Source organism: Medicago truncatula, chromosome 1, assembly GCF_003473485.1.
Source record: "Medicago truncatula cultivar Jemalong A17 chromosome 1, MtrunA17r5.0-ANR, whole genome shotgun sequence".
NCBI lineage: Eukaryota > Viridiplantae > Streptophyta > Magnoliopsida > Fabales > Fabaceae > Medicago > Medicago truncatula.
In genome coordinates, this window is record NC_053042.1 from 21,216,833 (window position 1) to 21,288,921 (window position 72,089).

Genomic DNA, 72,089 nt, shown 5'->3' on the forward strand with positions numbered 1-72,089 from the left:
ACATGTTGAATTGAATAGTTTTATTTTCTATTTAAGGAATTTTGAATTTGCAATGTAGCATACCCGATTGGTGTTTAACTCTGATTAATATCTGTTATTTAATTACTTTTGGGTAACGGGGTGTTACAGTTATCTCCGGTAAAATTCTCAATATCCCACTTTGAACCCATGATACTTGATTATCCTTTGACCCTTGCCCCACGGTGGGTGCCAATTGTTGCGAATTCGATGAAAATCACACCAATAACAACTTGATGTGTGGAGCAAGAGATAATCAAGTAACCAAAATCAAGGTGTATGGAACAATTAAATACAAGCCAAAAGTAGAAAACAACGGCGAGAAGAACACAAAGAAGAGAAGAACAAAAAAGAATTTGTTGACCCAGTTCGGTCCAAATTGATCTAGTGTGGGGGAGAGAACAACCCTCCGATCCACTATATGATGAGAATCGTTACAAAGAGAAATCAATGGGTTACAAGAATAAGTCTCCCGCCTAATTCTACCCAAAGTCCTAGTCTCTTCCCGTGACCAAGAGACTCAATCCTAATAGTGTTTCCCAAGGTGAATCAACCCTCAAAACTTAGTGTTTGTTCCGAAGAGACAAACTCTATACAAACCCTAGTTTTGTTGTTGCCTTTCTAAACCCTTGTTTCATCTCCCTCTATCTCAAAATTTGCTCTAATACAAGGTCTATATTTATAGTAAAAGTTTCGCTTAAATCTGATTTTTCCAGTGCCATGCCTCAAAAAACTGAAACCTCCACCGTGCCACGTTGCCTTGCCATCGTGCCACGATTCTGCAGAAATCTGATTTTAAGTTAACTCTCACATAACGGATGAGTAACAGTGTTAAGTTGTAAAGGGATGTATCTGTTTAATTATGAAACTTTGGAGGAGGTTAATGTCTATTATAAAACTAGAGGGGGTGTTTGTGTTATTTAAGAAAACCTCAGGGGAGGTTAGTGTTATTTAACGGATGAGTAACGGTGTTTGTGTTATTTAAGGAAACCTCTAGGGAGGTTAGTGTTAAATCGAAAAGTAGCAGTGACTTTACTTTTAACGGATGAGTAACGATGTTTGTGTTATTTAAGGAAACTAGAGGGGGTGTTTGTGTTAAGTTGTAAAGGGATGTATCTGTCTATTATAAGAGTAATGCTATATGTTACGAAAATGTTGCAGCACGAAATGCACGAACGCCAGGAAAACAACTGTTCCACGCATGGTTGCTACCTTGTAGTAATAAAATTTCACCATATAAATTCAGTTACATGAGAAATCATTATAATTTGCTTGAGTTCACCATATTAGTAATTGTTTTTTTCCCAAACAATTTAAACTAACTTTTGATTTCACTCTTCAATAAATGGATCAGCTAACCATGTATTTCCACATTATGGATTTGATTTTTTCAGTGGTTATTGATCAAAGATTATTTTCTATCATGTTACTTATGAATTATCTCTCATCATTGGAAGAATTGATGAGAAACAGAATGTAAAATGTAAGTTGCAATGATGTTCGTGTGGTTTCGTGCACAAATCATTCGTAACTTTTAGCATTTTCCCTATTATAAAACTAGAGAGGGTGTTTGTGTTATTTAAGGAAACCTCAGGGGAGGTCAGTGTAATTTCACTACTAAAAAAACAAAAATTAGTGAGAGAAATTTTGTGAGAGAAAACGTGAAATCATTCTCTAATTCCGTCACTAAATTTTACGGCCATGAAATTTGTGAGGAATTTCATTTTTCCGTCACTAATTTCCCTCGCTAATTTTACTTTTTCTAGCAGTGTTCACCCTATGAATAATTGAAACTATATGGTGCAAACGTGAATTATAAAACTAAGTTTTTTTTCACTAATTATAAAACTAAGACTTCTGCTCGATCAATTTGAGTAAGACTAAGTAAAATCATTACTCTTATTTTCAACTCGGTCACACATGTTATATTTTTTCTGTTAATATTTTACGTATTATATACTCTTATATTCAAGTCGGTCACACATGTTATATTATTTGGTTAATATTTTACATAGGATCATGTAAACTTGTGCCCTTGGGACACAAGTTAGCATTTCTCTTTCACATATTATATACTTAAGTCAAATTAAAAACATGTTAAGATAGAATATTTTTCGTTCTCAAAGTCTCGAACATATAGATATAGAGAAATGACAAAACACTTTTACGTTTTTCTTTTTGTTATATAGCTTAGTTGTTGTATTCCTACAAAAAAAAAAAAAAAAATTAGTTGTTGTATTAACACATTTAAATGTCGACAACTTGGAAATACGGAGTTGACCCCAAACCCTTATGAAAATCAGGGTGATATTTTAGCTTTGCATTTTCAGCAAATTTGACTTGTTATATTTACATATGTATATACATGATTATTTAGTAATAAATTAGTTAAATTAATATGGTAATTAAAAAAACAGAAAAAATAAAATAATTGGACGAAAACTTCCAAATTGCTACATTCTAGTTGCAAATTAGTTAAATTATAGCTATAGATTTGTTTTGGATTTGCTACGATAAGTTTTAGTAATGTCGCTATGGAATTGTTGCAAATTTGCTATGACAAGTCTTAGTTATGTTGCTACGGATTTATTGCGAAATTGCTAAGATATGTCATAGTTATGTTGCTATGGAAAATACCTTTTGAATACTTATTTTCGATAGATTAAGTATATATTTGCTAGGAATTTAATTCTTTTTATTACGGATTTACTAAGATATACTTCCCTAGCAAATTTGTCTCTCAATCCATGCTTCGGCCGAATCAATAGGTATTATGTAGTATATCACTAGCTAAACTCGTTTGCTAGGAATTAGCTGTGAATTAGCTGTGATAATGGGCGTAGCAGATCACATATTTTCTTGTAGTGAAAATATGAGTTCTTAATATAAAGCTCAAGAGGCACTATATCGTCTCATGGATGTCATGATCACATATTTCTGAGTCCAAGAATGCAGTAGATATTGCAATGAAATCATGGGAAGGCCTTTAATCCATCACCATAACCGCCATGGTCAAGCCGAGTTGCATTTTTATTGCCATTAGTAAGTACTACATGAAGATCTATGAACTGAAATTTACTAGCGGCATAAGTGAAGCAGATCTTATGGTTCAATACACTCCAAATTTGAAGCTCTTGAGTGTTCGAAAGATAATGGCGAACCTGAACCTGAGAGGTTTATGCAACATACTCAACAGCTTTGAAAAATTGGAGGTGGTAAATATTTGCCACAGTTTTATCTAGGATCGAGTAGAAGGTGTAGTTAAACTATACACCGTTCGTGATTTGCGAAACCATTTGAGTCTCTCCAATCTACAAAAGCTTATGTTTTGTAATAGAAGAAGGTGCCTCAGGTGCAGAAATGGGAATGCTCCAGTAAGAGGACCATTTGGGGTTTTTGAGGATATTTGGCGTGAGGATGAGATAAGGCCTCTCGCACACTAATTTTTGAAGTAATTTTGTTTTTGTTTCTCAAATAAAGTTTACAACATTGATGCATGCATGCATGCGTATTTATTCCAATTTATTTTATTGTTGGTGGTGTTAATTATGCTATGATTAGAAAATTAGCTTAACTTGTATGTGAAATTATGTGCACCCTTATCAAAATATATTTAGATATGTGTATAAATTTATTTGCATGCTCTCTTTTGTAGCTAAAGAGTTTCTGTGAAATTTATTGAGAAATGATATTTGTACATCCAATTTGTGACAACTTTTTAGACAACTTTCTCTCTCATACTCACGTTATGTTTTTATTCTCTCTCTTCCTTTTTCTCTCTCCATTATTTTTGATCAATAAAAAGTGAGAAAAAAGAAGTTGTATCAAAAGTTGTCTAAAATGGTTGTTCATATATCTCTAATCTTTAAAGAAAAAGTTTTATGTCCTTCTTCTTTTATGTAAAAGACTGAGATACCTATTCTTTCCTATATTTATTTGAACCATAGTTTAGCCCTAGTTAGTATTAAGATTTTTAGACTGCCAAGCCTAGAAATTGTTGGGAACCTAAGTTTCTACTTGTTTAATATTTAGGCTTAATTGCACTTTTGGACCCATATCTTTCCAAAATTACGGTTATGGATCCCTAACTAATTTAAATACAAAACAACCCCCTATGTTTTGATTCTTTGACAGTTTTGGACCCCCGGTCCATTGTTGACTCGGTCAACGCTGACGTGGCACCCTAAGTGAGGTGCCACATGTAAATTTTTTTTTTTTTTTGCCTTGGGGGTCCAAAACATAGGGGGCTATTTTGTATTTAAATTAGTTAGGGGTTCATAACCGCAACTTTTGGAAAGGTAGGGTTCCAAAAGTGCAATTAAGCCTAATATTTATGACGTGTTATTTCCGAATATGATTTTTATGATGTATGCAAAACATGATATCTTTTGTGAAATATTTATTCTGTGCTTGTAAATTGTCTGCTAACCGTAGAACTGCTATGATTAACAGAAATTCTTGTAGACGTTAATGACCAAGTTAAAAAAAAATTTAAGAGCTAAATCATTCAATGGTTTGTGAATAAACCCTCCTAGATTTCTTCTTCTCTCTATTACCATGTAAATGTTGATGACAGAGAAAATTTATTTTCCCTTAGATATCCCTTGGCCGAACATAGGCCTATATGAGGGAGTCACTATGATACATCACTCTAGTGGATGAATCTCAGGAAAAGTTTTACTTTTGACAACTTTGGAAAATACAATTTTTTATAACTTAAAGATGTTTTTTTCATGAAAGATTTTATTTTGTCTTGAATTTTGAATCACTATGATATTATGTTTCATGAGCATAAATTATTAATGCAAGAAAAAAAAATTCCTTGCTTTGTTTTTGGTAATGGACAATAGGCCTGCAACCTTTATAGATGGTGATTTTTTTAAATTATATTGGTTAGAATTTTAGATCCATGGTTCATGACATTTTTTTTTTTTGGTTACAAAGCTAAGAAAAGAAAAAACAAGATAGGAAAGAAAAAGGTAAAAACACGCCTAAGCTCTAGGAAACGCAGTTCCCATGGCGTCTAATCTAATCAAAGGAATGAGATCATAAGGTGGGGTTGTATGTCTTGCAAACTCTTCGTTTGAAATTGCATCAAGCTTTGCCATGAAATCTGCACATTGGTTTCCTTCTCTATGACAATGTTGTATGGAGAAGTTTGTTGATAATAGCAAGTCTTGAATTAAAACAGCATAAGCATGGAAGCGGGAGCTACTGTTTGTGAGGAGCTTGACTGAAAGCAGCGAATCTGTGTAACAGATCATCTCTTCAATTCCATTTTCGGCTGCCATGAGTAACCCTTTGTGAATTGCCGTAAGTTCAGCGAACAAAATGTCCGTTGTTGCTTCAATAAAACCGGAGAAACCTTGAAGGAAAAAACCAGCTGAGTTTCGTAAAATACCTCCGTAACCGGCTCGGATTGGAGCTCCCAAGCAGCTGCCATCCACATTTAACACGACACCAGAGAAATTGCTATTGTTCCAACGAACCAGAGTTTGTGAGGACTGGGCCGTTGCGGCTTGATATGAAGCATTAATAGCAGAGATTGAGTTGTGGATGTTCAACATGATCCGATGGGTAGACCAAGACTCATTGCTAAGGCACATTAAATTGCGGTTTCGCCAGGACCACCAGAGACCGGAAAGGAAAAGGGAAGAGTTGTTACCGGTAGCGTGTTGTTTGATCCAGCTTGATGGAAAAGCTTCGTTGAAAAAAGCGGTATCCGTGAAACCGAGCCGGTGCCAAATAATGGAGGAGAAACGACAATCCCGAAGGCAATGCATAATGGTTTCTTCGTCTTCTCCACATCTGGAACAGGTGGAAGAGGGGGCCATATGACGGTGTTCGAGAAGAGACATAGTCGGGATGGCGTTATGGCAAGCTAACCAAATGAACAGTTTGAATTTTTCAGGGGACTTTAGCTTCCATATCCAAGACCAAGAGTGGGTAGAAAGCGGATTGGTGTCAGTATCCGAGTTGCGAAGTAGCCAAGCATAGCCGCAGTTTGCTGTGTATACCCCGTTGATATTGTGGCTCCATATGATGGTATCTTCTATTCTTTCATTGAATCTGAAGTTGGTGTTATTAATGTAATATGCAATTGCTGGAGGCAGATTAGTGTAGAGAGCATGAGTGTGTTGACCGTTATGTGTGAAAACATCTTTAACCGTGAGTTGAATATCGTGGATGTCAATGATGGGAACGTGTGAGCCAATCAGTCCATGGGGGCTCCAATTATGGAACCAAAAGGAGGAGGTACCTGAACCAGCGCGCCATAGATAACCATTACGGAGGACATTTTTTGCTTTGATGATGGAAGACCAAGTGGGTGAACTGTTGCTACTGCAGGTGGCTTGAAGGATGTTTGACCCTGTGGTATATTTGTTGGAAAGAATGTTTACCCATAATTTGTTTGTTGATTGAACCATGTCCCATACAAGTTTTCCAAGGAGACAAGTGTTGGCTTCTCTAGCTCTCCTGATTCTCAAACCTCCAGATTGTTTTGGGGTAGTTAATTTCTTCCAATTTACCAAGTTAACTCCTTTGTTGTTAGTGTCTTTCCAAAAGAAATTTCTGGTTGTCTGATCAATACTATCACAAATACTCTGAGGAAGCCAATTAATCTGCATATAGTAGGTGGGTATGGAGGATAAAACAGATGTTGCTAAAGTAAGTCTACCTGTTTTATTTAGAAGCCTATTCTTCCAAGTTGCCAAGCGCGATTTCATTTTTTCAATGATGAAGTTGAAATCACTCTTCTTAGGACGTCCATGGAGCATAGGGAAACCCAAATACTTGCCAAGTGAGGATGTGCTTTGGATTCCGGATATTGTAGTGAGGCTAGTGATTTTACCATGAGGAGTGCCTGACGAGTAAAATGCCCTTGATTTAGCAATGTTGATTCTTAGCCCCGAGGCTTGACTGAATCTTTCAAACAAATCATGAATAAGATGAACCTGAGAGGTCTTAGCCTTAGAAAAAAGAAGGACATCATCTGCAAATAGGAGATGGGATAAATGCGGCCCCGTAGGGGTGATTTGGATGGGTGCCCATCTTCCTTGGGCGACTGCTGAGTTGATAGCAGCTGAAAGCTTTTCCATGCAAAGGATGAAAAGATAAGGGGACAACGGATCACCTTGTCGCAGGCCATGAGAAGGCTCGAAAGGCGGCAACCCTTTCCCGTTCCAAAGTATAGAGTAACTAGGAGAAGCTACGCAATGCATGATGAGCTTGATGGTGATGTTCGGAAATCCAAAATCATGGAGGCAGTTGCTTAGAAAATCCCAGTTGACGTTGTCGAAAGCTTTCTCCAAGTCAAGCTTGTAAGCTACGTAACCCTTCTTCCTTTTAGAGTGTTTCATGAAATGAATAATTTCCTGCAAAACAATAGAGTTATCTGCAGTGCCCCTACCAGGCAGAAAGCTGCTTTGATAGGGACCAATAATGTTAGTAAGAATAGGCCGAAGCCTGTGAACCAGGACCTTTGTAATAATTTTGTAAGTAATATTACAAAGGGTAATAGGTCTGAAGTCTTTGTAAGTGGTGGGTGGGTCAATTTTTGGGATTAGTGCAATGAGAGTGTTTGAAATCTCTGGATCAAAGTGACCTGTTTGGAAAGCGGTTTGGACCATGTGGTAAATGTCATTGCCAACAATGTGCCAGTACTGCTTGAAGAAGATGCAATGGAAACCATCCGGACCAGGGGCTTTGTAGGGTTTCATGGAGTTAAGGGCAGCATAAACTTCATTTTTGGTGATTGGGGCGGTTAGGGAATTTCTCCCCTCTTCAGTAATGGAAAGGTGGGTACCTTCAGTGAAAGTTCGGTCACGATTGTCTTGGCTAGCCGTGAAGAAGAGCTTGAAGTAATTTTGTGCTTCTTGTTGGAGAGTATCACTATCGGAAGACCAAGTACCACAGGGGAGCTGAAGTCTATGTACTCGATTTCTCTTTCTTCTAACTATGGTTTGAGTGTGGAAGAAAGCAGTGTTTTTATCTCCAAATTTCACCCATTTTTCTCTTGATTTTTGATACCAAAGCATTTCTTCTTGGAATAGAATATGATTATATTCCTTTTGGAGTTCTTTCTCAAGGTGGGAGTGCTGGATGGAATCAACCCTTTCAAGATAATTTTGAATTCCTTTGAGTCGGTTTTCAATATGCTTTTTCCTTTGGAAGATGTTTCCAAAGATTTCATGATTGAAGTTGACGGAATTCTCTTTGACATTATTCAAGGCCGAGATGATGTTATGGGTGCGTGGTTGCCAAGAATTTTTTACCAAGCTCTCGTATTCACCATGATCGATCCAAGCTGCCTCAAAGCGAAAAGGCCGCTCACCTCTAGATAAAGGAAGGCCTCCAAAACGTAGGAGAAGAGGATTGTGGTCGGAATGGAGCCTACAAAGAACCTCGACGAAGGCTTCCGGGAAGTTCAAGCGCCAGTTAACATTAGCCAATCCTCTATCAAGCTTTTTGGAGAGAATGCGGATGCCGTTACTGTTTCTATGCCAAGTAAACTTTCCACCGGTGGTTGTGAGATCAAGGAGGTTGCAAGAATTCATGAAGTTTGAGAATGAAGCAGCTCGGCTATGGTGGAAGACGCCACCTCTTTGCTCACTAGGTAGGAGAGTTTCGTTGAAATCTCCTATGATCATCCAGGGCGCATCAATGGAGTGGTTGAGGTTAATTAAATGATTCCAAAGGATGGGGTGTTGAGTTGGGTTAGGGCTTGCATAGATGCAAGTGCAAAAAGAGGAAGCATGGCCGCGGTTGATAGTGAAGGAAATGGAGTGGGGGTTGGAGTTAGTGATAGTTGTTAAGATGTTTGTAGCTGAGTGTTTTAGAAGCCATATACCTCCGGAATGTCCATTAGCTTCTATGATGTGAACGGGGGTATAATCAGTGTTAGCCCAGAAGGTGGATAGTCTATGATAAGGGACATGAGTTTCATAAATTGCTATGAAGGTTGGGTTGTGTTTTCTCATCAATTCTTTTAGGTTTCTTCTTCCATTGTTATTTTGAGCCCCTCTAATATTCCAAGAGAGGATGGTGATATCAAGGAGAGCTTCCATAACAACGTAATCAGAAAAGAACAAGAGAAGAAAGGTGCTACGTGACCATTTCCTCATCTTGAGTTTCTTGAGTATCCAGGTTCTGATGAACATCATCCTTATGATAGCTAGTTTCACCAATTTGGTCTTTTGTGGGGTGGTTAGCTTCTTGGTCATTTGGAATGGGGGTGGCGAGCATGAAACTTGAATTAGGGTCGGGTTCAGGTGTTGGATTATTGACTAAGGTGGGATCATTTTCTTGAACTTCATTTGTGGTAGTTTGTTTAGTTGGTAACTGTTGGGTTGTTTTTGGCACGTGCGGTTCAGGTGTGGTCTTGTGGCTGTGTGGGGGCGACAACACTAAAGGGTTGACTTGGGAGAAGTCAAAGACTGGTTCATCAGTGGCCATGGTGTCATGTCTACGATGTTTCGTGTCTTTGGGCACTTGAAGGATGCATCTCTGGACAATAATGGGGCGTGACTGGTTATTTGGAAGGGGTAGGCCAGTTTTGTTTCTAGTTGTTAGATGATTAAGGGCATTGAACCTGTTATTTTTTGTTGTAACGGTTTTTTGGGGATTTATGATGATGTTTTTTGTTGGTTTCTTTTTTCTAGTGACAAGTGACCATTCCCCATGTAGCACATGATTATCTCCGTCAATGGCATTTAATTGGTCATCATTTGGTAATGAATCCTTAGACGAAATAGTAACGGTTGTACCTTTTTGGACGTTTTGAATTAAATGCTCATCGGAGGTGGGTGTTGACCGAGTTTGTTGGCTAACAACGGCTGGTTGATGGACGGCTGAAGGTGTTGGTTCGCTGGAGGTGGACGGCTGGAGGTGGCGTGTTGATGAGCAGTTTCTTCCCAAGTGACCATAGCATCCGCAGTTGGTGCAAATTAGGTGGAGACTCTCGTACTGAACTTTGTACCAATGTCCGTTGACCCAAATTTTCCCTACCACCGGCATAGTTAGATCAATTTCCACACAGACTCTGGCAAACTTACCTCTTTCAATTTTCAGGGTGTTTGTGTCGACCTTGATGGGGCGGCCAAGAGCAGAAGCCATGGCTAGCAAGAAACTCTCATCATAGTATACTAAGTTCAGACCTGGGAATCTCACCCAAACAATTGTTTTGTCAACTTTGGTGTTTGGAGATGCAAATTCAGGTGACCAGTGTGTGACTGCAAGGCAGTGATCAAATATTAACCAAGGACCTCCCGTGATGACTTTCTCTTTGTTTGCCGCTTGATCAAATTTCACCATGTAGAAACCGTTATCGTTGTCCATGATTTCGAAACCCCCTTGTGGTTTCCATGTTCGTTGTAGCCTTTCTTTCATGGTATGGTAGCCGAGGTTTTTCCCCAGCAACTTGACAACAATAGCGTCCTTCCATGGCGTGCATAATTCTTGGAAGACAGATGGTTCAAGGTAAACTTTAGGAAGGAGTCGGTTACCATTCTCATGTTCAATGCGAACAAGATTTTTCTCGATCATGTCTTCCTTTTCACGTAGCATTGGTTCTTGAGATGGTCCTAGGAGTTTGTCTCGGAAAGAGATCTTTGGGGAAGATGGCTTGTAAGGATCGGGTGGTTTATTGGTGGCTTGAAGGTTTTGGTCACTCAGAGCAGAGAAAACGAACTCAGAACTCATTGCACTTTTTAAGTTTTAATGAAGTATAAAAAAAATAAATTGATTTTAGATCTCAAAGAAAAATTTGATTTTGAACAAATTGATTTCTTGTAAAATGTTTAAGTTTTAATGAAGTATAAAAATAAAAAAAAAATCATTTTCTTGGCTTGAATGAACTTTTGGGTAATAGATTTATTGTTTTTTGATAGAGTATTTTTTAAAGAAATCATGTTGATGATATTTTATTTATGGCAGAACTTTTTAAGGGAAAAATAGTCATTTTCCTTACTATTCCTTGTGGATCTCAGATGACTAGTGTGAGTTTGTCTTGTCGAAACTTTCGAAATGGACATATGGTTCATGCTATTTGGATACAAATTCATTGAGTTAGAATTTTATTTTATTTTATTTTTAAAAAAAAAAAAAAGGTATATGGTTTAAATTGTAGGTAAACAAAAGTTTTCTGTTAAATGATAATCTTACAACTTTATGTCTATTGAGATTTAAAATTATTTTGAGAATAAAAATGATTAAGTGTTGTGATGTTGAAGAAAACTTAGTTTCATTGCGTTTCGAGAATATTGGAACTTTTTGCATTGATTTAGCCGTGGGGAGGATTTTATGTTAAAAGTTATATTTTGGTTTAATTTTGAGAAAAATAATTGAATACTTTTTGGAAGAATATTGTAAAAACAGAGAAAATATGGAAAAAAAAATTCATAAAAATAACAGGGAGAAATTTTTTAGTCGTTTTCAATTATTTTGAAAATGGTTTATGAAAGGGGAACTTCTACGGTACACTAAGAAATTTTAGTGTACCGGTACTCTTGTTTCACAAAACTTATAAATTAACAATCATTTTTATGAAATAAAAAGTTATTTGTCAATATTTATATTTTAGAAAACGTCATATCATAAGAAAAAACATCATTTCATTGTTTATAAGGATGATATTAAAAAATTTACATTTTGTCATAAAAAATAATCAATATTCATTGTTATGAGTAGTAAAAATTTGTAAAAATTAAATTTTATTTCGTCGAAGCTTTTGGTAAATAAAATTTAATTATTATAGTTGTCAATGGTAGAAAATAATTATTTTTCTTAAAAAAACAACTAATTTATTATTAATTTAATGAATTGGTGTACCGATACACCCAAATTTATTGAATGTACCATAGAATTTGCTTTATGAAAGTGTTTTAACATTAAGTACATTCAAAATGTATTGATGACTCCAAATTATATCAAAGTTTTGTGTCTTTTTGGAGTCATTTGAGTCAATTTTAGGAATGTTTTAGTTCAGTTGAGGAACAAGTTGAAGAAATTGTCATATTACTCATAAGTCACTTTGAAGAGCTCTAAAACATATTGAATTCGTACTAACCAGACAAGTCTGTAGTCGTGCTATGATTTTTACAACATCTATCAAGTGACTTCTTATGGCATTCAAAAAATTATATTTTGTTTTTCAATATAAAGGAGCGACAACTTCATAACCAAGGGTCGAAAAATGTTTTGTAGAAACGTGAGAAACTCGATTTCTATGAGGTCAAGGTTGAATATTAAACTTGAAAACAACATTGACGCAAATTTGTCATCGTGTATTCATGTGTAATTTCTTAATCTTGTTGTCATGTCTCTTTTGATTATGAGTAGCATGATTTTTTAGATTATGTCAGTTTATGAACTTCTCCAGATCTACTTGAAACATAAAATTGTAGAGTACTATTTTATGAAAGTATTATTCAGTTATCCTTCTTTGCTATGTTTTTTACTAGTGTAACTTCCCGTGCCAAGCACGGGATTCATTTTATTTAAAAAAATTAACAGAGTTTACACATAATTAGGTTTTCAGATATTATTTAATTTTTTTAGTTTAATTTCATTTCAAAATTTTGACATTATGCGGTACTCTATCCTCATATTTAAAATTGAAAAAATAAATCACCGTTTATTAGGACAAAAAAAGTTAAATTTTAAAAAGATATAACTATTTTTGTGAGAGCCGCCTTCCTTCTCCTCCACCCTCCTTCTTTGCTCATCCTACCAAATCCAAACATTCCCTTCACAATGTAACCTCACGCATCAAAGAGGTTGTGGTGTGATTCTTTGACCACCTCCTAGAACCCCTTTTTTAGGATCGGTTCCATCAAACCAGTCAGCACCTGCTATGGATTGTTACTCTCAAATCTAATTTCTAGACAGTGATAGTCTGATGCGGTTGTCTCATGTTTTGCGGATGAAGTTTTTCTTCTTGGTTTATTGAAACCGCCGTGAATCTCCTCTGTTTTGCGGTGGTTGGGTTTTTCGCCGCCATTGCCATCGGGTTTTGTGTTATCCTACAAATCGTGGTTGAATTTTCCCTTCACGGTCTGATTCTGATTATGAGCTCGACATTGCTTCGAAGTTGCGTTTTTTCATATATGGTCTCACCGAAAATGGGGGTGTTGTCGTCTTTGTCAACAATGATCTGTATGGCTAGAAATGGCCTTTGAAGCTGGTTGTTGTCATGTTAGATGCAGTGGGTTGGTGGCGTGTGGATTTGTTTTCGTGTTGGCGATCAGTTTCTTACCGGCTTCAAAATTGGGATTCGAGACTCGTCAGTTCACACATCACATTTCTTTTACACATTGGTTTTGTACCCGTAATGCGGGTTCACTGGATTGTGCAACATGATGTGTGAGTCTAGTTATGAATTCGAATTTGTTTATTTACCCATTGGATTGTCATGTATTGTATTATCATATAGCTGGTTACCTTTTTGGTTTAACTGGGTTACTATGTCCCCTAGCCTTCTTTTTTAAAAACAAAAATATTTTAATATAATTAGGGTGTCGCAGATCTATCTTCATCCCATTTGCTTAAAAGAAATATTTTTATGAGTCATAAAATAGTGGGCAAAAGTACAAATATACTTAAAATATAAAAACACTATAAATAATTAATATATTCTTAAAAATATATCTAATTAATAAGAGTTCAAATTAACTTTGCTTTCTCAGTCATTCAATATATTAAACAGGTATGATTACCTCTGTTTTAATCTACCAGTATGAATAAAATTATTACTTTTTTATTTAATCACAATACTCTCGAATTAGTTTTCTTGATTTGATAAAAAAAAATATGAAAAGTAATATATATATTGGAACGTGTTTCATGAGAATAAAAAAATATTAAAATGAAACTTACATGAATTAAAATGTATATTAGGACAAATAACATTAAATAGAGTCAAAGTAAGTTATATTTGTTTTAATTTAAGATAAAAAAAATTATTTAATTTTTATATTTAAGATTGGAGAGAGTATTTCTCTCGGAAGCAAATTGTAACACCCCGTTAACCAAAAGCAATTAAATAGCAAATATACATCAGAGTAATTCCACAACGGGCATGCTACACGTCATTTCAAAATTCTTAAATAGAAAATAAAACTATTTAATCAAATCAACTTATTATATATGAAAACATAGCAGCGGAATAGTTTTCAAAATCCATAACCTCATGAACATCCAACAGTAGTCTATGGCATTAAAGGCCTTAACATAATTCAACATCATAGTTCAAAGACAACAAAAGGCTCCACACCACAAGTTCCAAAATTTGATACATGGAAAGGAAAAGCAACAATAATAAAAATGATAAATCCCATCCCACGTATCGGAGCCCTAGACACGACTTTGAGCCACCACCTACTACTCAAGATCACCTGCAAGTTACCCATAGGAAGGGCAACATTTTCAAGCAGAAGGGGTGAGATTCACAACAATAAATATAGATATTAAAATCATCAATTGAATCTAACACCCTAATCAACAACACATTATCTTGTAAACATATATATGTATAAGTCACAAGCAACAACAACATCAACAATATACCATGATCACAATGAATATATATATATATATATATATATAAATGCATATTCAACACCAACACCATCCATCAGATATAACTGAAATCAACAACCAAGACTCATGCAAATGACATGACCACTGCTAAGACACCATCTTAGACTTCTTAATGAAATGCAATATGCATGTGGTACCAAACAGGACCGAAGCCCTCACTGCTTTTGAATGGTTAAAGCATTCATCAGGACCGAAGCCCTCACCGCTGTTGAGCAACTAGTACTCCAGGACCAAAGCCCTCACCGCTGTTTTATGCATATGCAATGGACCTACTTGTGTATATCTACATACAACTGACCATGCAATGCAACTCCATGTGACTCCACTATAATAATATGTATGATTCAATAAATAACATACATTCAACCATCATCAATAATCATCAATCCAGCAATTCAAACAACCAAAATAATGCATAACTATATATAACCATGCCCAAATACAACAACATTCAACCACCACTATCATGCAAGCAAGTCAACACTCAGGAGTTGTGCAACTCGCCTCGCGAGCACATCTGCTCGCCATGGCGAGTTCACAAAAACACTAGCTCGCCATGGCGAGTTCAAGGCGAACTCGAGGCGAGTGGAAATCAGGTGCTCTCGGAAAAAATACCATTTTCACACTCAGAACTCATTTCTATGTTCCCTAATCATCTTTTTAACCTAAAACTTCCACCATTCATCTTTATTATCATCTAGGTACTTTAAACCATCCCCAAAACATCTTATAACAACTTTTCAAAAATCACAATTTTATCTGGGCTACTCGCCATGGCGAGTTGGACTGCTCGCGAGGCGAGTGATGATGTTGTTCACTCGCGAGGCGAGACATGAATGCTCGCGAGGCGAGCGATGAACATCAGTACGGGCAGAAAACTGGTTTTTCCCCAAAATCCCATTTTTCTTCCAATCACTCCCCAAATCAGTTTACAGATACAAATTAACTTTCTGTATGCACTTGGAACCTAATTCTAACACCAAATTCACACTTACAACTTCAAATTCATCATCTCATCATAAAAACCCAATTTCCCCAATTCTCACCAAAACTCTGTTAAACACAAAATCAGAATCTAAAATCTACACTATTGAAGTAAACCTCACCCTTACCTTAGAATTGCAGAAAGAAATGCACAGCAAATTGGTTTCCTGAGTTCTACTTGCTCTTCCATCCTTTCTCCCAAAACTGTCAGTTTCACGTAAAAGTGTTTCTGACTCTAACTTTCTATCTTAACTGCCTTCTCAACTCCCCATTATTACACTTAACTCCCTTTAATTCCAATAAATTATATTAATTCCCCAGACACCAAAATAATTATTATTTCATACTTATTATAATTATTATTAAATAAACCATATAATAAAATAATACACCACATAAATCACCCAAAATCACATATATATAAATATATATATACATCTACTCCGCATAAATCACCAAACATCATATATATAATATATATATATACTCCACATAATAAAATAATTAAATATAACAACTAGGGCGTTACACAAATTATCTCCAGTGAGAAAAAATTGACAGAAAACAACTTTCTTTAATCTCCTCCCATCATTTTTTTTTAATTAGTGATCATGAGTCACAAATTAAAACACTCTAACCTAATTTTGTTATACTTTACTGTAATTTTGATTTCGAATTCATTGTTCCCCTTTTACCAAACAAACACTTCCTCCTTCTTAAAGTTCCTAACTGAATCCCACAAGTTAAAACCTCCACCAAACGTGGGTTAGAAAAAAGTAGGAGATCTATGTCAACCCACTCAATTTCATGCAAGTTCTTCAACTCATTAATGGTGATCCTAAGAGTAAGGTTAAAAAAACTCTTCAAGTATGCTAATGCGAGATAGATCAGGCCACTAAAAATAAAGGTAAAATACAAAGGTCATAAATATTGATAAACTTTGATTCCCTTTGTTGCATATGTGTTGTTGATATATGTTCATGATGACTCTGCTCTAGAACTGTGTTAGGATCATGGAAGAGTGTTATTTGAGCTAATATTTCATTTTGTATCACTTTACATGCTATCTGTCAAGCTCAATTTGTGATCTATGAGATAACAAAGATTAAAACACTATACTTTAAACAAAAAAAACAATATGAAAAAAGTACCTTTCGATCCATTAGAACCAACTCCACGGAAAATGGTAGTTTTTATTTTTGTAATCTTGAACAAACCAAGCACGAACAACTCTCACAACCAATGTCCACGATTGTTTTCTTGGCGAAACATCAAAGATGAAGTCGTGTTTTGTAAACCTTTTTCTTTGCAATAAAAAGTTACAAAAATAACTTAGAATATAAATATCAAAGAACCAGAGAACAGAAAAAGAAGAAAAAAAACTACATTTTGTGATTGTTGTGTACTCATATCCAAAAGTGCTACTATTTATATAGAAAATAGTACTATAACGATCAATATATATATTAATTGTTAATTTGACTGTTTTAAAATTAATATTTTCAACGTCTTTAATATTATAAAATGTACATTAAAAAATTAGATTATATTTCATGTAACCTACAAAAAAATTAACTTCATAAGATTTGAAATTTAATAATATCGGATTAATATAATTTTGTAATGAATAAAAATTAATTATATAACCTTAAAAAAACTAATTACTAAAATTAAAATTTTTAATTAGTAGGTTTCTGTCATAGTGTAACGGACCAAAATTCAAAATATAATTTATTCAAGTTATTTATTATAATTTTGTAACCTACCAAATTTTTAATGTTCCGTATAAATGTTAATCGAATACTAATTATATTAATAATTATTTGATTGTAACGTACAAATTTTTAATGTAACATATAAATTTTAATCGAAACAATAGTTATATTAATAATTATTTGATTGTAACCAACTATTCATTTTATGTACAATTTAATGTTAAATAAAAAACGGTTTTTAATAATAATTATAATTATTAAGCTTGTATTAACAATTAGGAGAAATTTTTGGAACAAATGCCAAGTAGGATTAGGATGATATGGACATCTTTAGAGTAAAGGATTTTGGAATAAGCTATTTCTAAAAACTCTAAATTGTTAGTATAAAGATAAAGATATACGGATTGATAAATTATTATCCCTAGCTTTTGTATCTTGATTTAGGATAAATGTTCAATAGATAATGGTTTTAGACATATTGAATTGTCTTATTGTGATACTATATTTAACGTTGAATTAAACATTTGATGATCAAGGACTCACCTAGGGTGTCTGTGTGAAAGAAAATTTCTTTCTAACTTTGGCCTGGGTTTTAATGATTACAACACCACATCAGAAAAGAAGAAAAATTTATGGCGGATTCAGTTGAAGAATGATGTTAAAGGTCTAGGCTTTATTGTTATACATTTTGTAAGTATGACACTTATCATGTGATTTATCATTCTTAACCTTTGGTACTACTTAGAATGCTCAGAAAACATTTTCAAATATTTTTTGAAGTTAAAGTTTTAAGTTCATATGAAGCAGTTCATCCAAAACACGTGAAAAATTATTTTTGGGCATGTGTAATTGGTTTCACCTTGATAGGTAACCGGTTACAGGAATTGTATTTTTGAAAAATATTAACGTTGGAAGGTGTAATTGTTGCACCTCCTATAACCGGTTACCACCTTTAAAAATTCAAATTTTATCAATAGGTGTCATTTCAGATATGTCTCTGTTTATTTGAGACCCATTTTAAAAGGTAACATTGCTTCATAAACACATTTTCAGCCTCTATAAAACCAATTGAGATCATAATCATTTTAACAACTTTCACATTCTCAATTGTCAATTTCAAAATCACTTGCATTCTAAAACTCTCATTCTCTTGTCTAGGAAAACACTGTCCATTCTTTAACATTCATAAATAAAGTTTTCTGAGCATTAAGTCATTTGTGTTAACATATATAGGAAATTGTGAAAATAAGCATATATACTAAAGGGTGCATTTTGCAGTGACAAAGATTTATTTGGAAGTTATTGATTTTGTAAGATTGGTTTTGATTAAGAATAAATAAAATATCAAGTGATTAATAAAATTCTCATAGGCAATTGTGAAAACAAAAAGTCTACTCATTTTAGATGTTGGAGTCAAAAACTATCACGAAAAACTGAAGGAGTTCAGGTTATAGGTATTTTTTTGGGTGATTGTGGACTCCCTTATTGGAGAATTCATACCTTTCGAAAAAATTTATTTTTACAAATGCTCACGCAGGTCACTGTTATAAGCAAAAAACAACTTTTTTAATTCATTGAATAAATGATGTATCCAGTCTATAATATAGACCAGATACATCAATTACTCAAGAAACTTGAAAAGTAAGATTTTACTTATAATAATGACCATAGGGTGTATTTCAATTAATTAGTTTTTCGAAGTACATTCGGTTAGAAAATTGAGTTTCAGAAGACATATATACTTGTATTTTAGAAATAATATTTTTTAAGAAAATGATTAAGAGTTATGTAATTTTAAAACATTAAAAAAACTGTATTTTGGATAAAATATTATAAAGATGATATTTGTGGGGGGAAAATTGTTCTTAAGAGTGGCTTATAAGAAAAATAGGGTGGTGTAAAAGAAACACCATCTAATTTGGCTCTTTTATATGTTGTTCAGCATGACACTCAAGGTCGGCTCATTTTACAACATATTCATTTGCTTAATACTATAGAGAGTAATGATATATATGTCTTTCGTCCATCGAGAGTATAAAAGGTTGTTTGCTACCGTGTAAGAGAAAACCTAGATCAACATAGAGTTTAGAGCTAATCGACTGGAGTAGGTGAATCAGGTATATGATCTTAGTACAATTTAGTTTTGTTTTTTAGTTCCAACATTATTCAATTATATCATGACATAAACACCTTGATTTATTCTTAAGATATTGCAATAATTTTTTTTGTAAATGGTAGGTTAAAGAATGATATATGTCTAAAAATTAGTTATATATATATAAAGAGACACACACATTAATTGGAATATATACATGGCTAGACATGCCGACAAATACATAACTAATTCCTAGGCATGTCTCATTCTTTAAACTATCATTTACACAAAAAATATTGCAATATCTCAAGAATAAATCAAGGTGATTGTGTAATGATATAATTGAATAATGTTGGTAGTAGAAAACAAAACTAAATTGTACTAAGATTGTATACTTGATTTGCCTACTCCGGTCGATTAGGTCTAAACTCTATATTGATCTAGGTTTTCTCTTACACGGTGGCAAAAAAGCTATTATACTCTTTGTAACACCCCGTTTTTCCAACATAAAAATTTCATAATAATTATCAGAGTATTTCAACACATAAATGGAATGTTACACTTCTAAAAATCATAAATGAGATAAATAAAATTTTATCTTTCAACATAATTAATTCAAAACTTTGCAGCATATTTAATTTAACATCATAAATAGTCTTGGTACATAGGCCTTATCAAAACATCTCATAAAATTCAATTAACAACTTAAACATAAGAATTCATAGTCAAATACGTAAGGAATAGAAAATAGCCACAAAAGATCACATCCCGTTACGTATCAGAGCACCTAAAAGACTCAGTGAGGGATAGCCACCCACGACAGCAAACAACAACAACCTACTCTTGATCACCTTAGAATTGAAATCGCAGTTCTCCTCTTGGTGTTTCTCTCTTCTCTTGATTTTTCTCCCTTTTCTCCAAAAACTGATCGTACGTACTACTTTTTCTAAACTAGGTCTCTCCTATTTATATCTTCTCTATCTATTTTATCTTATTCCTCTTTTTCCCCCAAAACTCTCTAAAATCTCAAAACAGCCCCACCACTTAATCTTATTCTATTATCAAGACTTATTCTAATAAATAATAAAATAACACTACTTAAAAAAATAGCTACACATCACCTAATCAACATAATAATATAAAATCATATATAAAAAGACTTTAAGTCAACCAATACTAATTAAATAAAATTGGGGTGTTACACTCTCGATGGCCGAAAGACATATATATTATTACTCTCTATAGTATTGAGCAAAGAAATATGTTGTGAAATGGGCGAACCTTAAATGTCATGTGGAACAACATATAAATTAACTAAATTAGATGGTGTTTCTTTTACACCAGCCTATTTTTCTTATAAGCCACTCTTTAGCACAATTTTTTCCCCACAAAATTTCATCTTTAAAATCTTTTATCCATAATACGGTTTTAGTTAAAGTTTTTAAATTACATAATTTTGTGTCATTTTCTTAAAAAAATTAATTTCTAGACAGCATGTTGGGCCGGGTCATTAGCCCATGTTTTAGACGGGACCTAAAAAACTAACCCAAAAAATACATTCGAACTTTTTTGGCCCATTTGGCCCATACAAAAATGGGCCTTCGGGCCGGGCTAACCCATTATTACCATTTAATTTGAGTTTTGTTAAAAAAATAGTATATTTTTGAGATAAGTTATCAACTATTTTAAAATTTATTTATAAAAAAATATTTAAATAAATAAACTTAATAAAAATGAATGAATTTAACTTAAAGTTTTAAAATTTTAAAGTTTATAAATTATTAATTTGATTTAATTGAATGAATAATCTAGAGTTTCGTTAACATTCAATGTTAATGTCAAAATTATTTGCACTTTTATGTCCATTCAATCATATTTTAGCAAAAAAATAGTGGTGAGTGACTGATATATAAAAAAATACATAAGAAATAGTGAATAAATTTTAAAAGTAAAAAATAAACGGGTCGGGGCGAGGCTGGCCCATTGCCCACACAAGCCGGGCCGGGCTCTAGAATCTACAACCCAATTATAATTGGGTTGGGCGGGACTGGGCCATCTATGTAATCGGGCCTCTCGGGCTCGGGCCAGCCCATTTGACACCTCTAGGTATGACTCTTTTTAAGTATTAAGGGCTGACAATTGGATGTGATTCTCGTACATTATCGTTTTGGAATCTTGTGGTTGATCATATAAGAGACAAATTGTCTTCTTAAAGATGTCGTAGTTTATCTATGAGATTCTCTTAAAAGTCGTCTTAATCTCATTGTCGATGTACTTTCTCTGATCTTTTTCAAAACTTCTTCAGGTACCATCTTTAAAATTGGGTATTTATTTACATATTATATGGAGAGAGTGAGGAATCTCGTAAAATTCATAGGGGTTCATTGATAAAGCGTGTTACCAAAAAAAAAAGATTTTGTTGTGGGATGAAGGTGGAGTTGGAGAAAAGGTTTATTTACTTGAGAGGAATATTTAGCTGACGGTTCATTACTTTATTCGCTAATTTTTCTTTGCAAGATGAGGTTGTTTGGCAATGGGATATGGGATACTAACCCTGATATCTTATACTCAACCAAAGAAGCTTACGACTTGATCTCTAAACACTTTTTTTAATTGTCATGTATCTTGTAAGTTATCATATGTTTTGTCATGGCTAGTCATTAGTAGTGCTTTGTCAAACAAAAAATCTAGCCATGCTACTCTATTTATAGGTTTGATTTCCAATAGAAAAAAAAGGTGAAGGAGTGCCTTCATTTAAAATGAATAACTTGTTTGTTAATTATTTGAAAGTGGTGTAATCAAACTGTTTTTGATAATCAGGACAATCACAAAGGTCATCTGGTTGGTTTGGTGAAGCTTTTGATTTGATCTTAGATTGAAAGTAAAACCAAGGGTTTCTCCTACAATTTATATCAATGGAGTACTCGACCATTTCAATGCTTAGATGTGACTGCTCTTGTGTTGCGGTTTAGTGAGACAAGAATTTCAGTTTTCGTACATTCTATTTCCCCAATTAGTCCAATCATGAGAACAATTTTACAATCAAATACAATATAATTGGAGTTGTCATGGCAAATCCCTTATTTTTTAGCAGATCAAACACACCATTAAAATTGATTTTTATCGACTCAAATTTATTACTCAACTCATCATTATACAAAAATATTAATCACTTGATATTTTATTTATTCTTAATCAAAACCAATCTTACAAAATCAATAACTTCCAAATAAATCTTTGTCACTACAAAATATACCCTTAAGTATATATGCTTATTTTCCTATATATGTATTCCTCTGTTTTCATTCTTTACCATGCATATTCTAGATGACATTCACATGATGGAACAAGAAGGTTCGTTCTTTATCTCATACACAGGGTAATGAGGAACACTAGAATATACACAAGGCCATGCCACAATTGCCTCTGCTTTCTCTTTATCTTTCTTTTCCTCTGTCTTTCCTACTGCTTCAATACTCACCAAATCTGCATAACCGAATTTCTTTCTTAGTAGAGATGCCAGTTTAACTGAGTCAATCTCTTCTCCAGTTACTTCTATTTGATCCTTGTTATCTCCTTTTATAGTTGCACCTTCCACTCCTGAATATTTTTACACATGAATAATTGGTTAATCAAGTAGTGGTTTTTAATTTTTTTTTTAATATATGAGAAAATTAGAGTGAATTTTATTACCTGAGACTCCAACTGCAATTGCCATGGCTTTGTTCCTTAATTTTTGGTTGTTCATAGGCACCCTGATCACTATCTTTTGCTGCAAACATTTTACAAACAAACGTATGTAACGCTAATTATTTACTTGATGAAACGACACATATAAATGGAATTTAATTATGATATATATTTAAGGCTTTGTCTAATATTAGAAAAAAAAAAAAAAAAACTTGCATCGTGCACAAGTGTCTTTTTTACCATATGATCAATAAATCATATCTAATTAAATTTAATGGTAAATTTTATTGATCAAACAGTGAAAACTAACTTATGCATGATAAAATTATTTATCTCATTTATGCACCATAAAATTTGTCTACATGTAGTAAACGTAGCTTAGATATTTTGAATCATGGAAGTCAAACTCAAAATTATTTTTTGAAAAATGATATTTGTACAACTATTTTATAACAATTTTTTAACAACTTTATCTTTCACATTCATATTATATTCTTATTCTCTCTTATATTTATCTCTCTATTGTTTTTTGAGCAATAAAAAGAGAGAAATGAAGTTATCATAAAAGTTGTCTCAAATGGTTGTTAAAATATCAGAGTTGTTATTCTTTACCTTAGTCATGATGGCTATGAGAAAGAGATCAATATATAGAAGAGGCTTTGTTTTGATAAAGATGGTGCGGTAATGGTTTCTCTTGAGATTATAGTGAGAAATTGTTTGAGGAAGTTCTCATGTATTAAACATATTTATATGTATTCTTAGCTAATAAATCAAACGTGTGGTCGTTGAAGAGTTTGATTTGCAGCTGTACTATGCTATGGTTTTCGTCTTATTATTATAGTTATATATATATACAAATATATGTACAAGAATGGAATATTTTGGTTGTGGGAAATTGTTTAGCTCAATCCAGTCATTTTATATTCATTTTAATTGGAATATATCAATCTTTGAAAATAAACAGCGTCATGGAGATTAAAATCCACCCAAAAAAGTTAACTCATGATTGTTTGAAATAGAAACTTTTGTCCCTTAGCTCACTTGGTAAAGGATAATGTATATTATATGCAGGGGTCGGAGTTCGAACACCCCACTTATTTACCTTTAAGGTGAATTTCTCTAACCACTAGACTATTTGGAAAAAAAAAAAAAATAGAAACATTTTCCTTAAAAAAAAAATATTCCAGAACCTCAACAATCTCCCATTAATGAATCATATTTTGCAAATTAATCATCATTAATTAATGAATTAAATATGTTATTGATCTTAATAAATAGTCTAACTTTTCGTTATAATCTTTTTAAAAAAAGTTGTTTTGACTTTTAATCTTCAAAAGCTTTCTATCAACATTTTTGGTATTTGTTTTTCAATCAACTCATATGTAATTTTGAAATTTTGAATAAATTTTTACTAAAATATTTATATATTATAAGAATCTCTCTAAATAAAATTAATTAATTTTTAACCAAACATGAATTAAATATAATTTTTTATATTTTTGGCGTTTAAAGATTCATATTTAACTTTTGTTTGATTAAAAAATTCTTTTGTTTTGTGGAGATTCTTATCATATTTTAAACAATCTATCCTCATGAATTTAGCTTAGTTGGTAAGGACAATGCATAATCTATGTAAGATCATGATTCAAATCCCAAACAAAAAAAAAAAAAAACCAATCCAACAAAAATTCATTTAAAAATTCAAGGGGTACGTATGACTTAACTTAAAAACATAGACAAAAAATATGGAAAAACTTTTAACGGCAGGAAAATTAACTAAAGAATAAAACGAAAAGTTGAATCCTCGTTTGCATGTAAAGCATGATTCAATCCTCATTGATCTAGCTGTCACTATTCCGCGTTTAGATAATAAACATGTTTGGTCATCCTTCCTTGGGTTTGTTCGATGTTCCTAGCTTAATTTAACTGCTGATTAAAATTTGTTACGTAATACATGAATTAAATATTTATTTGAAAATAAATATGATAAATTTGTGTCTTGTGAAATTTTGAGAAATGATATGTTGGTCACTTGTATACTGAGTTGATGTTCCTAACTTGATCCATATTGTTGTGGTCTGACCCTTACATAACATTACATGTACAACCAAATTTGAAGAAAATTCATTGATTAATGTGTTCTGTTGTTGTGATTGTGTGTCAATTCTCAGGAAAGAAACTTGGGAGATTAGTTGCTGTGTTTACTTCTAAATTCTTGGCACTTTTATTTTAAGGATTTGGTTTTAAATAATTTTAATTGCAAATGTGGGTTTTTCTTCGCTTAATAAATTAGAATTTTAGTTACCTGATTCAATTGTTTTCTTTTGTGAAATTTAATTGAAATTAGTCTTAAAAGCTTCCACTATTTTATCACTAATAATATTATTATTTTTTTTGACAAAAACAAAATGATATTCATTCATTCAAATCGAGAGATTACATTATTCAACACCACTAAAAACGTAAAGGATGAATCTGCGAATAAACTCACAACATCCAAGTTAATTGCATATAACGGCATAATGTCTACAAAAGTATATGATGAAATTAAAGTGACTGGAACATCCATTGCCTCCGAATCTGCAACGTTGATGCCCAAATCTTTGATTGAACAATCGATCTTTCAATATGAATCAAATGTCCACCGCACGAAGACGGGAAATCAAACAATTCCACACAAGACGACGAACAACAAATCACCACACTTAGATGATGAAATTACAAAGAAAAAAAGCTAGATCTATGTGAAAATCACTTATTTAGATTGAAATAAAGAGAAAAAGATGAAGATGGGTGATTTTAGATCAAGAATTGACCCAAAACCACCCCCTCGATGAAGAAATTGTAAGAGAAAAGAGAGATAGAGAGAAAACTAAAACCGACTTGTTGAAGAGGGAGAGATAATAACATAATTTTACTAATAATAATTATTATGAGAAAATGTCCACATCAGATAATACAAAGATTTAGCTGTATGGATAAAAATCACTACGCCAAAAAAGGGATTTAATAGCACTTTTTTTTGCCTTTAATAGCACTTAAAAGTGCTATTGAAGCCCCCGCTATTGTAAGCATACTGCCTATGATAGCACTTTTAAAGTGCTATCGTTCCTACTTTGGTGCGAGTTAGTGAGGCTATTTTCAAATGGATTTAATAGTGTTTTTTGAGAAAGTGCTATCATAAATCCTTTCTTTAATAGCCTTTTTTTAACAGAGTGCTATCGTAGGCCTTCTTTTATATGGAAAAAAATTAATTTTGAGATTTTAAAATGTAAATATTTAAAAAAAAAAAAAATCAATTGCATTAATCATAAAAGTAAACACTTGCATTAATCATAAAAAATACTATATAAGTCATTCATTATAAAAGAACCTAACAACAAAATACAACTCAGATTCCAATTACAAGCATGGAAATTAAATCTTTCATCATAAAAGCAAAATTACATCATTCACATTTCGTTAATCATACCACTCACAACCATAATAAACAAATTGCACATTGGAGATTCATTGTACATACACAACAATTGCACTTGAAAATTCAGATTGATACCAAATACTTCAATTAGCTTAACCTTATCAACTTTGAGCTGCAAAGAACAATCACAAATCATATCAATACTTTAAGTAGTTACGACAATGTTCACAAACACAAAACAAGCAGTAATAATTAGTAGTAGCGGAAATCACAGTTAAGGTGAATTTTTGAAATAACTTGTTGATATGGTGATAGTCTTCCCGTAAACTAAGTTATTATTACAAAGCATAATCAAAAGTATGTTAGAAAGGTACAAGGTTTTGTGAATGTAATCTAGGCTCCAAGGTGTTTTAAAGACATTCACCACATGATGTTCTCTACAGTTTTAGAAGTTGGTGCCAAATAGAGAAGTAAAAAAAAGATATGTTGCAATGTGAATATATCTTTTAGTGGAATAAGTTGTACATTCATAAGGTAAAACACTTGATAACTATGAATATGAATAAAGGATCTAGGTATTTGTCCTTAAATTTGACTAGTTTGAATCAATAAATTAATCAATCAAGGATCTCAAGCAATGTGTTTTTGTTTTTAATATGAACTATAACTATAATTTAGACAAAACCAGATCTCACAAACCAATATTAGAAACCAAAATTTGAATAAAAAATAAGCTACTAAGAAGTACAAAATAATGTCAGTGTAACCACTTAAATCTTAAAAATGAAAGAGAGTATGAAGCTTACTTTGAAGATCTCTGCAACAATGATTACAACTGAAATAGTGTCATCTCCGAAACGAGACAATGGGTATTTCAAGGAGTTAATTATAGAAAAAAATGAGTTATTTTAACATCAAAATACAACAAAACTCACATATTTTGTCATCTTTAAGTGCTTGAATGATTGGTTAATGCCACATTACAACACGTCACTTGACATATACAAGAAAATATGAAAAAAGACAAAAGTTAGTCACCTAGAGAGAGAGGTCAACATCTCAAAAAAATAAATAGAAATAGTGGTCAACTTAAAAGAGGCCAAAGACCAATTTCAGCCACACATATGTAAACTCACTCTCTCCTTTAATTTAAAAGCTTACTAGGTTGATACATACTTATCAATTATCATCAAATTTACTGCAGACTAATTACAATAAGCAATGACAATTTGCAGGAAAAAGAAAAGAATAACATTCTAACCTCTCCAATAAATATGGGAGAAAGAATGATGGAAAAGAAAGGCTCTATAGCTTTGGTGTGAGTGAATGAGAAAGACACATTTCCAAGACTAATATTGGTCTCCAAAGTATGCACTACAACGAGTAGTGATATTGCTGCAAGATGCAAACAAATAGTAACACACACACAATCAACACACTAAACTTGATTATTAATAAAAACAGAACTCGATAATAGATTTAGCTCCCTTACAAAGATTAAGAACCCACACAAAGGTTATAAGAACAGTCCCAACAATCAGGAACGGAACTAGAAAATAATATTGAGGGTTACCAAGTTAAAACATGGTAGATAAACAAAATCAACTTGTAGATTTTATTTTCAAGCACATACACGAACACATAAAAAATAAATAAATTTCTTTTAGTAGCCTATAAATATTATATTTTTTTATTACTACATTTGGTTTTTACATTCAGGATTCATAAAAAATTAATTTAAGCAAGCCATAATGATCTAGGCTCCTAACAAAATAAAGAACGTGACTTTTAGTGTTGTTTTTGTATATTTTTTTCCTTCACTTTTTGCACTTATATAAGGTTTTTCTGTCTCAATATCTTGAAAAAAGATATATGATTATTGGATATAATTGTTGAGAATGATTTAGGGGCATTGTATTTGTGGTTGTTGGGTTCTAGCTAGGTGGCTGTGTGAAAAATGTTTGACGGCTTAAACGCATTAGGGGGAGGGCGGCAAATAGCAAAGAATACAATATAGGTCTTGTCAACAAATTTCTTAGGGGTGGCAACAGCCCCTATATGGCTATACCTAGTTTCGTCCCCGCCAGCAACAAATTCAACTACAATCACAGTCACAGGGAAAAGACAAACCTTTAAAACCAACAAAGAAAATAGTTTGGACGGGACTGTAACACAATGAGTCTGTAACGCAATGGAAGGAGATGAGGAAGCAGACTGTAGCAGCGAATAGGAACAGCAGCAGAAGCGCAAATCAGTGGTACAACAGATGCAGCGCAAAACAGCAGTAGCAATTAGGAGTAGCAGAACCGCAGCAAAAGCTCAAAGCCGCAACAGTTCAGTAGTAGCAGCGCAACCTGGATCAGGATCTCATGAAGAAAAAAAAAAGAAGAGTAAAGGGAGTGATAAGTACCAATTTATTGTACGTATTGAAGTAGAATTTGAAAAGGTACCATAACCCGAATTCGCTGTCCTCGAACCAATACTACTGGCAGATCAGAAAACCGACTCAATTGAAACCCTCAATTGACTCCAAACGACGAAACAACACAAGCAATTCTAGATCACTCCCACCCCAAAACAGAACCGAGACAACAAAACAACACAAATCTGATCCACCACTGCAAAATTCTGCAGGTTATTTCACACCAAACATCCCTAACCAATACATCCTTGCAATGTTAACAGAACACACCAAATGCACAAACTTAAGACCAATTCTAAGCGGCCGCACCTACACTACCAAAATGGGAAAGGAAAGGAAAAACATTTACCTTCTTATCAATGGAAGACTGTGTTCACCAATTGCCTCACATAGAATTTGATTAATCTGTATCACAAACCCCAAATTAATACATTAAATGAAATCATTTTAATTGACATATACACACAATTATCAATTCATATATACATTAGAGTTTCAAGGCATCCCAATATCTGTTTGGTACAATGTTAAAACACTCCAATCTTCACAATTTTATTAATAAGATAATCAGAACGCCGCTCCTTAGAACATTTAGCAATACACAACTTAAAATAATTTCAGAAAATCTACTTTTCCTAGAAACTGAAAAAAGACGAGGAGGCTGAAAATCTTATGAAGGAAGAGGAAAAGCATATGAAACTTCACAAACATGAAGCCTTGCAATTGCTCAAGAACAAGGAAAAAATATAAAACATGATCAAGGAAACAAAATTGGATCGTCAAAAGAAGAAACATTATCGACGGCAGTTGAACCATAGGCTAAGACACGCCACTCAACAAAAAATCACATGGGAACCATCTCCATTCATACACATACAAGGCGAGAACTTCAACCTATACAAACCCCAACTGCACGTAAACACAAGGCAAGAACAGACCTTGCAACCACAACATTGAAACATATAATTGCATTCAATCACTTCCATTTTCTTAAATTATTTCCTATAAACAAAAAAATATATATAATTCTATTTACATTAAATTACTCTAATATACATACAACATCAAATTGAAAACAACTCATTCTAAAAAAATTCAAATCTCTCACCAAAATCTATATAGCACCAACACACTTCGGCTCAAATGCACAACTAGTGTCCGACAAGGGTTGGCGTAAGTGTTCAACACCAAAAACAACATCTATACATATCATTACACAATCACTTTCAGTTTCTTAAGTGGTGGTGTCGACCTCTCAAATTGGGCAAATTATAATCAAATTCTATAAACAAAACAAAAAAAAAAACTAATCAAATTACATCACACTAATATACATAAATATATCATAAAATTGAAAACAATTTCTTTAAAAAAAACTACTATCAGTGCACCACCGAAACTGAAAAGCAGATTGAGAAATCAAAAACAAAAAGAAACTAATACTTACCAAATTAGGGTTCAATTGATTTCTGAAAGATGGGGGGTTTCAATCAATTGATTCAATTAGAGTTCAACGAGGGAGAGAGAGAGAGAGAGAGAGCGTTCAAATGATGGGTTAGGTGAGAGATAGATCGATGAAGGTATGAGGTTAGGGACTAGGGAGAGAGTTCGGCATTTGTGGACTCCAGCAAATGATGTTTTGTATCTCATCGTTGAGAGTGAGATGATGACATGGGAGATATGGGGTTCGATGGGTATGGTATGAGTTAGCTGAGGCTGAGATTCGAATGATGTTCAAAGAAGTTCTGGGTTCAAGTGAGAGAAAAGAAGTTCTTATTGATTGTGTGAAAAGACGGGTGGGAAAGGAAAATTATATCAGCGCGAACCCAAAATAGTTTCTGCTTTTTTTAATTTTATTTTAACACGCATTAGATAGATAGCGTTCACTATAAAGTGCTAACAAATTATACCCCTATGTTAGCGTTTTAGCGGAAAGCGCTATCCCACTCTTTCTTGATTTTTTATATTTTTTTTTTAAATAGCCAATAATAGAGAAAGTGCTATTTTACATGTCAACCTATATTAGCGCCCGCGCCAAACTGCTATTATTTGTACGAGAGTCAACTCTTAGATAGCACTTTCTTTAAAAGTGCTATTAAATAGGCGCTACTAAATGTCAAAATTGGTGTAGTGAATCTTGTGTATTAGTATTTCTTGCATCAATAGCTAATGAATTTTGCTATAACTAGCGTTACCTCTACTATTCAGTATATGTAATCTGTAATTATTAATTACATTATACAATCCATTTCTTTCTGTCTTTATAATGAAAGAAAGAAAATTATTTTCAAGTCTAAACCTTTTTCCACACAGCACTTGTTTACTTCATCAAAAGATAAAAAAAAAAAACCCACATTTTCTAAAGCTAAATAACGAAATTATTGCTTTTTAAATTAGGCTAAATTGCATTTTTAGTCCCTTAATTATTTAATTAGTATCGTTTTGGTCCCTTAATTAAAATCTGATTTATTTTGGTATCTTAACTCTCTCTCCTTACATATTTTGGTCATTTTTGTTAGTTTTAATTTAAAAACGTTATGTTTTCTTCATCTTCTTCTCCTCTTCTTCATCTTCACATCATATCCATCGACCTTCAACAACAAAAATCCAAGAAAAATTCCAGAACAAAATGTGTAACGGAGAGAAGTTAAAATACCAAAATAAATCAAATTTTAATTAAGGGACCAAAATGATACTAATTAAATAGTTAAGAGACCAAAAACATATGGGTGTGTTTGTTTCAAGTTTACCAAATTTATTCCTAGGAATAACATTCCTTGGAATATAAAGATGGGAATTTTATTCCAAGAAATTTAGGAAAAATATGTTTGCTTAGCTTTATAATATTCCTAGGAACCATAAAAATAGGGATTATAATAGGTAAACTATTTATGAATTTATTCCCATCTCCATGGGAACTTTATTCCCACCCTTTTCCTTGGGAAATTTTTTCTATTCCCAGGAACATTTTATACCCGGGAATAAAATTTAGTAAACTTGTAACAAACATAGGCATATACATTCCAATCATTTTATTCCCAGGAATCAACAATTATAACTTGAAACAAACACACCCATAATTTAGCCTTTAAATTATTATCAAAATAAAAATTGCGCATATATTTACACTTGAATAGAAGACAATGGGGCAACAAACTGCGCCGCTAGACCTTTTTGGATGGCAAAACCAATCCATATAAACACAACATTTATTAACTTATGAGACATGACATTACTATGCATGACCTTTTGAACTCTATGTAGAAGGTCAACAACCTCTGGTGCTAAGAAACCGAAAGTGTCAACAATAAATGGTATAAAAACATGTTGATTGTCAGAACACGCTTTCTCATTTTTAACCACTTTGCTTGACGTAGCTTTTAGGGCTACCTGTTTTCCGGTAAAAGGTCTGACACCTAATCCCACAAGCGGTAAAACCCTAGTCATGTCTACACATGCATGTTTTTCCCTACCCATCTGTACACCATAACATCCACATGTCTCGGTGTTGATTTTTGTAATTAATATATTATGTTGATTGCAAGTCAAATGTTACCTTTGAAACCATGGAGTAAAAACTAGATTGCCAAATCCTTTCTTTGACTAAACTAAAATTTAGAATTAAAAAGGGAAATACACTCTTTAAGCAAAGCAGAAAAGATAAATAAAATGTTGGATGTCAACACACAAGTTTCTTGGAATGATTGGGGAAATTGTTGGAGTAAGGTGGTCTATATTACCATGCATCATAGTTGCTGGCTACCGTGACTTTTTGTGTGTGTGGATGGACTCTTATAACCACGACAATATGTTCCTTTTCAAAAAATGATATTTTCCTATTTGAGTGAATATTAAATAAATGACGGGATAGAGCTAAGCAATTTCCTGTAACTAAAACAAATAGTAAACCATTGACCCAAGTAAAACAGTAGGTTCTTGTACTTCCAAATAGCTGTGATTTATTATTCTAGTAATTAAGGATAGAAAATAAATAAAATATTTTTTGCATTGTTGTGGTAAAATGATCATTTCAAGGTCTTTGACTATATATTTTAAAGTAGTCTCGATTTTAATCCTCACTCCATTCACCCCCATATATCTAAGAGAGGGACATTGCTAGGTCCTTTCAACTTTCCTTAGTAGGTTTTTTATTAACTATGATCTTTGTAAGGAGCTTAGGAGATGAGGTATGCTTAAATCAATCAATTTTCTATGTGATTTTACTTGTTGAAATTATGATTATCTTGCATCTCGGTGATCTTCGTCTGATTATTCTTAAGGTTGAACAATATTTATGGTTTCACAGTTTTCATGAAAAAATCATCAAAAATTGATTGTTTGCGGTTACACCATTACACTATGGATTTAGATCGTTTGATTGAGGTCTGCCAATGTATAATTTTCGCATATTTTTTAGATCCATTTTTAAAACGAAAGACAATTTTCTGCATCCATTATTATGGATCTAGATCGTTCAACTAAGATTTGGGTTATCTTTATCCGATTTTTCGTAAGGTTGAACAAATAAAAATATTTATTGTTTCTTGGGTTTCATCAAAAATTTATTGTCTATAGTTACACCATTACAAATGTGGATCTAGATTGTTTGATTCAGATCTACCAGTGAATAATTTCTGCTTGTTTTTTAGATCCATTTGAAAGATGCGTTAATATGGATCTAGATTGTTCGATTAAGATCTGGTGTATAATTTCCACTTCGATTTTAGATCCATTATTTTGTATAAATAAAATCCAAAATTTTGGTGAATATTTAGCATATATGGTTGTATATGTTTGCATGAAATCATTGTTAACTTGCATATGGGTGATCTTTGTTTTGATTTTTCTTAAGGTTGAACAAAAATTGGTATCGCTTTGGTCCCTTAACTAAAAAAAAGATTGTTTGAGGATTTTAAGTTTTTTTTTAGTCTCGTTTTGGTCCCTTCTGTTAGGTTTCCGTTAGTTTTAATAAAAAACGTTAAGTGTGGACACGTGTCGCCTTGTCATTGGCTCTGAGATTTTTTTTTTGTAAAAAAAAAATGTAAAAAAAAAAAAAAAAAAAAAACTCAGAGCCAATGACAAGGTGACACGTGTCCAGAAGTTAACTTTTTTTAAAAACCCTAACGGAAACCTAACAAAAGGGACCAAAACGATACCAATTAAATAGTTAAGGGACCAAAAGAGCATTTAAGCCAAAAATTTATTATTTGCAGTCACACCATTACACAATGTGGATTTAAGTCCACAATAGTGTAACTTAGATCGTTGGGTTAAGATAGATAGTGTGTATATGTCTTATTCATCATCTAGATCCATTTTTGAATCAATGAATTTGTGGTTAGTTTGATCAAAGAAAATCAATGTATTATTTTTCTTTAGGCAGAAAAAATATTTATTTTTAAATAAAATAAAAATAATTATTGTTTCTTCGGTTTATCGAAAATGTATTGTCTATGGTTGGGCAATTACATTGTTGTAGGTATGGACCGTTTTGGTATGCTGCTATCGTGTTTACTGCCACTTCGTATGGAGTGTGCGTAGTTACACAAAGACACATTGTGGATATGGATAATTTGATTAAGTTCAGATGGTGGTATTCTCAATTCATATTTTGAATACTTTTTAAAAAATAAATAAAACTAGATAATTGGTTAAGATTGAACTATTGGTCCAAACTATAATTAGTTGACAAAACGAAGATATATCAATTTCATGCCAACTTGTTCTTGATGTTTCAGTAGTAGAAGCAAACAACAATCAAAATTTATGATAATTGAATGCAAAATGTTTTATTTTGAAGCACAGGCTTCTTTTTGCAAATAAATGACGATATTGATGAAAGTGCTAATTAATTCTTTCATCTTAATTAATACAAAATTACAATTAACGTTTTAAAAAAAGTATCTCATAGATTGTTTGTTACAGTAGATGCTATCGACTTCTTGAATAAACATTGGTTTGGCTATTAATATTTAGATTTACTTATTGATATTGTTGTTCTTTTTATTTAGGTTTGAAAATCTGAGTTCTTAATATAAAGCGCAAATGTTTTGCTATCGACTTATGGATTGCATGTATTTTGCTTACCCTTAAATTTTAAACACATATTTATTGTCTTTTTTTTTTTTTTTTTATGTCTTGATCATAAGGTAGAAAAATTGATTCAATAACGTAAAATATTTATTAATGTCTGATTTAATATTTCATGCAGGAAATGTTAACAATGAAGAATAGCAACTCATAGTGGCGGAGGATAGTATGGGTGTAGGTGGGCCACGGCCCACCCCCCAAATTATTATTTTTCTATAGGGAAATTATAAAAAAAATCCTTAGCCCAATATGTTTTGTCCACGTTCCCCACCCGGGTCTCGTTTTTGCTTCAGGTTGTTAATTGTGTTATGTGTAATATAGAATCAAATGGCTCATGTACCTAATATAGAATCTTTGATATGCTTATGTGTTTCCCAATTATTTAAAGGAAGCATGGTATAAATATATGACATTAATCATCCTTCAATGTACTTCTTGATTTATAGATTACTTACTCGGCCTTATCATGACTTTTTTAGTTTCTACGACCATTATTGAGAGATCTTTTTCAGCAGTGAAGATTATCAAGACTGAATGGGAAGTGAGTTTTTAAATGATAGCATGACGGTTTATATCGAAAGGGAAATTAGTGCAAGTATTAGTTTTGAGTTAGTTATTGATGATTTTAAGTTAGTTAGATCGCGTAAATAATTATTTTAATTTTTTAAGGTATGTAGTTTAATTTTTTGATGAAATTTTGTGTTTAGCGTTTATTACAACAAAAAATTTATGTTTATATATTAGAGTTTATTTTACTGGCACACCCAAAATATTTTTCCTAGCTCCGCCATTGGCAACTCAGCTAGTAGAATCTCCATTCAAGATCTGTTCTTAGATATCTTGATTAGAATTTTCTTGAAGTTGAATGTTGTTGAACTTTAAGAAGAATTGAAGAGACAATCTAAGCAGATCAAGCAGTTGATGGAAGCAATGTCTAAACAAGCCAAACCTTAGTTGCACACATTTACGTCTCTTGTTTAGATTTTTTACTTGTTTAGCCTTATGAACTATTGTCTTTCCTTGATTGTTCACATTGCATGTTCTGATTATTATTCACTCTTTCTAAAATGAATGTTATTCTTCTGTTACTTATTTTTGCTCTGATACTTACTGCTTCTGATTATTTTGTTTAACAAGTTTTTCTCATTTTTTTTAACTCTCTTTCGTTTTGTCTTTCTTTTATACTTTTTGTTGATGACAAAAGGGGGAATAAATGTATTGTATTTTTAGGCTCTGAGCCCCATTAATTTAATCAAGTTAAATTAATAGAACCGGTTTCTAAACTCTTAGTCTTTTAATGAGAAACGCTTCTGAGTTATTACCTTGTGTGTATTTTATGAAAAATTTAATTAACTTGTATAGAACTTAGGGGGAGCTTACAAACCTCACCTTAAAAGTCTATTGGACTTAGGGGGAGCTTACAAACCTCATACCTGGTAGTCAACTTGTTAATTGGATCAACAACAATTGAACATTTTAAATACTATTGTTTGTCATCATCAAAAAGGGGGAGATTGTTGGAACAAAATGTGTTTTACAATAAACCTTAATGAGTTTTGATGATAACAAGGTATTAAAAATTTTCAATTGGATATTGCTAATATTTGTTCAAGTGTACAGGACCATAGACAAAGTTGATCAATTTAATAAGGAATCAACAAGAAGAGAAACCTAGAAGCATCTGAAGAAATCTGCCTCTGAAGTTGAAAGTGCGTCTGAAGCCAAAATGCATCTGATGACGTCATCAGAAGCAAATCCTTCAGAAGCAAGACCTTCAGAAGCCAATTGTTCAGAAGCTGTATAACACCAGAAACTGCAAGTTGATCAGAAGATTCAATCTGAAGTCTTTAAGAGTTGTCTATGTAACAGCCCGATTTTTAGCTAGATTTATTTCAATTACTTTTATTATGTGTTTGTGTGTGATTATTTGTGCTTGTGTGTATTTAATTGTCATTGGGTGCATTTACATGGATTACCGTATTAGAAGGGTATTTTGGTCATTTGGCGGGTAAGGGTAAAATGGTAATTTTGGTGAGAATTATTTTTAATATTTAGTGAGAACCCTTATTTTACTAAGTTACTAGTGTAGTGATTAGTTTTTACCGTTTAGTGACCGTTGGTTATAATTTACCGTTGTTAGTAATTACCGTTGAGTGTATAGAAACTTTTTAGAATTGTGGTTTGAATAGAAACGGGTTAAGCCCACTAAAACTAAGTTAAGCCCACTAGGGGGAAATAACATTAGGGTTGTGAGAGCAAATTCATTCATTCCTTTTCATTTCACTAAGTTAGAGAGATGTAGAGAGAGAAGTGAGTGAAAGGAAGAACAAGGGTTAGCAAAGGGGGAAACTTGAAGATTGAGGAATTATGAGCTAAAGTGAAGCTCAAGTTTGAATTGATCATAACCTAAGGTAAGGGGGTTAGTGTTCTTCATAATCATGATTGTTTTGTTTGCAATTTTCCTTGTTGTATGAAATGGGTTGATTGGAATGAATTGATAATTGTTGTTAAATCCGTGCTCTTGTTTTGGTGATAAGTTTGAGTATGTTAATTGAATGATAAATGAATTGTTGGTGATGAAATAACATGTTCATAATGTATGAAAATGAGTTGTTATGAAATTATGCTTAATTGATGAATTGTGACATGTTGTTGTTGAATTGAGGTGAGAATCAAGTTTTAATTGATGTTGTTGTTGCTGAGACATGTTGTTGTGGGTGAATTATGACTTGGGTATACATAATTATGGATTGATGATGAAAAAATGGGTCAAATGGTGATTTTGTTTGAAATGATGTTTGATTCAAGTTTGTATATGGATTTGAGTATCTTTTCATGTCTAAAAACATTTGGGTAAACCTTTGGAATCAATTTGGGTATTGGGAGGTCAAAAATTGGGATTTTGGGGTGAAAATGGATTTTTCACGAAAACAGAATTTTCTACAAACTGTCATCACTCGCGAGGAGAGCTGGAGGCGAGTTGGTGGCGAGTAGCCACTGGAATTTCTCGCCATGGCGAGTAACCCTACTCGCGAGGCGAGCATCCCAGTGACAGCTTCCCCTGTTTCGCGCTCTTGCATCGTTTTCGCATATTTCTGTTTTGATTTTGACTTTGGTGTAAACATGAAAGTTTTAGATAATTATGTTATTGTTCTAATGGCTTTGATTTGGCATTCAAACAATTTTTATGACTTGAGTTATGACTAATTTATTACACATGGGACATGTGGATTTTTGTGAAAACTTATCATAACTTTTTCTATGAGCCGTGAGACTTTTCCAAACTTGATATTGGGTTTAATGAAGTACTTAGAGTGAATAATTGAGTATGCATTTATGTATTTGGGAATGTGAATGTGTTAAGGGTTTAAGAAATATTTTGGGCGGAGTTGAATCGGTTAAAACGGGTTTTGAGCTAAATGTTGTTTTGTCTTGGAATTTCTCATACGAACTTAAGCTATCCTTTGAACTAATTTCTCATAGTTTGCGAGTGGCTTAAGTCCTTGACTACATGATTGATTAAGATTGAATTGTAGGATTTCAAACTTGAATAAGTTGCCTAGCTTTGAAAATTATCAATGTTGGCCGTTTGCCACATGATTTGGATTTTTGTCGGAAATGTTTCTTTAGCCAATTGTCTTGTGAGCTATGGTGACTATTCTTATATGACTAAGCGAAGTTGAATGATTGTTTGAATGTGATGTTTATCTTAAGGTGATGATTTTGGTGAATCCATATACATTCCTTATTATGATATGGTGGGTGAATATATATATGATGTTGAATGACATTGTTGATTATTGATAATCATGTTGATGTATGATGAATCGTAGATGTTGAATATGATATTTATCATGAGATGTTGTTTTCCCTCTTACTTGGAATATGAGAGTGCTTGATTTGGTGAAACCACATGTGATAATTGATGTTTGTTGATTATTGTAAATCATGTAATTGATATGAAATTATGAGAAGGTGATGACATTGGTGAATCCATGTGTATGTTTATTATGACATGGTGTATGATTATATAAGTGGTGATGAATTATTGGTGTGATTGCATAAATGCAAATAAATATTGGTAATGAATTATTGGTGTGATTGCATAAATGCAAATAAATATTGGTAATGGATTATTGGTGTGATTGCATAAATGCAAGTAATATTGGTGAGAATATGGTGAGTTGTTTGTATGAACATATGTATTGTTGTTAAGATATATGTTCATGCATACATGACTGATGGAGACGGATATTTTTATATATCCAAATGGTGAGATTATGATGTTCTGTCGGCATCATGGGTGACGGCCTAAATATTGGTGAGACCGGTACCGCATGCATCTAGAAGAGTCTAGAACATTGCATGCATTTGATTGGTTGATGAAGTATGTCATAATTGAATATGTGACTTGATGAAATGTGATTGGTGATTGTTCATGACTTATGATTGGTGATTGTTCATGAAATGTGATTGGTGATTGTTCATGAAATGTGATTAATGAATGTTCATGGAATATAATTGATATTTGTTCACGATATATGTGATTGGTGATTGTGTATGAATAACTGTGAATTGATATTCGTTCATGATACATGTGATTGATGATTATTAATGTGAGATATTGGGGTTTGATGTAAGTATTGATATGATAATATTATTATTGATCAAGTGCATGATGTTTATATTGAAATATTCATGTTAACTGTTATTTGGATTATGATGATGTAATACTTACCCCCAGTAGATCTGTGATGGACCGCCTGCCTATCTGTATGGATGGGTAGACGTTGTGCAGGTTTAGTTGCTTGGTGAGTTCTTGTGCTTGGTGGATATCGGGAGCTTTCTCCGATATCGGTGTTTAGAGTTAGTCGACTCTGATCTAGGCTTCGTTGTGTCGGTCTAAATTATCTTTTGTTATGTTTGGAGATTACCCGTATGTTGGGATTTTTGAGATGCATCTATGTCGATGTAATTATTTATTCATGACATGTATATGTTGATTACTCTATTTTATATTACGCTGCGACTGTTGAAGTTTATATACTTGTTTATTGGTTTTTGAATTTTGAATGTGGCGTAGCCTCTATTTCTTGAATAAATGTATTATTCACATGTTTTATTGCTTTAATAGAAATAGGGTGCTACAGTCTATGGGATTCAACCTCGTCTAAGAAAGCGAAAGACTAAAGGGAAGGTGCCAACGTTCGTTTGAAAAACATTGGGTGCTTGTCCTTCATTGAGAGTTGACAAAGTGCAAGGGTACAACCACTACCTCCACGACTCTGCTTGTGTCTATGCTACAAAACAAGATAACAGCTCTGCCTGCAGAAATGTTCCTTCAAGATAGGAATGGATTTGAACGTGATCCTTCATAGGACAACATCCAAATCAGGCAAAAGATCATTGGTATTGATCAAGGTTTCTCAACGACTCTTTTGACGTGCTTAAAGATCTCAACGTCTCTCTACACACCTCTATATAAAGGAGTAAAGACTTGAAGATCAGCAGAGACAATACAACAAGTTAAAAGCGCCCAAACTCTACCAAATTTGTTTCACACAAAGAACTTTGAATTTCTGTGTTCATTTGATATATCTTAGAAATTCTTAAGTCTATAGAGTCTTTCAATTGCATTGTATTGTGAACACCACTGATTGTATATCAAGTGTTCAAACTCAAACAATTTTCTGTGTAATTCTGTTTGAATAGAAGTCTCTTGCTTTAGTGCTTGAGCAAAGGAAGTCTCTTGCCTGCGTGCTTGAGCATTTTTGAAGTCTCATACTAGGTGTAGTATTGAGCAGTTGTAATCTGTGTGATTATTTGTTAGTGGAAATCTCCTTGGAAGTGCAAGGGGGAATGGACTACTTCCGGTTTGTGGAAGGAACCAGTATAATTGCTTGTGTCTCTCTTTCTTTTCTCTACTCTATTTTTACTCCGCTGCGTATCCAATTCTGAACAATACATCAGAAGCAATTTAATTGCATCTGAAGTATTATCTCATCAAAAGCACTCTTAAAAAGCTTCTGAAATGACATCAGAAGAAGATTTTTTTTAGAGAAAGAAAACACAATTCAACCCCCCCTTCTTGTGTTTTTCTCACCTTCAAGTTGATGTTAAGTTTGTGGACTTGTTGGTGGCTAGTAATCGGACTGAAGACAGTGATTTTAAAATCGATGATCAAGGTATGTTGAGGTTTTGAGGTAGGATTTGTATTCCAGACGATGATGAGATGAAGAAAATGATTCTTGAAGAGAGTCATAGAAGTAACTTGAGTATTCATTCGGGAGCTACGAAGATGTATCATGATCTAAAGAAGTTGTTTTGGTGGTTGGACTGAAACGTGATGTTGCACAGTTTGTGTATTCTTATTTGATTTGTCAGAAGTCGAAAGTTGAGCATCAGAAACCTGCTGGTATGATGGTGTCTTTAGATGTGCCAGAGTGGAAATGGGATAGTATATACATGGATTTTGTGACGAGTTTTCCGAATACTCCTAAAGGGAATTACGCGATTTGGGTGATTGTTGATAGATTGACGAAGTCGGCTCATTTTCTTCCGATTAATATCAGTTTTCCTGTTTCTCAGTTGGCAGAGATTTATATTCGTGATATTGTGAATTGGCATGGTGTTCCTTCGAGCATTGTATCAGATAGAAATCCAAGATTTACTTCTAGATTTTGGAAAAGTTTGCAGACAGATGGTCAGTTGGAGAGGACGATTCAGTCGTTGGAGGATTTGTTGAGAGTTTATGTACTTGAGCAAGGTGGAACTTGGGATAGTCATCTTCCATTGATAGAGTTCACGTATAATAATAGTTATCATTCTAGTATTGGAATGGCACCTTATGAGGCTTTGTATGGTCGGAGATGCAGAACTCCGTTGTGTTGGTTTGAGTCAAGCGAAAGAGTGGTCTTAGGACCAGAGATCGTTCAACAAACTACTGAGAAAGTTAAGATGATTCAAGAAAAGATGAAAGCGTCGCAGAGTCGACAAAAGAGTTACCATGATAAGCGTAGAAAAGATCTTGAGTTTCAAGAAGGAGACCACGTATTTTTGAGAGTCACTCCTGTGACTGGTGTTGGACGAGCGTTGAAGTCAAAGAAGTTGACTCCGAAATTTATTGTTCCGTATAAGATATCAGAAAGAGTTGGAACGGTGGCGTACCGAGTGGGTTTACCACCGCACCTTTCGAATTTGCACGATGTGTTTCATGTGTCGCAACTTCGGAAGTATGTTCCGGATCCATCCCATGTGATCCAAAGTGATGATGTGCAAGTTAGAGATAACCTTACGGTTGAGACTTTACCGGTAAGGATTGATGATCGAAAAGTGAAGACGTTGAGAGGCAAGGATATACCTCTTGTGAGAGTCGTTTGGGACGGAACGACTGGTGAAAGCTTAACGTGGGAGCTAGAGAGTAAGATGCTGGAATCTTATCCAGAGTTGTTTGATTGAGGTTAATTTTCTAGGACGAAAATCTTATAAGTTGGGGAGAGTTGTAACGCCCTCTTTGAATTATTTAATTGAGTCTAGAGTTTATTATAATGAGTTTATATTATATTTATATGATATATGTGTGATTTAAGAGGTTTATATGATTGAGGTGATTTATGTGATTTTATGAGGAGTTGTGACTTATTTTATTGTTTAATAAAATAAGATTTGAAAATAAAATAATTATTGAGTTTAGGGGTTGTTTTGAGATTTTAGAGAGTTTTGGGGGAGAAAGAGAAATAAGATAAGATAGATGGAGGAGATATAAATAGGATAAACCTAGTTAGAAAAACATAACGTACGATCAGTTTTTGGAGAAAAGGGAGAAAAAGCCAAGAGAAGGGAGAAAGACCTAGAGTGCTGCGATTTTCACTGTTAAGGTAAGGGTGAGACTAACTTTGCAATTCTATTAAGTCTGTGATTCAATGATTAGGTTTAACATGATGTAGGATGAGTTTTAGAGGATTTGAAAACTAGGTCAAAATTGTAGAATTATTGATTAAACGGTGGAAACTTGTTAGATTGATGTAGAAACTGTTCCTAGACCTTAGATAATGTGTAGGATGAATTCTGGAATCAATGTTAGGCTTTAAACCGTGAGAAATAGTGAATTTTCGTGAAAACTACACTTCTGCCCGAGCCAACATTCATCGCTCGCCCTTGCAAACGATGATCCTCGCCTCACGAGTGATGAAGTTCATCGCTCGCCTCGCGAGCAATTTTCCCTTGCCTCGCGAGTTGCACCTCGCAACTCGCCATAGCGAACAGTTGAACTCGCCATAGCAAGCATGACCAGAGAGCTACCCAAATTTCGAAATTTTGACTTTTGAGTTGATCCATAGATGTTTTTGAGTGCCTGAACATGTCTAATAATGATTAGGAAAGATCGGAGAATGAGATTGAACCTGGAGAGACTTTAGAATGAATTTTTGTGAACTGAACCTGAACTCGCCATGGCGAGTAGAGGCTATCGCCTCGCGAGCTAACTAGTTACAGAATGCCTTATTTAGGTTAAATGCGATTCTTGTCGCACAAGTTGATGTAAATTGATCTTAGAGGTTAGAAACTAAGTTATTTATCTTGATGTTGTTGTCCAGTAAGACTGATGCATATGAATCCATGTTGTTTATAATGATATATAATTGTATATACATTACATGACTTATGTTTGATATTTAAGTTGTTGATTTGCATTCGATATTGTTATATCATGATGATTTGCATACTGCCTATGTTGTTGTTTGTTTTTTAACTAAGTTGCATGAGTCGGTCTAAGTTGATGATGATGATGTTCCAAATTATTGGACTTATAAGATGATGATGTTCTAAGTTGTTAAGATGTTGTGTCCATGCATTAACATTCATTGTTGGGGGCTTGATGCCCTGGAGCCCTTGCTCACCACGTTGGGGGCTTGATGCCCTGGAGCTTTAGCTCAATTATGTTGGGGCTTGATGCCCTGGAAGTATATTAATACTTATTACGTTGAGGGCTTGATGCCCTGGATTGGTACCACATGCATATAAGAGGTCTAAGTTGCATAGTCGCATTTGTCGAGTCAAAGATGATAAGTTGTGAAGTTGTGATTGTTTATATGAACTATGAATGAAGTGATAAATGATACATTATTATCTATGATGTTTTCATGTTGTTAAATATAATTGTTGAATTATATGCTTAATATTATTGTTATGTGAAATCTCACCCCTTCTGCTTGGAAATGTTGCTCTTCGTATGAGTAACTTGAAGGTGATCAAGTTTAAGTAGCTGGAGTTGCTGTCGTGAGTGGTTATCCCTCACTGTGTCCTTTTAGGTGCTCTGCTACGTAACGGGATGTGATCTTTTGTGGCTATTTCTTGTTCCTTTACGTATTTGATTTATGATTAAGTTGTTTGACTGAATTTATGGGATATTTTGATGACGCCTGCGTGCCAAGACTTTATTTATGATGATGAACTTATCTGCTGCTATGTTTTGGAATTTGATTTATGTTGAAGGATAATTAGTTAATTATCTTATTTATAATTTTTGAAGTGTAGCATTCCGTTTATATGAGGAATACTCTGATTTTATGTTTGATTTTTTTTTTTTTAAGTTGGGAAAACGGGGTGTTACAATTGGTATCAGAGCAGGTTGGTCCGTCCGGCCAAGTAGTTGAGTCGGGTCGAGTTTAGTAGCAGTTGTAATACTGTCCTATGTTGTTGTTGCTTGTTGTGTAGAAAACTAAGAGATGGCTGGAAGAAACGACGCTACGTTAGCTGCTGCACTACATGTTGTGGCTCAAGCTGTGGGACAACAGCCTAATGCGAATGCTGGAGCAAGTGCTGAAGCGAGGATGTTGGAGAGTTTTGTGAGGAATCATCCTCCTAATTTCAAGGGAAGATATGACCCTGATGGAGCTCAGACTTAGCTCAAAGAGATAGAAAGAGTGTTTCGTGTGATGCAGTGTTCAAAGGTTCAGAAGGTGCGTTTTGGTACGCACATGCTAGCTGAAGAAGCTGATGACTCGTGGGTGAGTCTTCTACCTACCTTAGAGCAAGACGGTGATGTGGTTATTTGGGCTGTGTTTAGGAGAGAGTTCCTAAACCGATACTTTCCGAGTTGCTAAGCTGATGACTCGTGGGTGAGTCTTCTACCTACCTATATGTTTGAATTTTTTTTTTAAGTTGGGAAAACGGGGTGTTACATTTATGTCCCAGATACAATGCTAAGGTAGAAAACATAAACCATGTCTTTATGACTTGTCCCTACATCACTAGAACTTCGTTCGGAGCTCAACTTAACCTCAGAATCAACAATCAGCCTACCACTAATTTTGTAGATTGGCTAACTCAATCTATTCTACGGCAGAAGGAAGAAACCATAATTCAAACTGCTGCTTTAATCTATAACATTTGGTTCGCTCGAAATCAATCCATTTTTGAAGAAAGATTCATATCTGAAATTGATATTGTTCAACGCGCCGAAAGAAGCATCTCTGAGTTCATGCAAGCCAGCTCTCGATCCGCCTCTGAAAATCAACTTCGCTCTCACAATGCGCGCCCTAATAAACCTCCCAATCGATCCAAATGGAAAAAACCAGAAGAGGATTTCCTGAAAGCGAATTGTGATGCAAATCTCCATGTTAAAGGATGGTGGGGCCTGTGGTCCATTATTCGGAATGGAAATGGTCTTGTGATGGCTTCGGCAGCATGGAAAGTCAAGGGCACAGAGGAGGTGGTTTTAGCTGAAGCTTTTAGTCTGTTATCTACAGTTCGTTTAGCCATAGACTGTGGATTCAGACAAATGATATTTGAAGGAGATAACGAAAAGGTTTTTTGGCTTCGGAAGGACAATAAGATTGAAGATAGATCTTATCTTGGTAGTATTATAAAAGAAATCCAAAGGCTCCAATTTAGTTTTGACAAGTGTCAATTCAATTTTATCCCTAGAGAGTGTAATGTTACGGCCCATAGTATGGCCCAAGTTGCCAGCATATGGATAGAGGAGGTGCCAACACAAATATCTGATGTATACTTTAAAGATCTCTTGAGTTAATATATCTTTTCTTTTATTAAAAAAAAAAAAAAAACTATCATTTGGTTAACAAGAAATTCTTGTAGACGTCAATGACCAAGTTAAAAACAAATTTAAGAGCTAAATCATTCAATGGTTTGTGAATAAACCCTCCTTGATTTCTTCTTCTCTCCATTACCATGTAAATGTTGATGAGAGAAATTTTTATTTTCCCTCTAAATTGATAGAGGGAATCAAGACTTTAAAAAAAAAAAAAAATCCTTCTAAATTGATAGATTCATCACTCTAGTGGATGAATCCCAGGAAAAGTTTTACTTATGACAACTTTGGAAAATTACAATTTTTTATAACTTGATGATGATTTTATTCATGAAAGATTTTATTTTGTCTTGAATTTTGGATCACTATGATATTATGTTTCATGAGCATAAATTATTAATGCAAGCAAAAAAAAAAGTTCCTAGGTTTTTTTTTGGTAATGGACATTAGGCCTACAACCTTTATATATGGTGATTTTTTTCAATTTTATTGGTTAGAATTATAGATCCATGGCTCATGACGTTAGATCTCAAAGAAAAATTTGATTTTAAACGAAAATGATTTCTTGTAAAATGTTTAAGTTTTAATGAAGTATGAATAAAATCATTTTCTTGGCTTGAATGAACTTGTGGTTAATGGATCTATTGCTTTTCGATAGAGTATTTATGAAAGAAATAATTTTGATGATATTTTATTGATGGCAGAACTTTTTAAGGGGAAATAGTCATTTTTCGTGCTATTCCTTGTGGATAGATTTTTCGCAATATGATCTCACGGATCCGCATCAATGTGAGGCATCAACTATACGGTAAGTTTTATTTCAATTTATATTCTTATTTTAATATGATTATATTGCATATAAAATTGTGAATTCATTTAATCCAAAATTTTATTCCTCCGATAAAAGATATCAATATTAATGATGTTATTGGATTGACTAGCAACAAAGTTAAAGATTTGATGAATTATATGCTAATTAGTGACGATAAGATCGAAGATAATGCTCAGGTTGTTAGAAAAATAGGTAACTTCAAAGATCAATAGCTACTCATATTTTTTACTATTTTATATTGTGATGCTTGATTTTCGTGTGTATATACATGAGAAAAAATAGTTCTAACGGTGGATCTCTAAATTGTTCACATAGTTTTTTACTTTAAAGTTTATTGTATAAATGTGTATATGTTAAAAAGAAAAATTATGTTAACTTGTTATAACAGATAATTAAAGATGTCCATCATTAAACCACTCTTTTTTTATTTGTATATTATGTGTTTCTCTGGTATCACAATGTCATTGTGATTTTGTTCACCCACTTTAAAATGAACTTAGCACATAATTGTTTTCAACACATATATTGTTCCATCACAAGAAAGTTGTCCAAGTAACATCAAGAATATCCATTTCATATAACGGGTGTACTATTTTACAATATTTGTATATGGTTTGTAGTTTAATATTTTTTTCTAGACAAGGAAGTCATCTTGAAAAATATTTGCAATAATCAAATATCTACTGTTCCATCACAAAATATTTTTCCAGGTAATAACTTTCAAGATCACATGAATATATTGTTTACTATGCAGAGTCGACAGAAGAGTTACCATGACAAGCGGAGAAAGGCCCTTGAGTTTCAGGAGGGTGATCATGTCTTTCTGAGGGTTACTCCTATGACGGGTGTGGGACATGCATTGAAGTCGAGAAAGTTGACTCCAAAGTTCATCGGTCCATATCAGATTTCAGAGAGGGTTGGAACAGTGGCCTATAGAGTTGGTTTTCCACCACATCTTTCGAACTTGCATGATGTGTTTCATGTGTCGCAGCTTCGGAAGTATGTAGCGGATCTTTCGCATGTTATTCCGAGAGATGATGTGCAAGTTAGAGACAACCTTACGGTAGAGACCTTACCGGTGAGGATTGATGATCGGAAAGTGAAGGCATTGAGGGGCAAGGAAATACCCCTTGTGAGAGTCGTTTGGGACGGAGCGACTGGTGAAAGTTTGACTTGGGAGCTGGAGAGTAAGATGCGGGATTCTTATCCAGAGTTGTTTGTTTGAGGTAAGATTTCGAGGACGAAATTCTGTAATTTGGGGAGAGTTGTAACGCCCTAGTCGTTATTTTAATTATTTTGAATTTATGTGGAGTCTTTTTATGATTTTAAATAATATTTGTGGATTTTATGGTGTGTTATATTTTATTATATAGGTTATTTTAATAATAATTAGAACAAGTGAGAATTAGTATTAAATTGGAGTTTTGGGGGTTATGTTAGAATTTATTAGAATTAAGGGGGAGTAAATAAAATAAAGAGAAGTTAAGAAAAGAGTTAAGAAAGAAAGAAAGAGTCAGAATACGTTTTACGTGAAAAACTGTCAGTTTTGGGAAAAAATGAGAGAAGAGCAAGGAGAGCCAAGTTTGTCAATTGTTGTGCATTCCTTTCTGAAATTCTAAGGTAAGGGTGAGGTTTACCGCAATTGTATAGATTCTGAATTCTGATTTTGATTTTAACAGGTTTATGAAAGAGTTGGGAAAAATTAGGTTTTTGTTAATTAATGGTTTTTGAGAGTAGGGATTGTTACAATGATGTTAGAAATGGGTTCTGAGTGCGTACAACCTTTCATTGCATATCTGTAAACTGATTTGGGGAGTGAAATTGAGAAAATTGGGATTTTGGGAAAAAAAATCTGGGTTCTAGTCGTCTGATACTCATCGCTCGCCTAGGCGAGTAGACCTTCCCGCCTCGCGAGTGAGCAATCTTCATGGCTCGCCTCGCGAGCAGAACCATTCGCCACGGCGAGTAAGCACCTGAGAGATCATGATTTTGAAATGTTGTTATAAGTTGTAAAATGGATAGTTTTAAGTACCTAGATGATTTTAGAGAGGACTGGAGCAAGTTTTAGATTAAAAAGATGAATAGGGAGCTTAGAATTGATGATTTAGTGCGAAAAATGTCAAAACTCCCGAGAGCACCATATTTTCGTTCGCCTCGAGTTCGCCTCGAACTCGCCATGGCGAGTACCCCTTTCCTTGAGTTCGCCATAGCGAGTAGGAGTACTCGCGAGGCGAGTTGCCCAGACTTTGAATTGTTGGTTCTGTTTGTTGATGGTTGATTTATCTTGATGTTTAAGCATGGCTATTATAATGGTGTATTTTTCTTGGATGTTCTAAATTGGTTATAATGAATTGATGCTGGCTGGAATGTATGATTTCATTTAATTAAGTCATACATGAATGTTGTATTTTGGAGTGGTGAGTCATTTACATATATATGCGTAGGTTGAGTTGTATGTAGATATACACAAGTGGGTCATTTGCATAAGCATAAAAGTGGGAGAGCTTCGGCTCTGGAACGCCTTGTCGTTCAAAGTGGTGGAGCACTAGTTGCTCAAAGCGGTGTTTAGCGGTGAGGACTTATGTCCTGGAAAATGAATGCCTTAATCATTCTACAGCGGTTAGGGCTTCGGCCTTGATTTTGGTACCACATGCATGGGTGTTGTTAGAGAAGTCTTAGTGGAGTGGTGGTGAGTTGCATGAGTAGTAGTGTTGGTTTTTAATTATCATTTGTTGATGACATTGATATTGATAATATTTATATATGTTGATGAATTATGTTGATAGGGTGTTAGATTCAATTGATGCATTCATTATTTATATTATTGTTGTGAATCTCACCCCTTCTGTTTGAAAATGTTGCTCTTCCTATGGGTAACTTGCAGGTGATCCTGATTAGTTGGTGGTGACTCAAGTGTCTAGGGCTCTGATACATTTGGGATGAGTTTACTTATTATGTTTCATTCCTTATGTATCATATTTGGATTGTTGCTGATGTAGCCTTTTGTTATTGGATTTTATATTGTTAAGGCTTTTGTGCCAATAATTTATTATGGAGTTTAAAACAGTTATTGTTGTGGTTTTGATGAGAATATTTCGCTGCAGATTTAATGATAATTTTGAAGGATGTTTAATTAAATAGATTTTTATGTTCTATTTAAGAAGATTTTGAAAATGTGATGTGACATGCCCGTTTGGGTTTTACTCTGATGTTGAATTATTATTATTTAATTGATTTTGGGAAATGGGGTGTTACAGTCGTTGCATTAGTTGTTGAGTCCATGCATACTCATTTACGTTGAGGGCTTGATGCCCTGTGAGCTTTTACTCTTTAAGTTGAGGGCTTGATGCCCTGGGAGTGTATTTATGCTCAATACGTTGAGGGCTTGATGTCCTGTGAGCTTTTTCTCTTTAAGTTGAGGACTTGATGCCCTGGGAGTGTATTTATGCTCAATATGTTAGGGACTTGATGCCCTGGATTGGTACCACATGCATGATTAAGAAGTCGAAGTTGCATTGTCGAGTCAAAGTCGTTGTTGATGAGTTGTCGTCCATGAGTTGTTAAGTTGTTGAGTTGTCTTCTATCCACGTGTTGTTAATGAAGTGCTTATGAGGATTATATGATGTTTATGATATTGATTATGATGTTGTTATGTTGTTTATGATGTTGTTTATGATATTGATTATGATGTTATGATGTTGTTTATGATGTTATTATGATGCTATATGATGTAGATTATGATGTTATGATGCTATATGATGTTGATTATGATGATGTTATGATGTTGATTATGATATTAATTATGATGTTGTTATGATGTTACATGACGTTGATTATGACTGTTGTTATGATGATTACATGATGTTGTTTGACTTGTTAAATAAGTATTACATGTGGAATTATTATTACTAATAGATGAAGTTTAAGTTGTTAAATGCTTTTGATGAATTATATGCTTATTATTATTGAATGTGAAATCTCACCCCTTCTGCTTGAAAATGTTGTCCTTCGTATGGATAACCTGCAGGTGACCGAGAATAAGTTGCTGTTAGATTGCTGTCGTGGGTGGATTATCTCTCACGTGTGTCTTTAGGTGCTCTGATACGTAACGGGATGAGATTTTGTTGCTATTTTCTATTCCTTACGTATTACTTTATGAATTTTCATAAATAAGTTGTTGAATTGATTTTATGAGATTTTTATGATGAGGCCTTCGTGCCAAAGACTATTTTTAGTTGATTGAATTAAATTCCGCTGTGAAGTATTGAATATTATGTCAATTGAATTTTGAAGGATAATTAGTTAATTATTCCGTTTATGTTTTTAAGAAAGAAGTGTGACATTCCGTTTATGTGAATTACTCTGATTATTTTTATGAAATTTTTATGTTGGGAAAACGGGGTGTTACAATCATTGTATCTCCCCAAATTGGTTTGCCAACATCTCATCTATTTTTTCCCAACAAGTACCCAAATCACCCTTGGTGGTAGACAAATATTCCTTCACCACACCATGAGCTCCTTCAACTCTGTTCGTGGTCCTGTACCCAAGATGTAACACAAGGTCCGTCCATGCCCACACTAATTTGTCCTTAAAAGGCTTAAAAATGGTAGTTTCAACATAGTGAAGAAACTTTGGATAATCTTTACAAGCATCTTGGAATTCCAATAGATTACCCGCATATAACTCTTGAGTAGGAGCTTCTACCAATTTTTACAAGCATCAAATATGGTATCAGCTAACTTACTATGCTTCTCCTCGTCGACAATCTTCTTTTGTCCATCCACTACCACAACATTTTGTTTAACTTTGCAATCGGTGATGATTCTTGATCTAACATTTTTGCCAACACTGGAAATAACAAAGTATTGCACTACTATCGGAGAGAACATTTTCTACGGCATTCATCATACCTGTGTCCCTGTTGGTCACTACCACCTTAGGCATATCACTATTTGGTTCAAGAAGTTTAAGTAACATTTGCAAAGCCCAAGTAAAGTTATCCTCTTTCTCCGACGTCATAAATGCAAAATCAATCGAATATTTCGAATAGGTTAAGGTGACTCCAACTATTTCAAACAATGACATCCTATACAAGTTGGTTTTGTACGTGGAATCCATTATCAAAGCAGTCAGAAAATTGTTAAACAACTTTACAGTAAGAAAAAACTATGAATAATTGGCTCTGCTTTTTATATTAGGACCATGGAAGCTCCCTTATTAAGTCAGAAAATTGTTAAACAACTTTGACTCATTCTTAAAGTCAGAGTTACTAAAAACTATCAAGGGTTGTTAAAGTGCATTTTAGAACAATTAATATAAGTATCTATGACATATTATGTGAAAAAATATAATCAAAATGATGATTTTAAAGGATCAAGATTTGAATAATTTTATGAGTGATTATACATAAACATCCCCATGTGTCAAACACCATTTTACACCCCCTATCTGGCATGGGCAATTTTGTCCATTCATATAATATAAGGGGTAATTTCGTCCAAAAAAAATCTGCAACTTTCTCACCCTCACTTTCTCTTTTTTCTAGAAACAATCTGCTTCGTCCCCATCTTCTTCATATTTTCATATATGCATTAATTTCACCAACAAGTCCTTGTTTCTTCTATCCATTACTCTAAAATGATCATCATAGATAAATTTGTTCAATTTTATTCTTGTTTCTTCCCACAAATTGTGTCTTGTTCATCTCAAATTTCAATTTCACAAATCACTGCTACAAAGTATCAATTTCAGATCTGACTTTATTCAAAAATTGATGGCGGCAGAGAAGTGCAGCGGCCAACGACGGAGAAGCGGCGGCGCCGGTGACGATTACAGCAAGAAGATGTATCATGAATTGATGGGACAGTGAGTGTGAGCCGATGGTGACTGTGGTCGGAAGTAGATGCGGCCGTCGGAGGAGATCGAGAGTGATGAATTACGGCGGTTGTTGATGAAGAGAGGGATGAAAGAGTTGTGTTATGGAAGAAGAAAGAGAGAAGCTCTTTGAGAGAGAGCTGAAGAGAGCCTATGAGAAAGAGAAAGGCAAAAAATTTTTTTAAATAAAAGCCACGTGGGGGGTGTATTGAGGGGTGTACATAAAAGAGTGGTCTATCTATATTTTCCCTAATTTTATTTGCTTTGAATTAGAGATTTTTAAACAAATCAACTGTGTTACATGGCCCACCTGATGGAGTGATAAGAGTGGACAAGCTACTAGAGAGTGGACAAGCTACTGGATTTAGAAAATCCCATAACAAGGCTCAACTCAAACTATCAGGTAAAACAAACTCCATATTTGATGAGATAAAACTGCAAGTGCACGGTCTTATCGAAGTAGTATAAAAGAGTATCGTTCCGACAGGGAGTAGTTCAATTTAATTAACCTTTTAGAGATGATTAGAAAAGAGAAGAGAATTGTAAATTGGGGGATTTTTAAGCGTTGAAAAGATAATAATAAAAAGAGCCTTGGGATCGTTGGTTTCATCTAAATAACAAGTCCTTCCCAAACCAAAACTATAAGCTTATAATGCTATGTTAGACCTAATTTCTCAAGACAGTTTCTCTTATGTTCCTCTAGCAACCAAGCCTATTTCGCTGACTTGATTACTATCAGAATTTGGTTCCTCTAACAACCAAGCCTATTTCGCTGACTTGATTGTTATTAGTTCCCTTGAAGATCGAAACTATATGTCTCAAAGATTGCAAAGCCTATTTCGCTGACTTTGCAATCCTTGTCTGAATTCACTTGTTCGAATATCAAAGCTCCACTTTCATTTTATGAATTGATATTTGGAATAATGGATAAACAATTATCAAACCCTCCACTTTCGTTTCCACAGTTTGATAATGGTTGATCCATGTTAAGACGGTGAATTCAGATAAGAAATTAGGGTTACATAAGATTAAGGCATAGAGCTTGGTTTGATTAGGATTATTTCATTTAGACTTATCCAACAATCCCAAGACAATGAGAAGTCTACTCACTCATGTTCATCGTAGACATGGGGGAGAAGAGAGAAAGCATAAAAGTAAATGATAAGAAAGTAAAGGAAAAGAAAAGAACTTTAATTAGAAAAGCAATTGTCACTTATTGTATTCCAAGTAAAGATGAATATTTGTGATGGATGGCTACTCTATTTATAGCATTTGTTCGACTTAAAATCTAAGCTATTACATTCGGGCTAAAAATAGAGTAGCTTAAAATCTAAGCAAAAGCAGAAAAAGTGACTCTGGAGGGTGGCACGGTCGTGCCAAGGCTAGCACGGGCCGTGCCAGGCTTCTGACTTGGGGGAGACATATTTTTGTCTCTCAATCTTCATATTTTTGCATTCAATCGGCTCTAAGTCCCTTTCTTTTGCTCCAAGACTCAATCCATCCAATATTCATTCCTGCAATAAAATAAAATGCAATTTAAAGTAAACTATCCTAAAAAGGAAATAATACTAATATAAAATAAAATAAAATCTAAATAAAACTAAACTAAAAAGCATATTAAAATAGTCAATAAATGACTCATCAAACTCCCCCACACTTGAATCTTTGCTTGTCCTCAAGCAAAAGGCATAAATGCAGTAGCACAAATAATTTTATCAAATGACAATTCGATTAAAGCACATGTCTCCTCAAGGGCTTAAATCCCAAATGTACACTAACCACAAACTCAAGCATTTCTTGTAATTTTTATTCAACCCAACGATCAAGCTTTAAGTGAGTGTTTGTGTGAAGTCCAACCCTCTTCTTGCTCCTGGATAAGATAGGCATTATGAGGAAACATGGTCTAATCCTAGCACTAAACCAACCAAGAAAGATTCCTTCTATAATTCGTATAAGAAAGATGGGAGTATTTGAGAACTTTTGTTCTTTGCCATTCGCACATTTAAGTTCTTTTTTTAAGGAACAACATCTTCACATAGGAAGTCGGAGGGCCTACCCCTTCCCCAATCTAGATTCAATGGTATCCCTTAAAACATCATCTTCACGTAGGAAGTCGGAGGGCCTACCCCCTTCCCAAATCTAGATTCAATGATGCTTTTTAAAGTTTTTCTCAAGATAACAATCATCTTCACGTATGAAGTCGGAGGGCCTACCTCCTTCCCCAATCTAGATTCAATGATGAGATCTTGGAATTAATTTGGCTTTTTATGAACTCCCTTATACTAACTTATACTACTGGCACTTTGAGAATCTTTAAAGGTTAATGCACCACTAAGATTAAAACGCGTTTCCTTAAAATACCTATTTATACATTTACTCAAGGGAAGCAACTTTGTGTTTTTCTCATTGGAGAATTTTATTCACTTTAAAACAAGATGTGGGTATATCAAGAAGACTTAAAACACAAGAGTTTGCTTTCATGTACAAGAATCAACCAAATAAGAGGAGATAATGAAAATTTTGTGTCATGATATTTTCAATAAGAATTAGCTACTTGACCATGCCTTTTACAATAAAACTATACAAAAGAATAAAGTTCAAGGGAGTTTGGAAACACTACAACTAAAGACACTTTATTAGGCTCCCCCCACACTCAAGAGAAGCATTGTCCTCAATGATTCAAGATAAAAGAAAAATGAAAGAGAAGGAGGAGATAGAGATTGAAGAGATAAGGTGAAAAAGAGGAAGAGGAAAGCTCACATTTTTATTGAGGTCCATAGGGAGGGCCTTGGAGGTTGAAGTGTTGCATCATGTTCCGAAGCATTTGGTTATTTTCTTCGGATATGCGGTTGCCCCTTAGGACATCATTTCTTAGCCCGGATAATTCAACACCTTGCCTTTGTTGCTCGGTGCTTATCCTTTGTACCTCGGTTTGCATCCATGCCCATCTTTTATTGTTGTCATTATGGTCATGGGGTTCCTCTTCATGGTGCATGTGTGCACCTTCTTCGTCACCTTGATTATGCTCTTCATGTACCTGTAATCCATCACCAACATACAACAAATTTTTCTCCACCTTGGGGTTAGTCCGAGATGGGTTAGGAAGTAGAAACAAAAGAGGTATGCGAAGCTGAAGTGCATAAGTCATGGGTGGGTGAATCTTAATGAAATTCATAGCAACAAGAGTTTCAATATTTATCCCATCTTCCTCACCCACTCCAAACTTCCTAGCTATGAAGGTAATGCTACCACCGACTACTATCTCAGCTCTATTATCCGGTTTAGCACCTATGGAGGAAAGGTAATCAAGTAGGTAGAAACAAGTATTAACGGGATTGTTACTAAGCATTGCCCAAAGCATAAAAAGTTCATCAGTTCTAGTTGTTCCTACCTCTTTTCTACCCCAAATAGTACAAGTCATGACTCTCTGGAGGTATCTAAGGACTGGGTTGTGAATGTTACTAGCTTTATTGTTGCGAGGATTATAATGCCTTAACCCGGTAATGTGTTTCCAAAAGAGAGCGGGGTCATAGTCTGCCGACTTTAGATTTGGATTCCAAGAGTCATGGATGAACCCCGCGTTTGCGAAGTCCATCTCTAAACAGAAATTTTCAAGAGACATCTCGTAATCCATATTCAAAAGTCGGAAGGAGACTCTATGGTCGGGGTTATCAAAGCTCACTTTATCCTTCGTAAATTCAATAGAACTTAAGAATTCATAGGTGAAATTTTCAAAACCTTTCATAGGTCTAAGCATGTCAACCCAACCTAAATTTCCTAGTAAGCTAAATACATTATCCCTTAGTCCTAGCACACTCAAAGTATAAGGATCTGGATATCGACAAGGGTGCAAAGGTTTAGAGAGAAGAGTTTTATACCTGTCCCTTTGCTTGGTGTCCTTGAAGAGTATGCCATGATTCTTGGCTTGCGTTTTCTTCTTTGATTGTGGTCCTCCGAAAGAGCTTGCTCCACCTTTCCTAGATGCCATTATCCTTAACCTTGGTTGACCTTTTGTTTTTTGGGTGAAGGTTGGGTTTTGGGAAATGTTTTTGGTGGAAAAAGTTGGTTGGGTTATGGGGTTGGGGTTTGAGTAAGTGTTAGGAGTTGGGTTGGGTGAATTGGTGAAGAATTTGTGGGTTTCTTAGTTGGTTGAATGGGGGCTACGAATTTGATGATATTTGGTTGGGATGGAGGAAAGTTGTTTTTGATGGAAGGGTTATGATTGAAATGTGTATTGTGGTTGATGGGGTGAAGAAATTTTGAGAATTGGTGAAGTTTTGAGGGAGATATGGAGCTTGTAAGGTATTGTGGTTATGGAGGTTTTAGATAAAAATGGGAGGATGAGAGATGTTAGTGGTTGAGAATTGGGGATGAAGAAGAGGAAAAGTTAGATAAAACTGAACCTGGGATCGAGCACGGCCGTGCCAACTTTCTGGATTGTGGTTTAGTTTTTGGGAAGCAAGGTCTGGCACGGCCGTGCCAGTGTGGGCATGGGTCGTGCCAAGGTTCTGGATGGATTAGCTTCAAAAAAATTTCGTTTTCTCGAATCATACTTGGACAGTTACCTACAAAAACAAAATAAAAACAAAACAACAAAACAAAAGCAATTAAATGCGTGGGTTGCCTCCCACGAAGCACTTCCTTATAGTCATTAGCTTGACGTTATAAGAAAGTGTCCTTAGAAGGGATCAAAGAGGTCATATTGTGTAGATGGTGCTAATGAGTGTTTTTTCACATCATGACCTTTAATCACGTTACAAGAATAGAGAGCGGGACCTTTCATATAATTCTCCAACTCAAATCCGATCAACTCATTACTCACTTGAAAAACAATCCTACCATTCTGAACATCTACTATAGCACCCGCAGTGGCGAGAAAGGGTCGTCCTAAGATCATAGGGCACTCACTGTCCTCATCTATGTCAAGCACCATGAAATCAGTGGGGATGTCTATCCCTTCTATTTTAACGGGGATGTCCTCGATATATCCGACAGGTTGGATATCAGAACGATCGGCTAACTTCAATGTTGTTTCGGTAGGCTTTAACTCTCCCAACCCCAGCCTTGTAAAGAGGGGTAAGGGCAACAGACTAACACTTGCTCCTAAATCGCATAAGGCTCGGTTTAAGGTTTCACTCCCTATCATACAAGGGATCGCAAAACTTCCTGGATCTTTAAGCTTTGTAGGTGGCTTCTTGATGATTGCACTATTTTCCCTTGTCAAAGCTATTGTTTCATTATGATCTATAGCCTTTTTCTTTGAAAAAATTTCTTTTAAAAACTTGGCGTATAGAGGCATACGAGACAAAGCTTCAGCATAGGGAATCTTAATGCAAATCTTTTGAAGTATGTTTAAGAATTTAGTGAATTGAGCCTCCAATTTGAGCTTAGTAAGCCTTAATGGTGTAAGGGCTTTGTTCTTATCCAGCGGTTTCTCACTTTCTATCACACCTTTCTTACTTAGACACTTAACACTCTCCCTCTTGACACTTTTGGCTTTAGTAACGGTCTCTTCTAGCTTACTACCCCCAAGAAAAATAGCGTTGACATGAGCTTTGGGGTTTGTTTCAGGTTGACCAGGAAAGACTCCTGGTGTTTGAGAAGAGGTGGCCACTTGTTGGGCCACTTGGGAGATTTGGGTCTCAAGCATTTTGGTGTGTGTGGCGATAGAATCAACCTTGGTATTGAGTTTGGAGAGAGAGTCGTTCAGAAATCCTGTTTGGTTTTTCAATTCTTGAATATTTTTATTTTGGTTCATCATGCATTTTTCCAACAGAATTTCCAGACTAGATTTCTGAGCCACTCTCTGGTTGTTTGTGTAGCCAGGTGGTGCTGCTTGTCCATAGGAACCTTGAGGATTTTTGTAAAAATTTTGATTTGGCCTCGTTCCTTGGTTATATTGAGCGTAATTTAGTTGCTCAATATTGGCAGCACTACCTAACTGACAATCAACACCGATATGATCGGATATACCACAGATTTCACAAGGAGGGGATGCAGAAGGAGGTGTGACAGCATTAACATTAAGTTTTTCAAATTTTTGGGTTAATGCCTCAACCTTAGCAGCAAGGTGGTTATATTCAGAGACTTCGTATATACCTGCCTCTTTCTTAGAGGGAGTAAGAGCAGTGATGGCTCTCTCGTTGGTCCATTGGTAATGATTCTGAGCCATGTCTTCAATCAAGGCATAGGCCTCCGTATAGTTTTTGTTCATTAGAGCTCCACCAGCAGCTACATCAACAGACATCTTAGTGGTATATGACAAGCCATTATAAAACGTGTGGACTATAAGCCACTTCTCTAGGCCATGGTGGGGACAAAGTCTAAGCATTTCCTTGAAACGCTCCCACGCCTCATAGAGAGACTCCCCATCTTTTTGATTGAACCGTGTGATTTGGTCTCTAAGTTTAGCGGTTTTAGATGGGGGGAAAAATCGGGCAAGGAATGCTCGCCTCATATCGTCCCATGAAGTGATGGAACCGACTTCTAGGGAATGGAACCAAGCGCTAGCTCTATCCCTTAAGGAGAAGGGAAAGAGATGAAGTCTTACGGCTTCTTGGTTCTCTTTTATGGTGCCACTGAGTCTAAGTAAGGAAGAAATATGGAGATTTGGATCCTCAGTGGGTGATCCAGAAAACTGATTTTGCTGCACCAAATTGAGTAGTGCAGGCTTGATCTCGAAGTTATTACCCTCAACCGTTGGGTACATAATAATAGCTTGTGCCTCTTCCGTTGAAGGAGTAGCATACTCTTTGAGAGTGCGTTCAGCCATACCGGTATTACTTTGTGCCTCTCTCTTTTTCTTATGCAAAAACCTTTCGATCTCAAGAATAAATTCTCCGAGACTTTTACTTCTTCGCATAAGAAACCGAGAACCCAAGAAGTTAGTGGTAATACAAAAGAAAGAAAAGAGGAAGAGAAGAGAGTTCTAATCACAAAGAATGAGTTAATCAAATTAGTTTACTCCCCGGCAGCGGCGCCAAAGACTTGATGACATAAAACCGCAAGTGCACGGTCTTACCGAAGTAGTATAAAAGAGTATCGTTCCGACAGGGAGTAGTTCAATTTAATTAACCTTTTAGAGATGATTAGAAGAGAGAAGAGAATTGTAAATTGGGGGGTTTTTAAGCGTTGAAAAGATAATAATAAAAAGAGCCTTGAGATCGTTGGTTTCATCTAAATAACAAGTCCTTCCCAAACCAAAACTATAAGCTTATAAAGTTATCTTAGACCTAATTTCTCAAGACAGTTTCTCTTATGTTCCTCTAGCAACCAAGCCTATTTCGCTGACTTGATTACTATTAGATTTTGGTTCCTCTAACAACCAAGCCTATTTCGCTGACTTGATTGTTATTAGTTCCCTTGAAGATCGAAACTATATGTCTGAAAGATTGCAAAGCCTATTTCGCTGACTTTGCAATCCTTGTCTGAATTCACTTGTTCGAATATCAAAGCTCCACTTTCGTTTTATGAATTGATATTTGGAATAATGGATAAACAATTATCAAACCCTCCACTTTCGTTTCCACAGTTTGATAATGGTTGATCCATGTTAAGACGGTGAATTCAGATAAGAAATTAGGGTTACATAAGATTAAGGCTTAGAGCTTGGTTTGATTAGGATTATGTCATTTAGACTTATCCAACAATCCCAAGACAATGAGAAGTCTACTCACTCATGTTCATCGTAGACATGGGGGAGAAGAGAGAAAGCATAAAAGTAAATGACAAGAAAGTAAAGGAAAAGAAAAGAACTTTAATTAGAAAAGCAATTGTCACTTATTGTATTCCAAGTAAAGATTAATATTTGTGATGGATGGCTACTCTATTTATAGCATTTGTTCGACTCAAAATCTAAGCTATTACATTCGGGCTAAAAATATAGTAGCTTAAAATCTAAGCAAAAGCAGCAAAAGTGACTCTGGAGGGTGGCACGGCCGTGCCAAGGCTAGCACGGGCCGTGCCAGGCTTCTGACTTGGGTGAGACATATTTTTGTCTCTCAATCTTCATATTTTTGCATTCAATCGGCTCCAAGTCCCTTTCTTTTGCTCCAAGACTCAATCCATCCAATATTCATTCCTGAAATAAAATAAAATGCAATTTAAAGTAAATAATACTAATATAAAATAAAATAAAATCTAAATAAAACTAAACTAAAAAGCATATTAAAATAGTCAATAAATGACTCATCAATATTCAAGTGAGAAAAAGTTGTTCAATATGCTCTCTTAACTTTGCTCTCTTAACTCTCGATCCATTGTTTTTGTGCGTAAAATTTGATCGAGATGTAACTCTCTCAATTAGTTGTTTTTAGCCAAATGAGCAATTTTGAGGTGTTTTGCAACGTGAAAATTTCATTTATTTAATCGGAGTAATTCACAAAAACGGAATGTCACCTTCTTTTCTTAAAATCACAAACTGAATAAATAACTATTTATCCTTTAAAATTCAATAAATAAATCTTTAATACTTCGCAGCGGAATTTATTCGGTAATCAAAAACGGTCTTTGGCACTAAGGCCTCTTTATAATTATCTCATAAAAATCCATTCTAAAAACATAGTCATAAATCTTCAAAACAATACGTAAGGAATAGAAAGACAACATTAAAATTCTCATCCCGTTACGTATCAGAGCACCTAAAGACACACATGAGAGCTAATCCACTCACAACAGCAACTTAAACTCGATCACCTGCAAGTTACTCATACGAAGAGCAACATTTTCAAGCAGAAGGGGTGAGATTTCACAAAACAATAATATCAAGCATATAATTCAATAATTATATTTAACAACACAAATAACTTCATCTATTAGTAATAATAATTCTTCATGTATAATCCTTAATAGTCCAACCAACTTCTAAATATCATTTACTTCATATTCACCACATTATAATATAATCATATAACACGTATTAACCAAATCATAACAACATAGATCATCACATCATACTCATAGTTCATATTCAACATAACATCTTAATCATAATTCATAAACAACATAACAACATCTTAATCCTAATTCATATAAGACATAACAAAATCATTAATTCATAATAATAATTATTCATCAAACATCTCATTATTAATTCATGAATAAAAGACAACTTATCAACTTTAACATAACCATCATCAAGTACACTTAACAACTCATAGATAACATCATGTAATCATCATCACTAATAACTTAAACTACAATATAATCACCACTTAATAATAATTGTATACATCATAACATAAACATCTTCTTATAATAATATACCAACATTTAACGACATATTCATCATTTTATAATAATATAACAACAACATATTCATCTTCTTATATTAATATAACAACAACGTATTCATCATCTTATGAAAATATAACAATAACATATTCATAACATTCACTTAATAATAATTAATCATATATAGTACAACATATTCATCACTTAATATATAGTAACAATTATATACAACATCATAGCAACATAACAATATCATAATCAACATCTTAAACAACATAGCAACATAACAATATCATAATCAATATGTTAAACAACATAGCAACATCTTAGTCATCATCATATAATTCACATCATAAACATCGTATAATCTTCGTAGGTACTTCTTTAACAACACATAGGCGGAAGACAACTCGACAACTCATAGATGATAATTCATCGACAACTTAACAACTCATGGATGATAATTCATCAACAACGACCTTGACTCGACAAATGCGACAATGCAACTTAAACATTTATATGCATGTGGTACCAATCGTCATCATAAGTATTGATATACTTTCATCGTGCGGAGGACAAAGCTCCTAAAACGTGCGGAGGACAAAGCTCCTAATCGTGCGGAGGACAAAGCTCCTAAACGTGGTGAGGACAAAGCTCAATGAAATGCTAAGCATGGACTCTTAACAACAAAACACCGTAATCATCGTAATCAACATATTATCATGCATCCAATAATTTGGAGCTAAATGTCATCAACTTATTCATACTCTTGCAACTTAGTTAAATAACAATTCCAGCATAATCAAATCACATTAAGTTAAATAACAAATCATTCTCAAAAGTTTCTTGATCATTCAACAACAATTCAAGTAGGTATAATTCAATCCATAATTCACTTCTTAATCATTTAACAATTCATTTCAACAACATCTTGATCATTCAATAATATTTCGAGTAATGCATTTAATCATTAAATCACATTACAAACAACTTAGCAGTTCATAACAGCAACAGAAACAGCACAAGCAATTCACAACATAACAATATTATTATGAAGTATCAACAACTTAAACATCAAACATCTTCCACATAAGGCATATAAATATTTCACATAACCAACAACAGCAACATAGGCGACACATAAACATCTCAGGATATAACAATATCAAATGATAATCAACAACAACTCATGCAACTTAGTTTAATAACAATGGCAGCATAATCAGATCATATCAACAGCTTAATATCAATTCATTTTCAACAACTTCCTGATCATTCAATAATAATTCAAGTAATGCAATCAATCAATAAATCACATTATAAACACTTAGCATTTCAATATAGCTTCACAATTCACAATCATTATCTTTAATAGGTCACACTATGTACCTAAAGTTCATTTCTAACCAATCCAAGCAACTCAAGTCTCACAATGCACTAAAACACTCAATTCTGGATGTGCTCGCGAGGCGAGAGCATTTGCTCGCCATGGCGAGTACAAGCCAGATTCCCAACTAAGGTTGTTCCAGGTTCAATCTCATTCTAAATCATTCTTTAATCAATAGTAGGCACCTAAAGATACTCAAAGGCATCTAAGGTTCATCTCAAAAGTCAAAAACTCAGAATTCGACATGCTCTCTAGTCAAGCTCGCGAGGCGAGTTCAACTGCTCGCTATCGCGAGCTGCAACGTGCAACTCGCGAGGCGAGGAAAGGTTGCTCGCGTGGCAAGCGATGAAGTTCATCCCTCGTCGTGGCGAGGATCATAGCTCGGGAGGCGAGCGATGAATGTCGCTACGGGCAGAAGTGCAGTTTTTCACAATTTTCATCAATTAACATAGTTCTAAGCCTAATTTCAATTCCAAAATTCATCATAATCATTATCTAAGGTCTAAGGACAGTTTCTACATCGTTTTAACAAGTTTCCACTGTTTAATCATCAATTCTATCAATTTGACCTAGTTTCCGATTCCTCTTAAACTCATCTTTCATCATGTTAAACCTAACCATTGATTCACATACTTAATAGAATTGCAAAGTTAGTCTCACCCTTACCTTAATTTGCAGAAATCGCAGCCCCTCTAGGTCTCTCCCTCTTCTCTTGACTTTTTCTCCCTTTTCTCCAAAAGCAGTCGTACGTACGTTATGTTTTTCTAAACTAGGTCTCTCCTATTTATATAAATCTTTAACCTACTTATTTTTCTCTTAAATCCAAATATTAATATTCTATTCTAATATATACATATATATATATATATATATATAAAATAATTCTATAACAATAATAAATAACAAACATATCTCTAAAACATATATATATATATATATATATATATATATATATATATTTTCATAACAAATCATTTATATTTCTATAGCAAATGACATATATTTCTACAATAAATCATGTATATATTTCTATAACAAATAACATATATTTCTACAATAAATCATGTATATATTTCTATAACAAATGATATATATTTCTACAACAAATCATGTATATTTCTATAATGAATCATATATATTTCTAAACCAAATAACATATATTTTCTAAACCAAATAACATATATTTTCTAAACCAATTAACATATATTTTTCTAAAACATATACATATTTCTAAATCAAATCACATATATATTATATTAATAAATATATAACATATATCATAACAAAATATCACTCATGAAAATAAATCATATAAAGCACACAAATCATATAAGTATATTCTAAACTCATTTAAAATAATCAAATAATTAGAGAGGGCGTTACATGTTTCTTGAAAAACCATCTCCAAGTGATTATATTTTTGGATTATATTGAAATTCCGATAGGGATTAGCTGTTTTTAGCCAAATGAGCAATTTTGAGGTGTTTCTTGAAAAACCATCTCCAAGTGATTATATTTTTGCATTATAGTGAAATTCCGATAGGGATGTGGGAATGTAGTTGGTTAGTTGCATTTTTAAGTGGTAAACTTCTTGGTCGAGAGGTTGGAAGCAATTGACTCAAACTCTCCGTCATTTATAAATACAATAGTTTTCCTTGTTTCCTCTATTAATTAAGAATAATGATATAGTTAGCTAGGACACTAGTTTAGTTACTATATAAGTCATATGGTTGACTTTCTCAAAAAAAGTTACATGGTTGACTCTTTTGTACCTATCTTTTTCATTCTTGTATCATTTCAATTATCATCAATACAATAGTTTTTCAAACTTTTCTCTCTCTATATCCATGAATGCCGTGTTTCCTAACATGGTATCAGAGCTAATCTGGTATCCTCCTTGAAGGATTTTCCGCTGCATTTTCTTGAGAAAATTTAATTCTCTCATCTTCAATTTTTTATTTTCTTTTCTCGTTTTCTTCCTCAATCAATTTCCTCTGCGTCCTTTTCTAGATATTTCATTTTTTTAACTTTAAATTCGGTTACGATTTCTTGGTCGAAATCCTCGTTCTAATTCAATTTCATAATTGATCTGTGTTCGTTTTCGTAGAAATTCATTTTCGTTATTTTCCCCCAAATCCTAGGGTTTCGAAATTTCTTGTTCAATTTCACCTTTACTTTGACTTTCTTGCTTGAAATCACTCGTTACTGCAATTTTCCCCAAATCGTATGGTTCGTGATTCCAATTCGTTTTTTGACCGTTTTCTTATTTTTTTTGTTTTTGGTTCGTTTTCCTTTCATCTGTTTTTCTGTTGAACTGATCCTTCCTTCTTCAATTAACGGATTTGTTTTTCATCTCTCTTTTCATGTTCAATTCGAAAATCTCAATTTATCGAAGTTTTCAATCAATGACTTTGTTCGTAACTTCTTGTTTGTTCCAAACTCTAGTGATTTTGATTTCAAATCTTTGATTCGGCTCGGAGTCGTCCTTTTCGTATTGATTATGTGTGTCACTGATATTTCATCTTCTTCTTTGTTTCATTATTGTGTTGTATTGTAATTGCAATTTGTGACTATTGTGCACACAAGGTGTTTGCTAAAAGTCTTCACTAAAAATTCATAGGTTTTACTCGATCGCTTATAAATAACGATATCATTTGGACACGGATGAGATTGTCGAGTGATTGTGATAATATCGTTTAAAAAGCTAGAATCCGTTAATCGATCGAGAGATTGTAGCTGTTACGCTTGGTTGATGTCTCTGACCCCAAGCGAAATATCCCCATCTCTTCTCGTTTTACTTTTATGTCGAATAGGAAAATAGTTTTATACAAACAAACAATTTATACCCAAACACTTAATATGATAAATATTGTAAAAATGCTTATGAAATACGCAACTCTCTGCGGAAACGATCCTATTATACTTTCGTGTAAATAGTTTTATGACATGTAAAACTCTTACATCAGCTATTAGCTTTGTAATTCAAACTCAATCTAAGAGTTCTCTTACCTTGAGTTTGAGGGAGGCTATTAAGAATAATGATATAGTTAGTTAGGACACTAGTTTAGTTACTATATAAGTCACATGGTTGACTCTTTTGTACCTATCTTTTCCATTCTTGTATCATTTCAATTATCATCAATACAATAGTTTTGCAAGCTTTTCTCTCTATATTGATGTACATGATCTTTTCTCGGAATTAAAAGTTTACAATTTACTTTGACAATCAAAATAGTGTATGTTGTGGATACTCTTAAATTTGTCAAACTTCCATATTGTTATCCGAATATTTTGAGTTTTATTGACGGTGCATGTGCCCGCAACATCGTAGAATTTTTTTCAAAATTGAAGTTGATTAAAACCTACTTGAAGTTATCAATGTCATAAGATAGATTGAACAATTTGACTACTTTATCAATTGATAATGATATTTTGAAGAACATTAATCTGATGTCATTATAAAAGATTTTGCATCTTAAAATACTTGAAAAAACATCTTCTGATGACTTCTCAAAAAAAAAGAGATGTTTTTGTTGATATTTTGACTCAATCATTAGTTAAGATAAAATAAAATTCTCTTAACTTGTAGAACGTTTTCATGTAAAGAATTTTTTTTTTAGATGATGTGACTTCTTAAAATTGATGTGTGTTAAATGGTGTAACCTTTGCATTCTTCATAAAATATGTTGCTTATATGAAATTAAATGATGTATGTAGTCAAAAGTGATCACTTAAAATATATTATCAAATTATGATAAAATATATAAAAAAAACTATTGTGTTTCCTTAAAAGAAAAAACATATTGTTTTAATAACACACATTATAACTCCGGTCACTATTATAAATAAGCTTAATAACAGTTTTTGTATCCTAACTTTCTCAAAGTTGCGATTTTAGTCCCCTAAGAAAAAAATAAAACCCCCCCCTATGTTTTGTATTGTGGCAGTTTTGGCCCTCAATGACAATTTTGACTCTGTCTACGCTGACGTGGCACCCTAAATGAGGTACCACGTGTTATTTTTTTAATTTTTTTACTAAAAATTGGTCTTGGGACCCAAAAATGCGACAATTGTAAAACTAAGGAGACAGTTTTGTAATATTTTTTTTTAGGGGACGAAAACTGATTAAGCCTTATAAATAAAATTTCAATTTTAAAGTTTATTTCATGGGCACTCTTTAATTTTTGTGGTCTATAACATACATCATTTATTGATAAAGGACCTTTTTGAGGGATTTGAGAATCAACCTTAAAATTGAATTTATGAATTGTGCCGAGAGAGAACTGCTTGTTTTTTCTAGGCTTAATTGTACTTTTGGACCCCTATCTTTTCAAAAGTTGCGGTTATGGACCCCTAACTAATTTAAATACAAAACAGCCCCTTATGTTTTGATTGTTTTGCAGTTTTGGACCCCTGAGGGAAAAAGAAAAAAAAATTGACATGTGGCACCTCACTTACGGTGCCACATCAGCGTTGACCGAGTCAACAATGGACTGAAGGTCCAAAACTGCCAAAGAATCAAAACATAGGGGGCTGTTTTGTATTTAAATTAGTTAGGAGTCCATAACCGCAACTTTTGAAAAGATAGGAGTCCAAAAGTGCAATTAAGCATTTTTTCTAACTTTGGTCTCCACCAGACCGAACCCTAGTGGTGTACTTTTTATTTCCAAACTTCACCTTCAGCAAGCGTAAGTTTTTTTTTTCAAATTTTTTTTCTTTCTCTAGACTGAGATCGGTAAAAAAAAAAGAATCAAATCGCACCATCTTTGTAATAAGTGAATGCCTCTTTTTCTTCAAAAGTTGTCGGAATTATTCGGAATAAGATATTGGCTACAATAGTAAAGGTCTTATCAATACACCAAAAAAAAAAAAAAAAAAGGTCTTATCAATAAAATTTTCATTTATCTGAGATCTAGTCATAGGTAGCAGCAATCCATTCTAAAATTTCATTTTTTATCGCGTGCACCACACTTGCCAATTGCAACCGTTGTGCTCATCAAAATCCTAGACACGTGCCATTTGCTACTTGGCATAATCTCCAACATGAATCTTACGTGGCACTCAATAACCATGCAGAACATAAACATTATCCACGTGTCACCTTCTACCACCTTTCTGTGTATCAGTGTAACCGCCGTTTTACCTCTATAAACGTCAAAAGAAACCCCTAAACGACAGAACAATATATTCAATTCATGAAAAATTCTTACAACCATGGAAATGGAAACTCCTTGTTCAACTCTATCATGGGAAGTTCTCATCCTCGTAGCACATCACCTTGACCCTAAAACATTAGCCATAGCTTCATGCGTATCAAAATCATGGTTACATTCTATGTCCTCTGATCTTCTTTGGAAACCAATCGTAACAACCCATTTTCCCTCTCTCTCCACTCTTCCCACCACCGTCTCATATTGCCGTCTCTTTGCATTAGGCCAGTCTTCCACCACGCGCCGCCGTCAGACCCCTCCAAAGCCAACCCTCTCCCTTGACGACCTCATCTTCACGGTTTCCATTACTTCCAAGCGGGACTCTCGTGTTGTCTCAACTGTATCCAGACCAGTAGAAGCACTGGTGGTGGACCCTCCCGGCGTGTTCCGTTTTGTCGTTAGCTTTGAAAGCGGGGTTGTGGTGAAGAACAACGGTTTTGAGGAGGTGGTGAAGGTGACGTGGAATGTAGTGGTGAAAGGGTGGAGAGGAGTTTTCACTTTGATGGATTATGAGGGGAAGGTGGGGTTTGTTGCCGGAAGAGAGGAGTGGTTTTCGCAGGAGCTACCGGCGCCAGGTTGTTGTTCGAAGATGGTGGCGAGTTCGGTCGTGGCGGATATGAAGGTGGGGATGTGCGGTTGTAGAGAAAGTGATGATGGTGGTGGGGAAGTGAGGGTTGGGAAGGTGAGTGTTGGGATTATGAGTGTTGTTGATTGGAGGTATGTTGGTATTGACGATGGTCTTAGATACTTGCAACATTTTCTTCTAACTTAAGAACTCATTTTGATGAGTTTGTAATCAATGTAATACAATAGTAGACATTTTGTGTATAAAGCTGCTTTTAAACTCGTAGGTTTAAATTTATTTGTGATACCATAGCTTGAATTTGCTCATTCAAATAGAGAGTACTATTGGAGTAATGTGTAAAACAATTACTAAAGAATTTTATAAGAGAAGATTTTATTCCAGTGGAGCGATGAAATCCGTAGAGATCGGAAGGAACATCAAAGGCGAAAGCACTCTGCTGATTCGACCCTGAGAGAAAGCTAGGGGAGCGAATGGGATTAGAGACCCCAGTAGTACACCTAGCCCCAAACAATGGATACCAGGCGGCTGTGCGTATCGACCCGTGCAATGTTATTGCTAACGCACTAAGCATCCCGCCTGGGGAGTACATTCGCAAGAAGGTACACGTGATAGATTTACCTCTTCATGGAAGAAGGTACACTTGATCAAGAGCAGGATTGACAGATTTCTTATTTCGGAGTCTTGGATTAGAGTGACCAGATTGCAAGCAGTTGTGTTTAGAGAAAGAGCTATAAGATCATTGCCCAATAATGATGTGTGAATGTGATCAAAATTGGGGACCAAAACCATTTTGTATGTTAAATTGTTGGAAAAATATTGATGTGTATGAGTGTATCATAAGTTTGTTTCTGAACAGTGAAGGGTGGGGCATGTTCGTTCTAAAGGAAAAATTTAAAATGATTAAAGGGAGGCTCAAAGATTGGCGCCGAAGTCATACAAAACATAGGAAGCAGAATAAAAGAAGCAAAGGAAGGATTGAACAGATTGGAAATTAAAGGTGAAACATAGGCAATCTCTAGGTAATGCTTAAGCTCATCTCTAGGATTTTGAAATTATGTAGTTCAATCTATAGGATGTTTAAGAACAATCAAATATAAACACATGTTTTCTTCTCCATTCTTTGATGGGGATAAATTACGGAACCTCCTCGTTCTACATCTTTATGGGAACTTGGACCACCACCTAGTGAGATTTATCAAAATATCCTCCTTAATATAAGAAGATAACATCTCGTGGAAAAGACCAAACTGGTCATCCTCTAACAATGACACGTCCAAATTTCATGGTTAAAATAGGTCTAAATATTCCTTTTTTAACTAAATCAACAAATAAGTACCAAGTTATGTTAGTTTAGTTTTATTGCACTTCAAAATCCTTTTTCCGGTTTAATGCTTGCTAAATAAACCAATCGTACAATGGGTAAAAGGGTTTAAGTTTGCTTTTGTATTAATACACAATCAATCAAAACTGCATCACTGTTATCAATATTTATCATCATACCTATCTCTATTCTCTTCTCCTACTTTTAAAACTACTACACAGATCTAAAAATTTCATCACTCCAAGCAGCCGAACTCTTTTTTCCACACTTCAACTTTTCTGGTAACCACTTCGAATGACCTATGATCAATCCCATAATCTTAGTTTTTTATTTCATTCAGTTCTTTTGGAGTTATGGTTCCACATTTTTTTTATCTCCATTTTGATTTTTACTCTGTTTTTCTGTATTATCTATCTTATAACATATTTATAACATACTGATTTTTATTTATTCTCAGAGCAATGGCAATGGTAAGACCATTTCAATTTATCGGTGATATTAACCAGAAGAAAGATTTCTGGAAGCTAGCTGTTAGGGTTAAAGACAAATGGGCCATTGTTAAGGATCAGAAGGAGCACTTGGAGGTGGTTATCGTTGATGCTAAGGTATTATGTGTATCATATCTGCTTTAATATTTTAGATGCTAAATAGAGTATAAAACCTAAATGAATATCAACAAGTTTATCATACATCAAAAGCTTATGATCAGCATGTTCTGCTTAAATATGATCATATGTGCCTCTTCTTACTTACCTAAAACGGCCATATTTTTTAGGGGGATGATATTCATGTTGTGATCCCTACTGAATACAAAGCTATGTATGATCTAATACTGAAAGAGAACAACACCTACACATTGAGCAACTTTCAAGTTGGTACCAATGATTTGCTCTTCAAAGCATCTTATCATAAGTACCGTTTGAAATGGACTGGCGGGACAACAGCAGTTGATGTGAATGTTCACAATATTCCAATCCAATACTGAAAATTAAACCTTTGGCTGAAATTATCTCTGGTCAATGGTGGTCTGATATCTTATATTATGAGTGTCTTATGTTTAATTTCTTATATGTCGTATGTTTAATTTATGATATTTTCTTAACGTGACTGATTTATACAAAATGGTTTAATGGGTTTGTGTTTGATTTATGTGCAGATGTGATCGGTGTGGTTCAAGACATGGGATATTGCTAGGTCCATGAAGGTACAGGGAAAAAACTTCAAGTCAACTTTACTTTGAGAGACTTGAGTGATGTCACTCTTAATTGCACTTTATGGGAGTCTTATGCTCGGACCTTTATTCACTACAACAATGAAAGAAAAGAACATGGTCCGGTAATAGTTCTGCTTAAGTATGGCAAAGTAAAATAAGAAGGTTGGTTCAGTTTGTTTTTACCTACAATTTTTCTCCATGTACTAATGTGTTTAAAATTGTTGATGTCCTACAGATCTCACTTTATTTTGATTTGTATTTGCAATTAGTTATGTCATTATTATTCTTTTTTTTCCTTCCAGAGGTTACCTACTGATTTTGGGAATTATCTCAACTACAATGTATTTGA

At 34.1% G+C, this 72,089-nt stretch overlaps 2 protein-coding genes, 1 long non-coding RNA gene and 1 other non-coding gene across 5 annotated transcripts in view; 2 read left to right on the forward strand and 2 right to left on the reverse strand.

The window, feature by feature from the left end:
* Positions 1–22,744: 22,744 nt before the first annotated feature.
* On the reverse strand, positions 22,745–23,128 carry LOC11421636 (heavy metal-associated isoprenylated plant protein 16). The gene is made up of 2 exons (XM_003589877.4): positions 23,104–23,128; positions 22,745–23,010 (listed from the first exon to the last, which is right to left on the reverse strand). The coding sequence occupies exons 1-2, from the start codon at positions 23,126–23,128 to the stop codon at positions 22,745–22,747; spliced, it is 291 nt and encodes a 96-aa protein (XP_003589925.4).
* Positions 23,129–27,437: 4,309 nt separating this feature from the next.
* On the reverse strand, positions 27,438–28,868 carry LOC112419940 (uncharacterized). Its single transcript, XR_003010082.2, has 3 exons — positions 28,652–28,868; positions 27,783–27,916; positions 27,438–27,514 (listed from the first exon to the last, which is right to left on the reverse strand). It is a non-coding gene; the product is annotated as an uncharacterized lncRNA (long non-coding RNA).
* Positions 28,869–59,094: 30,226 nt separating this feature from the next.
* LOC112418754 (small nucleolar RNA R71) lies at positions 59,095–59,201 on the forward strand. Its single transcript, XR_003008844.1, has one exon. It is a non-coding gene; the product is annotated as a small nucleolar RNA R71 (small nucleolar RNA).
* A 9,382-nt stretch (positions 59,202–68,583) lies between these two features.
* Positions 68,584–72,089, forward strand: part of LOC11424936 (probable F-box protein At5g04010) — a 3,667-nt gene continuing 161 nt past the window's right edge. Inside the window, exons 1-4 of one of the 2 annotated variants that reach the window (XR_005646648.1) lie at positions 68,584–69,337; positions 70,985–71,132; positions 71,684–71,902; positions 72,043–72,089. The exon at positions 72,043–72,089 is cut by the window's right edge and continues 161 nt beyond it. Coding sequence is in view for 1 of the 2 variants with exons in the window: in XM_039835082.1 (XP_039691016.1) it covers positions 68,625–69,337; positions 70,985–71,132; positions 71,684–71,689 (867 nt within the window). In the remaining variant the exon portion in view is untranslated. Of the gene's footprint in view, positions 69,338–70,984; positions 71,133–71,683; positions 72,008–72,042 lie in introns of those variants that run through there. The other variant, XM_039835082.1, reaches the window with a different exon arrangement.

Coding starts and splice junctions, on each gene's coding strand:
- LOC11421636 (XM_003589877.4), bottom strand. CDS start 23,128: ATGGCAATTGCAGTTGGAGTCTCAG. Junction 23,011..23,103: donor AATTGCAGTTGGAGTCTCAG/GTAATAAAATTC, acceptor AAAAATATTCAG/GAGTGGAAGGTGCAACTATA.